Source organism: Meles meles, chromosome 9, assembly GCF_922984935.1.
Source record: "Meles meles chromosome 9, mMelMel3.1 paternal haplotype, whole genome shotgun sequence".
NCBI lineage: Eukaryota > Metazoa > Chordata > Mammalia > Carnivora > Mustelidae > Meles > Meles meles.
The window spans coordinates 70,543,710-70,615,798 of NC_060074.1; the positions used below are offsets into that span (position 1 = coordinate 70,543,710).

At 43.3% G+C, this 72,089-nt stretch overlaps 1 protein-coding gene across 1 annotated transcript; it reads right to left on the reverse strand.

The window, feature by feature from the left end:
* Nucleotides 1-18,803: 18,803 nt before the first annotated feature.
* On the reverse strand, nt 18,804-38,522 carry LOC123950424. Its single transcript, XM_046018215.1, has 6 exons — nt 37,784-38,522; nt 36,894-36,952; nt 36,090-36,174; nt 21,448-21,646; nt 19,459-19,621; nt 18,804-19,053 (listed from the first exon to the last, which is right to left on the reverse strand). The coding sequence occupies exons 1-3, from the start codon at nt 38,520-38,522 to the stop codon at nt 36,160-36,162; spliced, it is 813 nt and encodes a 270-aa protein (XP_045874171.1). The 3' UTR covers nt 18,804-19,053; nt 19,459-19,621; nt 21,448-21,646; nt 36,090-36,159.
* Between the last annotated feature and the right edge of the window lie 33,567 nt (nt 38,523-72,089).

Genomic DNA, 72,089 nt, shown 5'->3' on the forward strand with positions numbered 1-72,089 from the left:
AAGCTTGGAACTTTCAACCCCACCCCCATCCTCCAGAAAGGTACTAGAAAATGAGTTAATAATTAGACATGCCTATGTGATGACGGCTCCATAAAAATCCTTTAAGTACAGAGTTTGAAAGCTTCCAGGTTGCTGAAGTTATGAAGATGCTAGAAAGGTGGCATGCCCAGAGTGGGTACAGAAGATAAACACCCCCATTCTTAGTCTAGCTGTTTATCTATATTCTTTGTGGTAAATTGGTAAAGGTAGGCAAGTTTTTCCCTGAGTTCTGTGAGACAGTCCAGCAAATTATGTAGCCCTAGGAGGGAGTTGTGGGAACCCCAATTTATAGCCTGTTAGTCAGAAATACTTGCAGTTGGTGTCTAAAGTGGGAACAGTCTTACAGCGTTGAGCCCTTAACCTATGAGAGCTGATGCTAACTCCAAGTAGATGGTGCCAGAACTGAATTGAATTTGTAGGACACTCAGCTGGTGTGGGTTGGTGTGGGAACAAACACACATATTTGGTGACCGGAAGAGAAATGTTCTGAGTATTGTAAATGGAAGAATAAAGAGAGAAACAGAGAATTTTTTTCCTAAATGGAGCCCTTAGCATCTTCACAGACCTTCATAACTTCAAACAGCAATATTCTCCCCATCCGTAAAAAGCCTCCTTGTGACTCTGAAGTTCTAATTATTGTCTTCTTTCTTTCTAGCCTTTCCTTGTCCATGGTATCAACAACTCGCTCTTTACACACTGCCTTCCTAATTTAATACTATACTCAATTTCTGTGCCTACCATGCTACTCAAAATTACTGTCTGAAAGGTTGTAATGACCTCCTTATTGCAAAACCACTGATACCCCCCACCACCCATTTTCATTCTTTTTCAGCATTTGACAGTATGAACATTTAGTCCTTAAAACTCTCTCTTCCATTGAAAGGTCATCTGTTCTCTGGTTCTCTCTCAAATGAGTATTTCTCTACATCTTCTCAGTGCTATCCAATAATGTTACCTGTGATGATGGAAGCATTCTGTTTATCCTGTCCATTACAGTAGCTGCTAACCACATGTGGCTACTGAGCATGTGGAATATAGCTAGTGTGACCACACAACGGATTTTTTCATTGTATTTCACATTCATTCATTTAAATTTAAATGGCCGTGTGTGGCTAGTGACTACCGTATTGGAGAGTTTCTTTTCCTCCTTCCAGTTCCTAAACACAAACATTACTTCAGACTCAGTTTTTGATTCCCTGAACTTACCTTTCATTTCCTGGAAGGAGCACCATTCCTGGAACTTCAACCCTGTCTCTAAATTCAATCCCAAATCTTATCTTTGTCTCCTGTTACCTGAGTGCCTCAAGCACTAAAAATGTTCTTAATGTCTCAAAATTTACCTCAAACTCAGAATGTTCAAAGCTGAACCCATAACTCGCTCTACAAAATCAGTACCCGATCCCTTACGACATTCCTATCTGTGACAGCAATGTCCTCAACATCCTCTCAGACAACCATACATGAAATTACCTTTGACACATCTCCTTGTTCTCCCATTGGCCGCTGGCTACCAGGCGCTAAAAGCTTTCCTGCAGAATCTCTCTCATCTCTATCTCTATCTCAATCTCTATCTATTCATTGAACCCTCAAAATTAATTGAACCCTAGATATTGCATGGACTCTACCCTCAAGAAGTATACAATTAAGAATAATACAATTAAGAGACAAGATAAAAACATACATAAATTCGGATAATACAGAACAGAAATAACAAAGATGCATTGCCAAAGGAGTGCCCTCTGAATTCAGGAATCACTGAAGGGCGGTCAGCTCCTTCTGAAAGAGATCCAAGCATGCTTGGCTCTGGCTGGACTTCTGCAGCACGGGACAGTACTCCAGACTTTCCTGCTCCTTGCTGTGCTGTATCTGCCACCAAATTCATCTTCCTCTACCTTGCTTTAACACGTTAGCAATTCCCAAGATGTAATGCACACAGGGTCTCTCTCAAAAACCCTTCACTGCTGAGAGGCCTGAGTGGCTCAGTCATTAGCGTCTGCCTTCTGCTACAGTTGTGATCCCAGAGTCCTGGGATCGAGTCCCACATGGGCTCCCTGCTCTGAGGAGAAAATGCTTCTCCCTCTGCCTGCTGCTCCCCATGCTTGTGCTCTCTCTCCCTCTCTGTCTCTGACAAATAAGTAAATAAATAAATCTTAAAAAAAAAAAAAAAAAACCCTTCACTGCCTATATTTAATCACCCTTACTACCAAGACTGTCCTTCCCTCTCCTCTGTTCTCATGCAAATTCCAACAGGCCTTGAAGCTTCCATTCAGGTCTTCACCACTTCCCAAAAGCCAATGCTTTTTTACCTACTGCCGTCCTAATTTAATGCTAAATTCCCTCCCTTTCAACTTTCCATTGTACTTAGAGGATGTACCCTTCTCTCACGACCGTGTCACCAACTCTGTTTAAATCATATGCATTCTGTGCACAAGCACGAAGTCTCACCTTCCCCAGCTCCTACGCAAGGATTATTCAAGGAAGGAGAGAGGTATAAACAGTTCTTCCTTTGTCCCACTGGGACCTTTTTTTAAAGCTACGACATTAACTTATTTGAATTTCAAATATTAAAGAAAAATGTTCAATTGTTTGCTTTATCAAAAGAGATATCTTGTTAATAAAAGAGATCAAGAAACACATCTACAGTGGTGAGCAAATAGAAGATAACCAACAAAATCTGTTGAATTCATTGATTTCAATAAACCACAGACTTGTATTCTATTAGGATTAAGGTTTCACACTTATTTTAATGGAGAAACTGCTAATAACCTGCTGATTGTAAAGGAGCCACAAAGCTAATATTTGCCAGTTGAGCAAATAATCAAAAAACCTATAAGGAAATCTTCAAATATTTTTGTTATCTACCATTTTATATATATATACACACACACACATATATATATCTGTATAAGATTTCCTCATTATATCTATTATGTGCAACATAAATGTAAATTATAAATCATAATAAATAATAAATTAGGTGACGCTATCAACTAATTTGGTTCTGGTACTGACCGACCAGCCATAATTTAAGGGTGCTATCACATTGTCGTCAAGTGTCATTATTTTTGCTCTAATTATATATATTCCAGTGAGTTATTTTCTTAGTCTAACATATTTAAAATATATTTAATATCTTTATTTAAAGTACTAACATTTACATGAATATTGAAATTCTGTAGTCAATATTGCTATCTCACTCATAGCATTTGAATGATTTTCATTTAGTTCTAGCATGCTTATTTACACATCTCAAGAGTTTTTACTTTTTTTACTCTATTTTAAACATTCTGATTTCCCATTACTGTGAGATGATCTTTCTACTTCATATTTCCTCCACACTGAATTGAATAAGCCACTTATCTGCTTATGTTCCTAGTCTAGTCAACTTATTTCGTTCCTTCTTTGTATTGACTGTCCCTCCCTCTGGTTTTGTGCAACAAGCCTACTGCATGTTTCCTCTTCTAAGTCACTGACATATAAAATGAATAAAATTGGTCCTAATATCGATCCCTGGAGCTTTGTAATCCATCTGCTCCAAACTCTTCCTTCCGCACGTTGATATCAAAGTCAATGTTTAATCTACTTAAGTAGTTCATCCCTACACCATACGTCTCTAACTTCTAGATTAGTTGTTTGTGCAGTATTCTTTTCATGGTGCTTTATCCCAAGTAATTGGTTCGTGGCTTCCCTCAGCTGGTGTTTGTCACTAGACCCAGAAGTTATTTCACATCACTGAGGCAGGTAAGATGTGAATCCATGCTGACTCTTTAAATTAAATCATAACTTTCTGATACTTCCAGCCATTGATTTTCTACAAAGTTTACCGAGGTCTTATCTTCCATGTAAATTATACTTACTAATTATGAATTTTAGGGGCACCTGGCTGGCTCAGTCGGTAGAGCAGGTGACTCTTGATCTCGGGTTAGGTGTAGAGATTACTTAAAAGATAAATAAAACATTTATTAAGATTCAAAAATTCTGAATTTTATATTCAGGAGAATATAAAATATTGATCATTAGGGAATGATCAATAATTTGATGAGGGTTTTATTTATTATAGCTGATACAGACATGGTCTGTAAGTATTTCAAATCACCTTTGTTGATGAATTCAAGAAACTATTAAGAATCAAGAAGAAAATACTTGAGTTATAATATTCAAAATCTAGTAGTCAAAAATTCATAGAATTCTGCCCAAAATGAGTGAGTTTTAGTGAATATAAATTACATCTTAATTTTTTTAATGGAAAAAAAGGAAACAGAGAAAATCTTCACTTTAAAAAATCTAGTAGGATACTGAAAGTAAAAGTCTATAAGAAGAGCATAAGGACCCATTCCGACACTTCATCATGGAGATATTTTTATCTTATTTTATTTTGTGAATCTGAGAGAAAGCTCATACAAGAGAGAAAGCGTGAGTGGGAGAGGCAGAGGGAGAGGAAGAAGCACCTGGATCCCAGGATTTCGGAATCTGAGGATTCTGGAATCTTAACCTGAGCTGAAAGCAGACACTTAGCCAACTGAGCCCCCTAGGCACCGCCATCATGGAAACTTTTTTGAGGAGGAGATGAGAACATATGAATTAAAGCCAAGCAATGAATATTTTGAAAGCGAATAAAGCCTATGGATGAAGCAGTGGGATGGAAGGAAGCACAAACTATTTAAAGCTTATTTAATGTATACTAAAAGTAAATGCATAAAAATGCAAATGAATAATGAGATACGGAATCTCCCCACAAACACAAACTTAGCACAGAGTAGGACTTCAATACATGCATTGAATAGATGGCTATCTAACTTCTTTAGCCTATTATCCCATTATTAGTCAGTTGTTCCTAGTTTGTTTCTATTTTGGTTTTAATTTCTTTTGTTCTTTTTAAGCAAACTTTTTTATTTATTGAATACTTTCAGCCTTATAAAAAAAGTTACAAAGAAAATAGAGAGTTCCCATCTACCTCTAACCCAGTTACTCTTAATGGGGGTTGCGATTGAGCAATCATTCCAGTTTTCTTGGGACTGCCCTGGTGCCAGCACTGAAAGTCTGATATCCCAGGAAATCGCTCTCCCAGGCAAACCAGGATTGTTCATTACCCTACTATGTCAACATCTTGTTTAACCATGGTATATCCATCAACACTAAGAAAACAACACTGGGGAGTTACCACTAACCGAACTCCAAACTTTATTTGGATTTCACCGGTTTTTCCACTAATGTCCTTCTTTCCTGTTCCAGAATCTGATTCAGGATACCACGCTGTGTTTAGCTGTCGTGTCTTGGTGTCCTCTGGCCTGTGACAGTTTCTCTCTCTTTCCTCATTTCTCATGACCTCAAGTCTTTTGACGAGTACGAGTAATGGTAAAGTATTTTGTAGAATGTCAATTTGGATTTGTGTGATGTTTTTTTCATGTTTAGACTGTCAGGAGCTTTGGGGCCCTAATTTATTTTTAAATTCTGCAAATGTCAGTGCTTATTTTCTTGGTTACATCAGCCACGGTGGACTTTAAATTCCTCAGAACATCATTTTAATTTTTAAAAGAAGATGAAATCACTTGTCCCAGAGTTGGAGTGAATTTTTTTATTCCAGATACAGTTCTCACATTATTATTCCACAAGGGACAAAGTCAAATTGCTTTAAATTCAAAAAATTATTATTTAAACTTTGAAAATGACAGAGAAGTTGGGCCCATCACCTAAGTTACCTGTGAAGTCATGAGGCTTCTCCACTGATACTGTCCTCAGAAGGTAACAAACCACCATTTGGCTAAACAAAGCTAGGAAGGTTTATTTGTCCTAGTTATAAAAAGAAAATGTATCTTTGTAGAGAATTTAGAAAGGAGAAAAAATGAAAAGGAAGAAAATCAAATCTCCCATCATCCCACCGCCCTAGGAAAACCATTGGTCACGACTATTAGCTTTTTTGTACATGCTGTTAGTCTTTTTTCTATCCTTTGCATCTTCTTTTATAAAAACTGTATTATACCGTTACATGCTCATTTTAATTAACTTAAAATCTGAGATATCATGAATACTCTTTTATACAATGAAACACTCATGACATCATTTTAAATACCTGCGAAATATAGTATAGGTATATTACTTAACGTCCTTGTGGTGAAATATTTATACAGAGCCATAATCATTTCCTAAGATCAAATTTATTTACATAGACTCACTGTACCAAAGGATATACACTATTTGAAGGCTTCTTTTTTTTAAAAAGATTTTATTTATTTATTTGACAGAGAAAGATCACAAGTAGGCAGAGAGGCAGGCAGAGGAAGAGGGAAAAGCAGGCTTCCGGCTGAGCCCATCTCAGGGCATGGCCCCAGGACCCTGAGATCATGATCTGAGCCAAAGGCAGATGCTTAACTGACTGAGCCACCCAGGCTCCCCAATTTAAAGGCTTCTTAGATGCACTGCCAAACTGCCCTCCAGAATGATTTTACCAATTTATGCACACACTAGCAACTTAACAAATTAAGTACTCTGCATACTTACTCAGTTTTTTTTTTTTTAAAGTAAACTCTAGCCCCCAAGTGGGACTCAAACTCATGACCCCAAGATTAAGAGTTGCATACCCTACTGACTGAACCAGCTGGGTCCCCTTGCCAATTCAATCTTTTAAAAGATTTTATTTATTTATTTGAGAGAGAGAAAGGGAGGGCGAGGGAGAAGCAGACTCCCTGCTGAGCAGGGAGCCCAACACAGGGCTTGATCCCAGGACCCTGAGATCATGACCCCAGCTGGAGGCAGATGCTTAATCAACTGAGCCCCCAGGTGCCTCTTGCCAACTCAGCTTTTATTTTAATTTTTCATCTTTGCCAGACCATCTTTTAATATTATTACTTAAGTGTAGTTGACATGCAACATTACATGAGTTTCAGGTATACACCATAGTGATGCAACATCTTTATTAGAAGTTCTGCTATGCTCACCACAAGAGTAGCCACCATCTGTCAACTTACAAGGCCATTACAATACCGTTGACTATATTCCTTATGCTCTGTCTCTCATCCCCACGACTTATTCATCCCGTAATTGGTAGCTATACTTCCCACTTCCCGTGGCCCACTTTGCCCAACTGTCCTCCCTTCCCTCTGGCAACCACCAGTTTGTTCTCTGTGTTTCTAGTTCTGTTTTTGCTAGGGTGAACATTTTTACGTGCTTAGTGCCATTTGTATACTTCTTATACTGTGCACTACTTGTTTGTATCCTTTTTTTTTAAGATTTTATTTGTCAAAGAGAGAGAGAGAGAGAGAGAGAGCACACAAGCAGGGGGAGCAGCAGGCAGAAGAAGAAGCAGGCTCCCCGCTGAGCTAGAATCCAGAGGAGGGACTCAATCCCAGGACCCTGGGATTATGACCAGAGCTGAAGGCAGCCACCTAACCAACTAAGCCACCCAGGAGTCCCTGTTTGTATTCTTTAAAATCCAACTTCCTCTCAAGCATTCATCATTATCTTGATTTAAAAGTGTGCATTAGGGGCACCTGGGTGGCTCAGAAGGTTAAGCCTCAGCCTTTGGCTCAGGTCATGGTCTCAGGGTCCCGGGATTGAGCCCTGCATCGGGCTCTCTGCTCAGAAGGGAGCCTCTTCCCTCCCCCCATCTGCCTCTCTGCTTACTTGTGATCTCTCTCTCTCTCTCTGTCAGAAAAATAAATAAAAATCTTTAAAGAAAATAAATAAAAGTGTGCATTAATCAAAATTCTTTCCTATGAGCTTTAAATATTTATTTTCCCCTGTTTTTCACTTGCCTTTAATGATGCTTTGATTTTCAGAGATAGGACATGTTCTTATGTGTTTTCTGCCTATGGTAGGTGTTTTTGGTTTTTCTGTTCATTTGGGTTTGTTTTTACGTTTTATGCTTTTACGCACTCAGTCCTGCATCCCGATTGTTCCTGTTCGGGGCAGCTCATGTGAGTCTAGGAATTCTGCCTCACGGCACTTCCAGCACGGAGGCAATAACCTGAGTCCTCACAGGACCAAGTTTCAGAAGAGAAAAAAGAAATAAATTCAAAAGCCCACTGCCCTGAATGCTGCCAAAATTGGGCTGCCACTGGCTTCCAAGGAAATAAATTCCAAAGATAGTAAAAACTCAGTTAAAAAAAAAAAAACAAAAAAAAAAACAGTCTTTTAAGACAATTCCGCTCCCAAACCTCAAAACTTGTCTGTTTTAATAGCTTTAGGGCTATACCCCGTGGGGATCCCCAGCACACCATGTCCTTCAAGTCCTAAGCTCTTCCCTGGGGCTTCCCACTCCCTCTGAACAGGGCCGAGAGCCTGGCATAGGGAGGCCAGGAGTTCTCTTCCTAGTTCCCCTTCTCCTTGCCTCCGTTTTAGGACATCTAAAGTCATGGCAATTTTAGGGCAAATGTCAGGTCTGAAAGTTATTAAAAAGAACCAGAAAGATTTAAAATTCTTCTCTCTCTCTCTTTTTTTTTTTAAATGAAAACTTATAAGATGGCTCAAGTTTTACATTAAATTTAAGCCAAGGAAGGATACATAAATAAAAAAGAAAAACTTCAGGCAGGATTCACAGACAGTAAACATTGTCACTTTTGTGTCGCAAATCCAAGGGCCTGGGGAAGGCCTCCTCCTCACACATTCCCCAGAATGTCTCCCTGCCACAAACTCACCATAAATGGTACCTTTCCGAAGTGCCTGATTCAATACCCAGAGGGTGCGGGTATGTGTGAATAACATGAGAAATGTTCCTTCTCGGGAAGTGCTGGGGTCTATGAAGAAGGTGTTTGCCCCCAGGCTTCAGAGATGCAGATTGCCCTCTAGAAATAGAGGGGTGCTTATGGTTCTGCCTGATTTGCCCATTCCAGTTGAGAAGGGGTCCTTGACAGAGATGAGAGTCCTTATGGCCTTGATGAAGGTGGAAGTGAGAACTGGGAGGAAAGTGCTATAAGCATGTGCTTACTCTGCCCATCAGGTCATCCGTCCTGAGGGAGATAACAAAGATGTTAAATAGTATAAAAAACAGGAAATGGGATGTGATGTTCACCCCCAATGTACACACTACTCCCAGAAGCTTGTCTAATTCTGAGGCCGTATGGTCAGAACAACTCAATATTCAACCAGCAAACCCAGCTCACATCCCTGATTCTAAAAGGCTCCAGCCCAGCTCCTGCTCAGTGAAGCTGTGTTATAGAAATATTTCCTTGGGGCACCTGGGTAGCTCAGCCGGTTAAGCATCTGTCTTTGACCCAGGTCATGATCCCAGGGTCCTAGAATTGAGCCCTGAGTCAGGCTCCCTGCTGAGGAAGTGGAACTGTGGAAACCCACGGGCCTCTGGAGAGGAAGACCCGGGGCTAATTCGTGTGTTCAGTGTCCCAAACAGCTCACTCACCAGGACATCTTTCTGGAGAAGACACAGGCCTGGACAGAACAGGGTTTGGTAGAAAAGCAAAAAAGCAAATGCTGGTAGGCATGAAGCAAAAGAGCAAAATCATCCCTGCTCTCTGTCCCTGCCCTCCCACCTCCCTGCCCCCATGCTCTCTCTCTCCCCTTCTCTCTCTCAAATAAATAAATAAAATCTTTTTTAAAAAAAGAATTATTTTAAGACTTGTAAACTGCCTGCTTTCTAGAGTTTCCTTGTCGGTGACCTTATTTTGCTATCCAGTTTCAATATTAATTCAGCATGGAAGGAGACTGGAGGGATGTCCCAGCCTGAGCCCAAGCTGGGCTCTGAGCCAGGATTCAGATTCGTCTGGGCATGTCTGACAGGCTTGCCAGGAGTCTCTCAGCATGAGCGCTGGAGGAAGCTCATAGAAAACAACATCCTAAGGCAGTGGGTATGGGGGAATACATCACAGGTATCAGAGTCACCAGGGAAACTAAAAAATATGTATACCCCGCACAAATCATCACTCATTCTGGCCGTGTGTGTATGTGTGGGTGTGTGGGGGTGTCTGTCTATCCACATACACGTTTGGGTGCGCACTAGCAAGGAGCGCTGCTTTGGCCCCAAACCTGGCCCTGAGATGAACGCAGATCAGCTTGCACCTGGGGCACCGAGGACTCCAGAGAACACAGGGCAGCTTTTGTGCCTGCGAGTTCCCAGAGCTCTGAACACCCATGGCTTCTAGCACTTCAGAGACCGCCTGCATCTGACATTCTTAAACTGGAGACCATGGCTTCCTAGGAATCCTAGAACAGCCTAGAGGGAGTTCCACAGACTTCTGAAAATGGCATGCGACTTCCTGGGCATACGTGTTTTTCTGGTAAAGGTTCTGTAAGTTTGTCAGATTTTGGAAAGAGGACAGGATCCCCAAAAGGCTAAGAACTGGCAACTGCCAAGAAAATCCTGAGCAAGGAGATTTTATAAGATTTTGAAAATGCCTAACAATGACAGAAGTGGGCAAGGCCAGGGAAACACAATTTTTTCAGTGACTGTGACTTATTTTTACCTTGAGGCATCCGTGACCTGGTGAAAGTCTGGTTACATGGAAACATGAAATCCCACCTGTGCTTCAAGCCCACCTCAAAGGCCCCCACCTCCTCCCCAGCCAAAAGTCACTGCTCCCTTGTCTCCCCCTTGTGTACCTCGTGTGACCTCTAATACTTTTTAACCTTGTGTTTTAGCTCTGTGCCCATGTAGCGCGTCTCTTCTACAAACCATAACCTTTGAGAGTAAGAATCACATCTTACCCATTTTCTCTCTTGTGGTGTCCAACATACAGCATGTTGACTTACTTACCACTGGATGAAGGAATGAACAAATTTGCAGATCCACCCTCTCTGCCAGAACTTTTTATCCTCTTTACTAAAAGCAACTAGTCTTATTTCCTTGTAAATTCTGCATTTAAAATATATTCCTTATACTTTATATTGCCAGCCAATTGGTTTACTTCTTTATGCATCATGCATGAATTCCATGCCTTATCTGTTGGGTTGGCTGTAAACTTCTTGGAGGGCAAGGGTCACCTGAACTGTGGAAACCCACGGGCCTCTGGAGAGGAAGGCCCGGGGCTAATTCGTGTGTTCAGTGTCCCAAACAGCTCACTCACCAGGACATCTTTCTGGAGAAGACACAGGCCTGGACAGAACAGGGTTTGGTAGAAAAGCAAAAAAGCAAATGCTGGTAGGCATGAAGCAAAAGAGCAAAATCATCAAGCTGTGGAACTGAATTCTAAAGAGGAGAGAAGGACGCCTGGGTGGCTCAGTTGTTAAATGTTTGCCTTCGGCTCAGGTCATGATTCTATAGTCCCAGGATCCAGCCCCACATCCAGCTCCCTGCTCAGCTGGAAGCCTGCTTCTCCCTCTCCCACTCCCCTTGCTTGTGTTCCTTCTCTCGCTGTGTCTCTCTCTGTCAAATAAATAAATAAAATCTTTAAAATAAAAAATAAATAAAGAGGAGAGAAACAAGGGAGAGAGCTGCCTGGACCTTCGAGAAGGAGAGCCCTGATAAGACGCCTGCCCCAGTGCAGAGGGAGTGCGGCTGGACCGCAGTTCTACGCTGCCTGCATTGGCTCCCCCACGTTCTGGAAGGGCTGCCAGGTTTTTTCTAGCCACGCTACCCTATTTGATTTGTTTCCTATTTGTGTCAGGCTTTTCTTGTGTTTCAAGAATCCTGACTGCCATCACATGTAAAATGATGTCAGTGAATCATTTCATGGGCTAAGCCTGTTTTCAGAGTAAACACCAGCAGAGTATTTTCAAAAGGATCTGAGCACATCCCGGATTATCAGGGAGAGGGACACGCAGAAACACGGGCATTCTCTTTTTCTCCTTTTCTTCTCAGTTGAATGTTTACTTACTTCCATAGCCCCCCACACATTAATACAGCCTTAATTCTCTATACAGTCAACGTCTCTAAAAGACTCCATGATTCTTGCTGACCATTTTAGCATAATGACTGAACTGTTACAGTAGGATTATTCTGGGGATGCCTATTTATGGTGGGCAGAGTCATAAATGGTGACCATTCCATGGGCAAGAGTCAAAAAAAGTGCAAGTAGTAGTAAAAAAGACCAGGCCAATTAGTGGCTCCGTGGACAACAGTTGAGTTAGTGATTCTAAATGAACCTCTACTGCTCAGATGACAGCCCTAGGACACAGGGGTAATTTTAGGGTGAATACAGTAGATAAATGACATAATTTCCCATTGCAAATTTAATTTATTTCAAGTTTAAAGCATGCCCCAAATGCCTATGCATGGGATCCACCATTAACCAGAACAAAGATCCTGGCATCAGCTGTCAGTCCTTGTGGTCATTTTGCATCTTCTCTAGATCTTAACTTTTGGAGGTCATTATCTTGCTTGTCTCTATTATTTGCACCTCTGAGCCCCAAATGAGTTTGTTTTCAGCTAAGTCTTTGGAGGAGCAGGGTCTTTGTGTGTCATTAAGTTAGAATTTTAAAAATCTGTGTTCCATAAACTAATCCATGTATATGTTTTTTATAATCACTTCCTCAGTTTACTAGGATGAGCCAGTTCTGAAAGGGTCCAGTGTTGTCACAGCTGGGCTAGACTACACTACCAGGAAAGAGAATTTTTCTAGATCTCATTCAGCATCAGAATTGGGAACAACAGCTGCCTGAGCCAACAAGGCTGAGGAATATGGGACAGAGAGAGCCCAAACCCTGGGGAGTGTGAGCTCGCTTAGCATTTGAGATTTTCTCTTAAGGTGTCCCAGCAAAATGTAAAACTTAGTAAGAAACCATATGATCCAAGACATATGTTCATAATTATTTAGCTTCTAAGTCCTTACCAGTTAATTAATTAGCACTTATGTAAAGCATGGATTTGGAATCAGAAAACTTACATTCTTCACATACCAAGTTTTTTTCCCTTAAGACTGATTTATATATTTGAGAGAGAGAACATGCTTGAGTGGGGAGGGGAAGGAAGGGGAGGGAGAGAGAATCACAGGCAGACTCCTTGCTGTGCATAGAGCCCAAGGATACCCTGAGCTCCATCCCAGGGCCTGAGATCATGACTTGAGCCCAGATCAAGAGTTGGATGCTTAACTGACTGAGCCACCTAGGCACCCGCTTCATGTACCAGTTTATGACTCGGGGAAAGACCCTTAACTATTCTAAGCCTTGGCCACCCCATCCATAAAGTGGAGATAATAAAACCTGCCTCATCTTCCCCTCCACTTTGTGAAAGTTAAGTGAGCAAGCATGTGAATGCTTTTTATAAACTGGAAAGAAGTGTAAAATTTTAATTATCATTACCAATTAACAACTCAACTTGAAGACTTTCTTAATTAAGCTCAATCTTAAATTTAGTAACAAGATGAACTTAAAGCTCTGCTTGGCGGTGGTTTACATGTTTATTTTAAAATTCAAAGAAATGAAACAAATTCCTAGAGGTATAATCCTATGAATAAAAATATTTTTACTTTGTTTTTTACTTCTTGCTTTCTTTTTTTAAATAAAAAATACCATTTCTTTCCCTTACTGAGGAAAAATTAGAGGGAAAAAAGCCACTGGGTCCAGTTTTTTAATACACCCTTTATGGAGCAGATATTATTTGCTGAACTGCTAAGTGCTAAAGCAAAATAAGAATCAGTATTAGCTGGGGTGCCTGAGTGGCTCGGTCATTAAGTGTCTGCATTTGGCTCAGGTCATGATCCTGGGATCCTGGGATTGAGCCCCGCATCAGTCTCCCTGCTGGGTGGGTTGCCTGCCTCTCCCTCTCCCACTTCCCCTGCTTGTGTTCCCTCTCTCGCTGTGTCTCTCTCTGTCAAATAAATAAAATCTTAAAAAAACAAAAAAAAAGAATCAGTATTAGCTGCCCATCCTTCCAAAGGGCTCCCATGTTTGACTGTTAAGAAAATCTTGTTCTCTCAGACCCTCTACTTTGATTTTCCACCATGGAAATGGTGCTTACTTGGTCCCAAAGTACATAAAGCCCTTTTTGCTGGGATAAGCAAAGCTTTGGCACTTTTGGTATCCTTGAACCCAAAACGATTCTACAGATTTGGCTGCCCAGATAGGCTGACTGATGGTCAGATATTTATGAATAAGCACATAACTGAGGGATACCCTTATAATGCAATAATTCTTAAGTCCACATCTGCCAACCTCCAGGGCATAATTAACATTATTTTATTTTTAAAATTGCACCCTGTACAACACAGCCCTCAGGTGCTTCTAGAGAAAATGAGCACATTATAACAAATAATATATTATAGAATAACAATAGCTTCAGCGAATTAAAAATAAGAACCCATAAAATAGTCTTATTGCCAGGCCACAGGAGAGGAACCAAGTCCTTTAACCACTAAGACCGTTAGATGCTTTAAGACTTTTCCTTCCTTCAAGCAAAAGAAACTGGAGTTGGTGGAGGGAAGAAGGACTGGAAGCAGAAAGTCACAAGCTTCATTCAGAGAGCACGATTTCCTAGCGGGACCACGAAAAGTCCCTGAGTTACGGTAAAGGGCTGACGATGCCCTGATGCCCATAGAGTCAAGCTTGGTTTCTTGAGACGCATGGTCCAACTTTAAATAACTAACTGAAGACTTCACTGCTTCGCTTTCCTGCTAGACTTAGATCTGATGTCATTTTCCCAAATAGGAAAAGTTCCATATTATTTTAAAACTTAAATAGACCCTATCTATTCCATACATACAAATCATAACACTGACTATAAATATATAAATGTACACACGCATACACACAGGTACACACATACACTCCCACGTCTACAACTGAACTTACAGCCCTTCTGTGGATGACCACACAGGATAACAGGACTCATCGACTAGCCAAGATACAAAGCCAATCCATTAGGGTTTTTTAAAATAAGAGTGTACTCTAATTTTTCCTTAAGCCTCCACAAAGTTTTGCATTGCTATCAAAATATTTTTGGAAATTCTGTAATGTTTCTCCTTTTCCCTTGGCTTCTTATTTCTGGCAAGGACTAAACCCCAAAATATCTTTCCTCTGGGACACTGAAATAACTGTCCCAAAGCAGCTGCCAGAGCCATAGCTATTCAGAGATTTGGGACAGATTTCCAAGGAAGGCCACTTGCAACTTGAATTGTTTGAGTCAAAAGCTCCACCTTCTGAGATTCTCAAAGAACAGGTGTGCGAGGCAGGGCCTGGGGTGCCGCCTCCTGGATTCTCTCGTTTTCGTTCATGACTCCGTCTGCAGTTTCACTTCCCTTTCTTCCCTCCTCTTGTCTGCCACCCACCCTCCTCTGAGTTTTATTTTAGATGTAAAGAAAAAAGTCAACTCCTCTCTCCTTCTCCCTGCCCCACCCCCCGCCTGCCCCTGCGCCCCGCTCGTGCTCTGAGGTTTTATCTCTCCTCTGCTGATTTTCCAAAAGCTCCCTTACTATAATGGTGCCATTACTGGGTTCTTCTTACCCAGCACCACCTCCCTTAAGTTTAGAACTCTGTAGAGGTCGTATTTGGTAGATGAGAGAAGAAGAAAGAGGGTTCCACCACCAAGCCCAGCTGCCTGACTGGCCCAGACTTGGGGGTTTCCTGCAGACAAATAAGGTTTGGACTTGTTATGTAGCACACGGGGACCTTTACATCAGTGGTTCTCAACCCTAGTCACATCTCAGAAGCGCCTGGGAATTGTTCCCAAAAATACTTTTGTCAAAAAAAGAAAAAAAAAACCATTGTCCAGGCCCCGTTGAACTGAATCTCTGGCCTGGGCCTGGGCGTTGCAATTTTTTAACAGCTCCCAGATGATTCTATTGTGCAGCAGGATTTAGAGTCCACTTGTGGAAGTTATCCAAGCCTGAGCTTACTCCCTTCCTTCCAAATATACCCCAGGAGATTCCTCTGCCTGCTCTCACACCAGAGATTTCTGGGAGCCAGGAAATCGAGTATGGCAGCCTCGGGAATGCAGTTTGGTTTTAGAAAAGAAGAGGGCTGAAGAGAGAGGGTGGTGCCAAGGACTGGAGGAGGCTGGTCCTGGATGTCCCCCCCCCAACCCGTCCCTGCCAACCCTCCCCCCACCCAGCTGCAGCGGCACACAGCTGGTGTACATGAGGCCACCTCCTCTCCCTGGGGCCTGAAACTCCTAGAACTTGGCAGATGAGACACTTCAAGCATCGTGATGCTCAGTTTCTTGCTTGCCTGTGTGGGAGAGAGGAAAAGCGAAGTCGTGGAGGATAACTGGAGACTCAGAAACTGTGATACAGAGACTCAGGAGAGGAGCACATCCCAGTCAGCAAAAGCACAACTTAAAAGTGAAGTCATAGCTATCTTGAAAGGGTTAGGATGCAGGGACAAGTATGATTTCACATGCAGATTGCAGCCGGAGAGACAGACGCTCAGCTGCTGCGGTGACACAGTCCACTCCTGGTCACACAAAAGCCGGGAAGAAAGTGGTTCCTGAAGCCCAAACCACCACAGTCACTTCAGACTCTCCAGCTGCTCACCAGGCTATTAGGAAAGGATAAGGAGTCCCTCCCTTGAAGCCCAGAGTTCTCACAAACTCCGGGGGTTTCAACATCCCCCCCACCCCCCACCCCTGTTGCTGAGGCAACTGGCAGGCACCATGCAGCTCTTCTAGGCCAGTGACTCTGCTGGGCCAGGGGCCTGGCCCATGCTTAGCTTTTGCTCAGAGCTCCTTGGCTCTCCGCCTGCCTTCTTCTGGCACACTGATGGCTGATGTTGCGCTCTTGGCTTAGTCCAGAGAAGGCTCTCCCTGCCTCCACCCATCTTTCCTCCAATCTCTCTCTCTCTCTCCCCAGACATCTCCGAGTTTACATGGGAAAGCATACTCTCACAGCCTATTAAAGAGACCTTCTAAGTCATGCCTTCCCCGCAGCCTCTGGCATCCAGCGTATCCCCTGTATCCAGGCAGTGTGTCAAGTGGGCTGAATGGGAAGGGGTGACTCTTTGCATGCTCTGGATTGAGCTCCTAAATGTTTCTGGGTTTCCCCTGCCATGGTTCCGTTTTCTGAACATCTAGAACTCAGGTCCTTGCCCTGAGAAACAACCATGAAAAGCACGGGCAGAAGGATTAATGCAGATGTGTGATGTGGATGAGTTCCAGATACCAGGGAGCAAGGGCTTTCTGTTTTCTGGTCCCTCCCGCATTCACACAACCTTGGCGCTTCAACATAAAAAAGTTCCAATACTTAGAATTTACAGTGTGTTCCTTCCCTCCCCCTCTCCCCCAAAACAAATTCAAGCAAAGATCAGAAGTAACTGAATGATCTCTCTCTCAGATTATGAACTGCCAGAGTCCTGGCCCCTGCTGAAAGGCACCCCACCACCAAACCAACAAATGTCTACCTGGGCTAGTCCCCACTGCTCCTTCCCGGAAGGACTCTAGTCACCCAGCCTGATGCCTCTGGGGCTAGGGCTAGGCCCTTCATAAAGCTTCCTCATAATTAGCAAACATGTGTGGCTCCCAACTTTAAGATAAAGTTTTTTTTGTTTTTATTTATTAATGAAATGAAACCATGTAACCTACTGTGTTTTTATTTTAAGCCAATAGTTAGATCTGGACACTGAATGTGATATATCTTTAAAACTTGTCAGAGTGATCACATACCAAGATTGGGGACAGGGAATGCCTTAAGGCAGCTCCTCCTCCAGGAGGAGCCCAGCAGGAATGCCCCTCCTGGAACTAAGGTTCCCTGCTGCAGGGGTTTCTTGCCTTGCTTCAGTTTTAGAAACCAGAAAAACACAGAAGGGTTCCAGTTCTAACCATCCCACTCAGGCCTGGCCTCAGGCAAAGGAAAGAAGCCAGGAGAGCCAGGCCAGGCTTCCAGCTCCTACCTGCCCCCATGAAAGTCAAGGACCCAGTCAGGGACCCTATACTTCCTAGCCCAGGGTAGATAGAAGCAGCTCAGGGGCATACACATTCCAGAAATCTCTGAGTACAGGATAGAAGGGAAGAAAAAGCAGAGAAGTATGTCAGAAAGTCAATATAATAATCACGATGACATTATGATAATAATAAACATAATGGCCACTAGGACTCTTATCCAGGCTCTCCTACTTAGAGGCTTGGTGACTTGAGCATTTCACCTCTCTCTTTCTCCACTTGTTACATGATGACGATTATCTACCCAGAACCTTGTCCCAAGGGTTGTCATAAGAATGAGATGAGATCATGCAAAAAAAAATTTTTTTGAAGACGACAAAGTTAGTTTGTAAACGGTTCAGAATATTCCTTCTTTTTAAGACTATTTAACATCAGTATGCAAACCCAGATACCACACCTAAATATTATACCAAGTAAATGAAATCTTAGCCATCTATTGGTGGTTAAATAGGCATACTGTATATTTCTTAAAATAAATTAATGTTACTGGGAAATACATAAATACCCCCATTGCATAAAGCCAGTTACAGCATTTGCTAAAGTGGGCTTCTGCCTCTTGGGCCAGTACAGTTTCAAGGGCCCCTAAGGCGCACTCTGTATAACTCTGAGTGGGTGGTGCAAGTCTTTAGCTAGACCACATAAAAATTGTTTCTATTCTCATTGAATGCCGCTATCTCTATGATTTGTGAGTAGGCTGCTCAATGAGTTCAGAAAAACATTTCCTTCTAGCTCCAGCTGGCAAGATGTCAAGATTGAAAAACACATTTCCTGATTCTCTTTCTTACCCCAATTGGGATGGATGACCCTAATTCTCACCACCCCATTTCCTTAAGCCATTAGCAGTGATTGAATCTCTGCCCATCCCAATGAGCCTCACACAGATGATTTTTAATGCACAGCGGCACCCGTAATAGAGAGAACTATGTTGTGAAACTTCAAATTCACTTTTAATTTCATCTTTGACAGACCAAATTGAAGCCATGGGTTATACTTTGTTATGGCCGCTTAACACTAGCTGGAAATTTCAGGCACCCTCTGGTTTGTAAGTTTCCCTCTCCCATTAACCTCAGATCAGCTAAGAAACCTTCCACCTCTTTCCTGATGGCTTTCAGTTCACAGGAGTCCATCCGTCATGATGGGGGGAGGTCATATAGAAAGACAGCCAGAAGCCAATGTCCCTGAGGAGTTGGGGATCCAGCAGAAGAAAGGAGACAGTCAAGTGTCCTCTGCCTCTCCATACATTCACACACACTTGTTGCGTGCTGCTGAGTGAGAAAGGAGTTTCATGAAACACACAAGAGCACTGCCAGCGATATTCACTCGTTTTTAACCAGACACCACTTGCCGCGGAAGCTTGAGAGAAGACAAAGATAATAAGGGTAACACCACTGCAGACTGCTCCCCCTTGCCACTCTCTCAATAAGCCCACAACGAACTATGATCCCGACTTGATAGATGACGCACCAGAAGGCTTGCAAAGGTTGTGTACTGGGGGCACCTGGGTGGCTCCACCTTTGGCTGAATCCAGGGATCAAGCCCTGCCAAACCTCGGGCTCCTTGCTCAGCAAGAGTCTGCTTCTCTCTCTCTCTCGCTTCTCATGCTCTCACTCTCTCTCTATCTCTCAAATACATAAATAAAATCTTTAAAAAAAAAAAAAGTTGCATACCTTGCCTAGTATACCATAGATGCTTGCTGCAGAGCAAAATTCCAACCGAGATTTATCTGATTCCCAAGCTTCTGCTCCTAAACCCTTATACTCAGCCAGCTTCCTTGTCTGTAGGAGTCAGTCAGGAGACCGTTGGGCTCTTGAGGGCAGTGTGTGCCTTGCACTGAGGGAAAAGAGGGGATGGCATCATCCAAACTGCACAGTGTGTATCCCCAGGGCCCAAAACGCTGCCCAGTATACAGCAGAAGCTCAATGTCTACTGAATGAATGAATAGAAGGAAAAATGAGAAATGGTACAAACAAAGGCAAGAGATCAGTATAAGGACAGAGAGCAAAGGTGGGGAAAGGGAAAACGAGAAAGTGGAAGGGGAAAGAAGAGCAGAGACCACAGTGCAGCGGAGCTCACAGTAGCAAGGCTTAGGTACAGAGGTCAGCCGAGCCCAGTGGAGTGAGGAAGGCTGCAAATTCTAGCATAAGGGGCTTGCATTCAGTTCTATGCCTGATTGCTAAATAAATTCCAAAAGAGGGGCCTGATAAGGCATACGCCATCACTGAGAAGGATTAGTCCGGCTCTGTTGCATGGGAGGGGCTGGAGGTAAAAGGACCAGAGACTGTGAGACCAGCAGGTGACTGATGAACTCACTAGGGAGGACCCAGGGGGCTCTGACTGGTGACCAGGTAAGAGTTGAGCACAAAAAAACAAAAACAAAAAACAAACAAGCAAACAAAAACAAAACAAAACAAACAGAGCTAAGCACCTGACTTGTGTCTCAGTTAAACAGACGAGAGCGCTGGGCCCACCATTGTGTCCGCATTGTTTCCAGCAAGCATAGGACAGTGGAGTCCTAAAAGCTCTCTTCCTCCCAAGCAAGCAAGGAGATGGACATACTATGAAAATAAGCATCTCAGCCTCATGACACAAAGAATTACTTCTAAAAATCTCTGGTCGCCAGGTCAAAAGAATTGGCGAATTGGCTACCAGCCTGAGCAAGTGGTTGGTTGCAAGTGCTTTTAATAATCACGGGCCTGAGATTTTTTTTTTTTTAAGCCCTCAAATCGGAGCAGTTCCTTTGTCAAATTTAGATGGATCATCTCACTAATAAGAGTCATGAACCATAGATAGCCATTGCTATAAAGACTCCCCCAGCCAATGGCAAACATGTTGAGAACAAAGGCAGAGCCTTCTCCTTTTGGGGGAACCTCACAGTGGGTTCGGGTCGGAGGACGCAGAAATGAGAGCCTCGCAAATATTTACTACACTAGTGTTTTAACAACAAGAGCAATCAGAAAACTTAATTTTCTGGGGTAGAATGTGCTAAAATACCACCCCAAATCCTTTCTGTGTAATGAAGCTCTCCCTGTGGAAACTCGGGCCCTACCGGGCAGGGCTGTTCTCTGTCAGTTACCGTTTCTCCTCCGAGAACTACAATCACGGCTGCTCTTTTCTCAGGATGAAAAACAGATACCAAGCAAGTCTTTGCGTTAATTCAGCGGCACATGAACGAGTTGTGAAAATTCCCTTTGCCAGAGAAGCAATCAGCTGTTTTACCACTCACCCAGCAGCCTTTATTTCCCACTTGGTACTATATTTATGGTTTTTATGGGGCTAAAAGAGGCTAGGAACTCCATGTTGGACAAATCTGATATCTGTCCAACTAATGATAACAATTCACATTTAAGTGCATATTGTTAAAATCGTAATCTCTGTCCCAGACTCGAAGCTATTTTGTAATACGGGTATTTTCAAGACTTTCAGATGCCACATGGCTCCCCACTCTAGCAAATTATCTCACTGTTCAGGCAGTCAGGGGTTTGGTCTTGCACAGAGTCAGTTTCGACAAAGTTCCTGAAACACAGCGTGATCTGAGAAATCAGAAAGTAGGCAGTGCGTGTTGCTGTTACGTGATTATCACTCGGTTTCTGAGGGGGGCTCGTGCTGAGTGGTTCTGCTCCAGCATTCACCCCCAACACCTCCACATGCCTACCTACCTGCCCGCTTTCCTCTGGTGGCTCGTAGACCTTTGCTTTGGACTTTGCATGACACAGTTCGGGCCTTCCCCAATTCCGAGCTGCCAAGACTAGAGTACGTGGCTGAAACACTTGAACACTCATGTGGAAGGAACTCAGCTTCTGCTTTTGGGTCATTTAGTAACGGTTGCTCTATTTCCTTTTCTTCTGTTAAGCAACTCTACTTGCACAGAAAAAAATATAACCAACAAATGATTCTTTTTGTTGTTGTCTTACCAAGTACTGAAAGCAGTGATCATGAACTAAACCATGCCAGACGGTTCCATAGCCTACTCTGTGCTCAGACAGCAATGTCACATCTGGCTGCGTGACAGGAGCCCTTTCAGAGGGGAGAAAAGAAAGAACTTAAATGACAAGAAAAATTGTTTTTACAAGGAAAAAAGAAGCATGGTTTAATTGTGATTTGATTCGACAGGAGACACACGTCCTGCTTGGAGCAAAAATACTGAGACTCGTGGGCAAATTATCAGGTTGTCGTTGAGTACACCTGTTTATTTTTTCTGCCCTTTGCCAGATGCTCAGCTCCACGGCCTGGTCTAGAACCTAAATATATCCTGTTAAAATACAGGAGGAAAATGGATGCTTTCTCCACGGGAAGACTTAACCTATAAATAAACACTATCACTGCCGCCATCCATTCTCAGGACTGCATTCCTGACTTCCTACCTGCACCAAGCAACTGCTGTGTCTCACGATCATCACCTCAACCATCCTGCTATTGTGTAGGTGAATTAACTGCAACAACATGAAGGGATTTGGTCAAGATCCAATCACCAGAGCTAGAATCAAGGTGTTCTTTGGCCCAAGGTTATACAAGTAATGATTGAAAGGTGGTATCATTCCCTGATTTCCAGCTTCCAGCAACACTCAACTTCCCCGCCCATAGTGTCTGCCTCAACACACATAACCTGGGCGTCGCATCCAATGGGAATGTCTTACTGTTGTACCATGCGTTTGGATGCAATTTCTTCTAGGCCATTTGGTTGACTGCTGCCTGTCTCAGATGCAGGGCTGATATACAAAATACTTAACAACTAAGATGGCCTAGGCACTGACCAATCAGAAAGGATACTGGGAAAACTCAGAGCCCTGCTCCCTAGGAGCCCTCTCATTTCTCACCACCTCCCAGGCATCCCTCCCCCCACTTCTGACCCTACTAGAGAACAGGCAGGCATTGGCCAAATGGCTTAAGGGTTACATGCCCTTGCCGGGCTCTGATGGGCCAGGGAAGAACTGGTGATTGCACGAGGCCCTTGGAATCGCCGCCTGGGAACAGGATGCATTCTCCAGCCCGCTTGGAGGCAGCCCAGCACTGAGTCTGGCTCCAATCCAGTCTGGTTCCAAAGCCAGGAGGGAATATGTGACAATGGGCGGTGAGTGCTCCCCAGTTCCTCAGCTGAGGCTGGAGGTGGGAAAGGGGAGGGTTTGTTAAAGGCAGATCTAAAATAGGAGTAGCCAGAGAACACGGGCAAAATCGTTAGAGAAGAATGATGGATTCTCAGAGTCTGCTGTAGACTACACTGGAAGAGATTTTTTTTTTTTAAGTTGCTTTTATCATCTCCTATAGAATATAAGGGTCCCTCATAATTTTAGTTCAGTGATAGAAACTAGCCACATGCTAACTGGAAAGAGCATGCATGGGCTTTACTGTTCCACCAATCTGGTCCAAGCTCCTTCCTCGTCAGGAAGATAGCACACTTTCTAATTACCTAGAAATGATGCATTGGCAGAGAGGGTTCACGGATTCAAGATGAGTGCAGGAAAAAGGAAGTTAGTGGATAATAATTTGTCAATGCTTCTCAACTATAATGCAAGAAAGATGGAACTCTGTTCTCCATGACTGGTAGTCTTAAACAGAAGCATTTGTAGGAAAAGTACAGCTAGGATAACTAGTTCCCCTTGTCTACAGGCTGTGTTCCCTGAGAACAACCAACTCCCTCTGCCCTTATTCTATACCCAACAATCTGCCTTCAGATCTACAATCCAGTTTCCTGAGTAGATTTGCATCCTGTATACATAACTGGCCCCAATGTTCAAACAAAGCCTTCTCCTATTGCATTGTTTTCCATACTGGAGTCTTTAATCAAATAAATACTAGAGGTCCATGAATTCCTTAGGATAATCTTTAAATGTTGTGTTTTCATTTGAAAGAAACATATAAAAATGTTAGCAAAAGCATCACCTGGATCACCTCCTTTTTACAGAGTAATGTTATGTACTATCAAGCCCACACTGGATTTACCTTTAGGGCTGTCTCAATCAGGTGACCATTTAACGTCTCATAATGTAAGTATGAAAGCAGTATTTGTCAAGTGGGGATATAGTCAACGGTCCACAAGTTCAAGTCTGAGAAACACTTCCTATTATAAATAACATGACAAGCCAGTTTATACATCAGTCTCTTGTAAGTTTGACTATGATGAATTAATCCCTCTCAGCTTAATCATCCTGAGTGAAAGGGCCCAATAATTCTTGCATCTGGAAAGCTAAGGATCAGATCTGTGGTATCTGTCCCAATACGCTGCCAGTCAGTGAAACAACCAGCCAGATGGCCTCCTCCTGCAAAGCTCTGCTCTCTTCTATGTGACACATGGTTTGTGACCAGCTAATCAGACAAACTAATCTTAGATTTGAAATAAAAGACTTTTTGATCTCGGGTAAATCCTCTAATCTCCACTCTCAACCTTGTCAAGTGCAGGCACAGCTACTCCTGCTACTAACAGGGATGTTGGGCTGATCACTTCAGACTTTCTGCCGTGCCAGTCTGTCTGACCCTGCTCCTGCAGTACCCTTAAGGGGATGATAAATGTACCGAGGGACCGATGAGATGGGAGAAGGCTGAGAAAGAACATTTGGAGAAAGTTACCCCTGAGGTCTGAAGGGTAGCTCTGACAGGACTGTGAGAAGTTTCTTTAGGCAAATAGTGGATCTGAAAGACATCTCCCAGTCCGCCGGCAGAATAGCAGTCTGGGATGCAAATAACAAAGAAAGGGGACTCGTTGGCTCTTGTGACTGGAAGGGCAGAGGTGGATCAGGCTTCAGGTGTGGGCTCAGCATTGCCCTCAGGACAATTTCTTCCTGCTACTCTGCCCTGCCAAACACAGCATTGGCTCCACCAGGTTGGCTCTCCTCGTGAACACAGGATGGCTGCCAGCAACATGCAGACCATGCAGGCTTCCTTATTGGGGCATGTTTCTGCTCAGCATTCAGAGGGAAAATTCCAAGATTCACCCTGATTAGAGTCCTCATTGATACCTCTCTTCTCCAACATTCACATCTAATCAGTCAGAAAATGATTGGTTCTGCCTTCAAATTATATACACCACCTCTCTCCACATCCATTGCTACCCTCTGTTCCCAGCCATCAACATTTCACCTGGCTTATCAGAGGCATCTTCCTGCTTCTGCTCCTCTTCCCCTAGAGCAGCCTGGGTGACACTTTAAAAATATAAATCAGATCATGTCACTGCTCAGAATCTTCCAGTGGCTCCCCATCTCACATGAGTATAAGCAAAGGGCCTTGCAATACCCTGTAAGCACATGACCTGGCTTCCTGTACTCTTTCAGACCTCAGCATCCATCACACCCTCCCTTTCTCATGCTAGGTGTACTCAGATTCTGATCAGAGACATTAGACTGACTGCCCTCTTTGCCTGGGACACGTAGCTTCTGGAGAGCCACATGCCTCACCTTCAAGTCACTCCGCCAAAAAGACCTACCCAGGATGGCCCATTGAAAACCAAAAGGCCCACAAGGACCCTGCACTCAAAACCTCCCTATCCTGCTTATTTTTTCCTACAGTACTGCCCACCTCGTGTATTTATCAATTCATCGGCTCTTTCCTCCTAGTTAGAAGGTAAGGGATCTCTGTCTGTTTGTTTCACTGAAGCAGGTGCTCAAAAAACTTTGTTGAATGGATGGATGGTTGGATGGATGGATGGATGAATGGGACACGCTCTGACACCCCATCTACTTTTGAACTCTTAGTGGGGGGGAATGCCTACAGCCATGAAGTTAGGAGTGGGACCTACCAAAGTTGGGCCATGCTGTGTGTCTCCAAAGCTTGGAATTTCAATTATGCTCTAAGAAAGAAATTGATATGAATCAACAGATAATCAATGAGGTGAAGAGCACCTGTGGCGCTTATTAAACATGAGCGCTCTCAGATCTAACCACAAACTTACAAATCAAAATTTCAAAGGGCAGGGATTATAAATCTCCTTCATTAGTCTGGGGCACGTGTATAAACACATGGCAGGAGCAATACAGGCGTACTATGAGGCATAACAAGTATGACAAAGAGAACTGAGATATAATAAACTGTATTAACCCATGAGAAGAAAGAGAGTGTAAAAGGAGCAAAGAAGATGTTCTTGGATTTAGGAAAAGGAAACCCAAAGGCCCAAAACTAGGAACAGTTTTTTAGTACTGCCAAAGGGACAAAGACTAGATCTTGGGATTACAGATAATCTGGTCATGAGACAGGACTTCAAGGTCCTGTCATCAGGCTTCACAGTGGGAACCAGTCTGCAGAAGCATCATATCAGCTTATTAAGGCTGCCCTAACAAAGTTTAAACTAACTATCTGGTTTAAACAGTTTATTATCCCACAGTTCTGGAGACTAGAGCTTTGAGATCAAAGTATCAGCAAAATTGATTCCTTCTGAGTAAGGGCTGTGAGGAAGAATTCCTTCTGTGCCTGTCCCCCCAGCTTTTGATGGTTCACTGGTAATCTTTGGTAACCTATAATCTTGGTGTGTAGAAGTATCACCCCAATTCCTGAATCTCTGCCTTCATCTTCACATCATTTCCTCCCTCTGTATGTATCTGTGCCCAAATTTCACTTCTTTTTTAAAATTTATTTATTTATTTATCTGAGAGCAAGTGAGCAGGGGAAGGGGTGGAGGGGTAAGGAGAGAGAGAAAGAGAAGCAGACTCCATGCTGCACGTGAAGCCTGACCTGAGGCTCAATCTCAGGACCCTGAGATCATGACCTGAGCCAAAACCAAGAGTCAGCAGCTCAACTAACTGCACCACCCTGGGGCCCCTTCACTTTTTGTTATTATAAAGAAATGTTATGCTGGGGGGAAGGCGGGTGTGGAGAGGGTGGTTGGGTTATGGACATTGGGGAGGGTATGTGCTATGGTGAGTGCTACGAAGCGTGTAAGCCTGACGATTCACAGACCTGTACCCCTGGGGCAAATAATACATTACATGTTAATAAAAATAATTAATTTAAATAAATAAATACAAGATATACTGTAATGTTTAAAAAGAAAAGATGATGTTACAGAAGCATATGTACTGATGTATATGGCTGTTTACATCCTATTGTTAAGGAACAAATGCAGGGTTTATATTTGTACATATATATGTCTATATGTGTAATTATACATTTAAAATATTTCCTTTTGGGGACACCTGGGTGGTTCAGTCAGTTAAACATCTGCCTTTGGCTCGGGTCATGATCCTAAGGTCCTGGAATGGAATCTTGCTTCAGGCTCCTTGCTCAGCAAGGAGTCTGCTTCTCCCTCCCCCCACTGCTTGTGGGCTCACTCACTCTCTCTCTCTCTGACAAATAAATAAATAAATACTTAAAAAATTTTTCCTTCTGAATATTTACACACACAAGCAAAAATCTGGAAGAATATATATATTTTTTAATTTGCGAGACAGAGAGAGAAAAAACACAAGAAGGAGAGCAGAGAGAGAGAGGGGAGAAAAAGAAACCTAAGCAGACCCTGCACTGAGACAGAGTCCAACACGGGGCTCGATCTCATGATCCTGAGATCATGACCTGAGCAGAAACCAAGAGTCAGTCACTTAACAGACTGTGCCACCCAGGTTCCACATGGAAGAATACTTGAAACTGTTATGATCTTGGGAGCTGGGGTTCTGATTAGAATATTATTTCCTTTTGTTTGCTTAAATCTCTATTTCTTGATTTTTCCACATAAATACGCAATATTCAAAAAAATGGTATTTTTGTCACTTAAATATAATTAGATTACCATTTTGTTAAATTTCATGCTAGTTTATAGGACTAGAATTTGCTTTTGACATTTTCATAGTCATATTTAATTAATCTCTGCATCTGAAGGAGCGTTCTTAAGTGTTACTTCTTTGTTCAACAATAAAGTTATCATATGGTTTTTATTCAATTTATTTAAACTAAAAAAGAAAAAATGTTCACCCATTTCTCTTACTTCCACCATCCCTGGCTCTGGCAACCACCAATCTGTTCTATGTATCTATGAGCTTAATTATATATTTTTTGGTTTAGATGCCATATATAAGAGAGATCATATCATATTTGTCTTTCTCTGTCTTATTTCACTTAGCACAATACTCTTAAGTTCTGTCCATGTTATCACAAATGGCAATATTTCAGCCTTTTTTATGGCTAAGTAATATTCTGGAGGGGAGGGGTATACCCCAATTTCTTTAGCCATTTAGCCATTTATCCATGAATGGATACTTAGGCTGCTTACATGTCTCACATTGTAAATAATGCATCAACGAACATGAGGGTGCATGTCTCCTCGAATTAGTGTTTTCATTTTCTTCAAATAAATACCTAGAAACAGAATTGCCAGATCATGTAGTAGCTCTATTTTTAATTTTTTTGAGGATCCTCCACACTATTTTTCATTATGGCTGTGCTAATTTACATTCCCATCAAGGGTACAAAAGGGCTCCCTTTGCTCCACAACCTCACCAACAATTTGTTATTTCTTCTCTTTTTGATAACAGTCATTCTAACAGGTGTGAGGTGTTAGCTCCTGGTAGTTTTCATCTGCATTTCCCTGATGATTAGTGATTACCTTTCCATGAACCTCCTGGCCATCTATGTGTCTTCTTTGGAAAAATGTCCAGATTCTCTACCCATTTTTTTTAATTGGATTCTTTGGGTTTTTGCTATTGAGTTGGAGTTGAGTTGGTTGTTGGAGTTCTTTCTGTATTTTGGAGACTTGGCCCTTATTAGAGATATTAGAGATAGAGATACATTAGAGATATGATTAGAGACAAGTATTTTGCCCCATTCAGTAGTTTGGGCTATCATTTTGTTGACTGTTTCCTTTGCTGTGCAGAAGCTTTTCAGTTTGATGTAGTTCAACTTGATTATTTTGCTTTTGTTGCTTTTGCTTTTGGTGTCAGATTTAAAAAATCATCACTAAGGGGAGCCTAGGTGGCTCAGTCAGTTCAGTGTCTGACTCTTGATTTTGGCTCAGGTCATGATCTCAGGGTCGTGGGATCAAGCCCTGTAACGGGCTCTGCACTGAGTGTGGAGCTTGCTTAAGATTCTTTCTGCCCCTCCCCTCACTCCCTGTTCTCACATGCACTCTCTCTCTCTCTAAGATTTTATTTATTTACTTGACACAGAGACAACGAGATCACAAGTAGGCAGAGAGGCAGGCAGAGAGACGGGGGAAGCAGGCTCCCCGCTAAGCAGAGAGCCCGATGTAGGGCTCAATCCCAGGACCCTGAGATCATGACCTCAGTGGAAAGTGGAGGCTTAATCCACTGAGCCACCCAGGCGTCCCCCCCCCAGCCCCTTCTCTCTCTTAAAAAAAAAAAAAAAAAAAATCATCACCAAGACCTATGTCAAGGTCTTACCATCTATGTTTTCTTCTAGCAGTTTCATGGTGTCAGGTCTTACATTCAAGTATTTAATGTTTTAATTTAATTTTTGCACATGTTTTAAGATAGTGGTCTAGTTTCATTCTTTAGCATGTGACTCTCCGATTTTCCTAAGACCATTTGCTAAAGAGACTATCCTTTCCCCATCATATATTCTTTGCATTTATAATTGACCATATGTGTGTGGGTTTATTTCTGGGCTCTCTACTTTGTTCTAGTCTATGTGTCTGTTTTTAATGCCAATACCATATTGTTTTAATTACCATACCTTTTTAATAGTTTGAAATCAGGGAGTGTGATGCCTCCAGCTTTGTTCTTCTTTCAAGATTGCTTTAGCTATTTGGCCTTTTTTATAGTTCCATACAAATCTTAGAATTTTTTCTGTTTTTCTGGGATTGTTCTATTTCTGTGAAAAATGCCATTAGAATTTTGGTAGAGATTTCACTGAAACTATAGATCGCTTTGGGTAGTATAGACTTTCTAACAATATTCGTTCTTCCAACTCACGAGCAGAGATTATTTTTCCATTTATCTCTGTCTTCTTCAATTTTTTTCATTAATGCCTTGTAGTTTTAAATATACAAGTTTTTCACCTCCTTGGTTAAAGTCTTCCCTGGTATTTTATTCTTCTTGATGCAATTGTAAATGAGATTGTCTTCTTAATTCTCTTTCTGATAGCTCATCATTAGTATATAAAAATACAACATATTTTTGAGTATAAATTTTGTACTCTACACTTTTATTGAATTTGTTTATTTTAACAACTTTTTGGTGTATTCATTAGTGTTTTCCTGTATATATTATTATGTCATCTGCAAATAGTGAATTTTACTTCTTTCTTTCCAGTTTGGATAACTTTTATTTCTTCCTCTTACCTAATTGCTCTGGTTACTACTTTCAATACTATGTTGAATAAAAGTACAAGAGTGGTCATGCAGATCTTATTTCTGGTCTTAGAAGAAAAGCCTTCAGATTTCCCACACTGAGTATGATGTTAGCTGTGGACTTGTTGTATATGGCCTTTATTATGTTGAGGTGCATTCCCCCTACACCCACTTGGATGAGAGTTTTTATCGTAAATGGATGTTGAATGTTGTCAAATGCTTTCTCTATATCTATTGAGGTAATTATATGATTTTTATCCTTCATTTTGTTAATGTGGTATATCACACTGATTTGTGGACATTGAACCATCCTTGCATTCCTGGAAAAAGTCTGCTTGATCCATGGTATACAATCCTTTTAACGTATTGTTGAATTTGGTTTGTTAGTATTTTATTGTGGATTTTTGCATTTATGTTCAGCAGGGATATTGGCCAGTAATTCTCTTTTCTTGTGCCATTTTTGCCTGCTTTTGGTATCAGGGTAATGCTGACCTTATAAAATTTGGTTATAAGAGTTTTCTGCTCTTCTATTTTTTTTAGAAGAGTTTGAGAAGGATTTGTATTAATTCTTCTTTGAATGTTTGGTAGAATTCACCAGTGAAGTCATCTGGTCCCAGACTTTGTTTGTTGGGAGATTTTTGATTATTGATTCAATCTCCTTATTAGTAATCAGTCTATTCAGATGTTCTATTTCATCATGTTTCAGTCTTGGTAGGTTGTATGTTTCTAAGGATTTATCCATTTCGTCTAGGTTGCCCAATTTGTTAATGTAAATTGTTCACAGTAGTCCCTTTGGATCTTTGTATTTCTGTGGTATCAGCTGTAACATGTCCTCTTTCATTTCTGATTTTATTTGGGTTCTCTTTTTTTCTTGGTGACTCTAGCTAAATGCTTTCATTTTGTTTATCTGTTCAAAGAACCAGCTCTTAGTTTCATTCATCTTTTTTATTATCTTTTCAGTCTCTATTTCATTTATTTCTGCTCTAATCTTTGCTTTTTCTCCCTTCTACTACCTTTGGGCTTCATTTATTCTTTCAGCTTCCTTGAGGTGTAAAGTTAGGTTTTTACTTGAGATTTTTCCTGGTTTTTGTTTTTTTTTTTTTAAAGATTTATTCATTTGAGAGAGAGAGACAGAGGCAGAATGGATGAGCAGGTGGAGGGGCAGAGAAAGAGAGGAGGTAGACTCCCCACTGTGTTGGGAGCCCAACGTGGGGCTTGATCCCTGGACCCCAAGATCATGACCTGGGCCAAAGTCAGATGTTTAACCAACTGATCCACCCAAGTGCCCTTCTTGTTTCTCGAGGTAGGAATTTATCACTATAAACTTGCCTCTTAGAACTGCTTTTGTTCTTAACTATAGAGAACAAACTGATGGTTACTGGAAGGGAGGTGGGGGAGGATGGGCTAAATGGGTGATGGTTAAGGAGGACACTTGTGATGAGCATCGGGTGTTGTATGTTAGTGATCAATCACTAAATTCTGTATCTGAAACTAATACTGTATGCTAACTAACTGGAATTTAAATAAAAACTTAGAAAACGAGATGCCTGGGTGGCTCAGTTGGTTAAGCATCTGACTTTGGCCCAGGTCATGATCTTGGGGTGCTGGGATCAAGCCCCACGTTGGGCTCTGTGCTGAGCATGGAGTCTGCTTGAGATTCTCTTTGTCCCTCCCCCTCTGCTCCTCTCTTACATTTGCTTGCTCTCTCTCTCTCAAAAAAAAAAAGGGAGGGGGGAATAACTACTTTTGCTGCATCCCATAAATTTCAGTATGTTACATTTCCATTTTCATTTGTTTCAAAATATTTTTTAAATTTCTCTTTCAATTTGTTTGTTGAACCACTGGTTATACAAAAGCATGTTGTTTAATCTCCACATTTGTGAATTTTCCTGTTTACTTCATCTAATTTATTTCTAGTTTCATACCACTGTGGTCAGAAAAGATGCTTGATATGATTCATTCCTCTTAAATGTATAAATACTTGTTTTGTGGCATTTGATATATCTTGGAAAGTGTTCCAGGTATACTTGAGAAGAATGTATATTCTGTTGCTTTTTGGATGGAATACTTTATATATATATCTATTAAGTCCATCTGGTCTAATGCATCATTTAAGGCCAATGTTTCCTTATTGATTTTCTGCCTGGATGATCTACCCATTATTGTAACTTGGCTATTAATGTCCTCTACTATTTTTCCTTTAGGTCTGTTAATATTTGCTTTATACATTAAGGTGCTTCTATATTGGGTACATATTTGTTATTATCTCCTTGTTGGATTGATCCTTTTATCATTATGTAACACCGTTCCTTGTCTCTTACAGTCTTTTGTTTTAAAGTCTATTTTGTCTGCTAGAACTATAGCTATTCCAGCTTACTTTTGGTTTCCATTTGCATGGAATGTCTTCTTCCATCTCTTCACATTCAGTCTGTGTGCATCCTTACATCTAAAGTGAGTCTTTTGCAGATAGCATGTTTTTTTATCCATCCAGCCACTCTGTCTTTTGATTGGAGAATTGAGTCCATTTATATTTAAAGTAACTATTGACAGGTATGTGTTTATTGCCATTTTGTTCATTGTTTTCTGATTGTTTTTATAGTTCCTCTCTGTTTCTTTCTTCTGTTGCTCTCTTCCTTGATGGTGGGATGACTTTTTTAGTGATATGCTTACATTCCTATGTTTATCTTTTGTGTATTTATTATAGTTTTTGCTTTGTGATTACATTAGGCTTATTTATGACAATTTATTATTTATGACAACTTATAGCAGTTTAAGTTGATAACAATTTAATTTGATCACATCCCTTTTTATAAGGCATCCTTATAATCCCAGTCATATTGGACTAGATGCCACTCTACTCTTAATCTTAACTAATTTCATCCGCAATGACTCTATATACCAATAAATTCATATTCCAAGGTCCTGGGGATAGGACTTCAACATATGAATTTGTTGGAGACACAATTCAACCCACAACACACCCATTTCTCTTGTGATTTTAAGATCACCAAACAGCCTTCTGGTTACTAGGATGGTGCAGGATTTAGCAGTAACGGTCCAGGAGAACATACATGAGTGTTTTGGTCACTAGAGATCAATGTCTCTATTATGAACTGGCATTCTGTTCTTTCAAGAGTCTTCAATGAGCATGAATCAGTCCCAGGGAGCCTGGTCACTCTGGTTGTATTGACAATGAGTTTTGAGGACTATACAATAGCGATAACCTCTCATTAGGCCCTGTTTGCAGAATTAGATAACTTTTCTCTCTGACATTACTGTATCCTCTCTATAACTGGTAATCACTCTATAGCTCTATCTTAGAAGATTCAAAAACAAAACAAAACAAAAAAACAGCTAGTAATGCTAAACGCCCCTAATGCACATCCTTCACCAGTCCTGTTTCTCAGCAGTCTCCAAACCTAACCTATTTCTAAGGTTCTCGGGCCTGACATCCTCAGAAATGAAGGTTGTCATACTGTGTGCCCTCATTAATAAGGGAATAGAGGTACCTGACTGACAAGTGGAGAATCCCAGATATTTTGCCACAGATAGTCCATTCTTTCACCGGCCCCATCTTCCCTGAATAACAGGTATTTTGAAAAGGGGTAATCTTCTGAAAGTTAGTACTGCAGACCAAGGTAGATAGAGCTATCAACCTATGAAATACCCACCTGCCTTTACCACACTCCAGCAGGATAGCCCCCAGTACCCTTTGTTACTTGGGAGCCTCCACTGAGAAGAATGAAATTCTTGATTTCAACTTAAACAAATATTCTTGTTTGTATATTCTTTTCTGGTTCCATCAAATATCATTCAAGTTCTATGTCTGTGGAGAGAACCCTAGGCTAAGACCTAAGTGGAGGTTCTTAATGGTCCCAGACATTACCAAAAACTAGGACAACTGTTTTCTTTCTTTCTTATTTATTTATTTATTTGATAGAGAGAGAGATCACAAGTAGGCAGAGAGGCAGGCAGAGAGAAAGGGGGAAGCAGGCTCCCCGCTGGGCAGAGAGCCTGATGTGGGGGCTTGATCCCAGGACCCTGAGATCATGATCTGAACCAAAGGCAGAGGCTTAACCCACTGAGCCATCCAGATGCCCCAACAACTGTTTTCTTATATCAGCTTAGGCATTTTATCAATCAATCTCCTTGTTCTATCTGTGGAAAAGTATATCATCAAATGGCCTTAAAATGGCTCAGTTATGGTTGGTTAAATATATTACATGAATTCTGTGGGCCATAAGCACTAAGTTTAGAGTTTTAGATCCACTCCAGCTTTCTTCAAAACTCAAAACAGAGCAGCCAAAACTTGAGTGCAGTGAGATTTCCAAACCCTAGTGGTTCACCCAGAAATTTAATAGAACAAAATTTTAATACAGTAGAAGGCTCTTAATGGAACACTTCTTAACTAACGTACGGGATTAATCTTCACTCTCTAACTATCTGTAACCCCCGCTGATGCCAGGTGCACTGAATACTAAGAGGTTACTCTTTAACACAGTATTTTTCAAAATGTAGTCTTCATGTCAATTTACTTGGTTAACATAAATTCGCTAGGTCATGACTGGCATTTTAAAATAAAACAGTATACGACAGTTATGCTGTATGCTTAAAATCAGTTATTTATTCTAAAATGTGTTTATATCTATTATATAAAAAATGAAGTATGAGTGCAAAAAAAAACTCAAAACAAATAAACTTTAAAACCAGACATGAAAAATGATATAAAAATGAAGTTGAATGCTTTGAAAAAGAGGAAGGTCACTAAAAAAATAATAAAATAAATAAATCATAAAAATCTGGTGTCAAATTAGTTGCAAGCTAGAAAACTAAAAAGGTGAGGGAAGAAATTATAAAGACTAAAATAACTCCACAGTAATACTGTTTTACAAGTGCCTTGAAGCTCTCTCTACCACTATAGAAAAGCAAAGGTTGGAAATCCTAAACCCAAAGTATTAAGAGTGCAGCTTATACAAGAAAAACAAGGAGTATTTCCAATCATCAGACCCACACAGTGAGTCCAACACTTAAAAACTGGGGAATAAACATGCAATTATATGCTTCAAGTAAAAATAAAAAGTTTAAGGCTTAAGTTGTCTTGTAAGTCTAAATCATACATGTTAAAAGGACTCATATTTTTTAAATTTTGGCCAGTCCTTAGAATATGATGAAATAGAATTTGAATGCTATGAACTCATCTTACCTATCAACAAAGGAAGGAATCACAAGGCATACCTTTAATGTATCAAAGAATGCAGTCAGATAGCTAGAGTATAAGACAATAGGATCACACCCAATACAGAAAAAGTAATAGTCTCACATCAGGAAGGACTAAACATTTATAAGCTAAAGATCTGTAATCAGTCCAGATAACTAGTTTTCTGTGATGCTTTTCTGCCTCCTCCTTCTTGCTGTCATCCTGCCCCACTAAAACTGGCTACTCCCTCATGTCCCACCGGCTGCTGTGTTTGTCTAGTCAGGTACCTACCAAAGCCTATGAAATAATTCCCTATACATCATTGTTTATATATGCATGCCCACCATCTAGACACTAAGCTCCCGGAAGACAAAGTACCAGGTCGTCTTATATTCCCAGCATCAGCCTGAGGCCTGGCACGTGGTAGATATTTAGTAAACTTTGGGGGGAAAATTTTATTTATTTGAGAGAGAGGAAGAGGAAGAGCACAGAGGGAGAGTGAGAGGGAGAAGCAGACACCCCAGTGAGCAGAGCCCAACATGGGGCTCGATCCCAGGACCCTGAGATCATGACCCAAGCCAAAGGCAGATGTTTAACTGACTGAGCCACCCAGATACCCTAGTATTTAGTAAATTTTAGTTGAATGAATGACTACGCACATATAAGTCAAGGTGTTGCCGTAATTTTCAATAAAAATGGAAGGTAACTTACTTTGAAGTAAACTGTAAATTTTGCAATTAAAAAAAGAGGGGGGTTACAGTAATACAAGCAGGAGGGCACTAGTGCATTTTTAAGCTCAAAAAGAGAATCACTGGAAAAGGTCAAAGTTCACTAGACTTTTACAGCTTTGTTGAAATAACCACTAAAAACATTCTACTCACTTTGCCTTGACTCTGGATTTAACACATACTCTTCTTTGATTTTTGGTTCCCTGTTTGGGATCTTGACACTTCAAAGGAAGTCCCCCTAAATAGACAAGACAGGATTCTGGTCACTGAGAAGGAAATGCAGAGACATTTTATGTCTCTAGAGTAGAGACAACTGATAAGTTGATTTTCTTTTTTTTTTTTTTTTTTTTTAAAGCACTTTTTTATTCTTTTTTTTTTTTTAATTTATTTATTTGACAGAGAGAGATCACAAGTAGACAGAGAGGCAGGCAGAGAGAGAGAGGGAAGCAGGCTCACTGCCGAGCAGAGAGCCCGATGCGGGACTCGATCCCAGGACCCTGAGATCATGACCTGAGCCGAAGGCAGCGGCTTAACCCACCGAGCCACCCAGGCGCCCCGATAAGTTGATTTTCTAGCACAAATCAGAGAAGACTGGCTAGCCTGGGAAAACAATGGAGGAAAACTATTGCTTTATTTCTAGGTTTGTCCCTCCATCTCTAAATACCCAAAATATGGTCGTTTTTATTAGCTAAATTACATAAACAACGTACTTCTCCTGAAACAGTGTAATATGTACTGACTGTAGAAAAGTTGCAAAGGACTAAAAAGTATAAAGCAAGAGGAAAAAGAAAAAAAAATACAATCCTATGACACCAGGACTTCTACTCATCTGGCACATTCACTTCCAATTGTCTTTTTTGCTGCTTTCTTTATATAGTTGAGATTACTATACATGATACCTTTTTATGGTCTTAAGCTAACAAGATAAGTCCTCATATTTAGTTTTCTTCTACTTACCCTGTCCCATGAAGAGTATTCCTTTTCCACAACTCCAAATTTTCTAGAAAAATCTTTCTCTAGATAATAAAATCAGTGAGATTTTATTAATCAATCAAAAATGTTTATTGAATACAAGCTATGTATAATATATCAAACTGATACTGAAATAAACACAGAAATAAAAAGTGACTATGTTTAAAGAACTTAAAAAGCAGACTGAGAAAACAAACCATCTGTACACAAAGAAAACTTGTCAAGTAACCCCCGTGTAATTAGTTAGGTGATAAAGGGGTACAGAAGGGGCGATACCAAAAAAGTAGCTTAGGAGTAATTGGGCACTCATGACTCTGACAGCTAAGACTAGATAAACTTTACATGAATCCTTTCACTGAATCCCCCAGTGAAACTTGTGAGGTGGATACTTTTTCTCCATTTTACAGCAGTGGGAAGTGCCTGCAAGTAAATGCATAATTTGACTCAAATCAAAAAGCTAATTAGTGGTGGAACTGAGATTCAACCAATCTGTCTCCAAAGTTGGGCTCTTAACACTGCCTTCCAGAGGTACAAAAAGCTTAAGAGAAACGGAAGAGTCAAAGAAGAGGGGGAAACATCCAATCAAGTGGTAGCATAAAGGAAAGGAGGAACTTGCAACCTATGGTTGGGAGTAGAGAACAAGTACGAAGGGATAAACAGATGCAATACAGGTCACTTTGTAAGGATGAGCTTTGAGAAGATCACCATGGGCAGGGCAGGAAGTCATCTTCCCTGGGGACTTCCTGTCCTTTTGAGGTCGGACTAGCTGCCTCGCCTTCAGGTAGCCCTGACCTTTCACCCCACCATTCCCTACAGGTTTGGGGAGATGGGGTTTCTGGAACAAAGACCCTCATTCTTCCCAGATGCTCACATACCTCGGTCCACGCTCGCACTCACACACACCTCCTCCGGGGAAAAGAGCCCCTCACGACTTCCTCTGCAAGTTTCCAACATGGGGCCCCCCAGAAACGAAGACCTCACGTGCAGAAGCGGGAGCGCCTGGGCTTTCCCTGGATGGGTGGAAGAATCCGGCGGGAGTCCCACTGAAAGCCCATCAAGCTCCCGCCCCTCAGATCCGAGCACGGGCAGTGTGAGGCGCCCCTGGCCTCCGCCTTCCACCGAAAGCACAGCAAGGCCGCGCTCCACTCGGAAGCCCACGCTTAATTCAGAGGCCAGAGCACAGGGGAAGCGGCCCCGGCAGGCCGTGGCGCTCTCCGCCAGCCGCCCCTCCTTCCGGGTTTCTGCGCGGACTTCTGCCGACCCCCGGGCAGCCCCCGGCCCTCGGCCGTGCCCCCAGCTGGCCGGGACGCGCGGACCCAGCGGGGCGGAAAACCTGGCGGCGGGAACCCAGCTGGAGTGCCGCAAGCAGCGCGGGAAACAGAGCTCGACGCCACTTCCGACGTCAGGAAGCGCTCTGCATCCCGCCGTACGCCTTCCCGAGGTCCGGCTTTGGCGCGCGGGACTGGCGGCGGGCGCGGGGGTGGGGGGGGCGTGGCCACCCTCTGCCCCGTCCGAGCCGCGGGCCTGCCCCGAGCGCCCTTGCCCCGCCTCCTGGGGCCCCTCCTGGAGCCCCCTCTGGTGCCCTTCTCCACTCTCTTCCCGCTCGGTTTTCATCCCCTACCTCCCGAGCCCTGTCTCCTCCTCCACCCCTCACTCTCCTCGCTCGGGAGGGAAGGGGTCCCAGGCGGAGGAACGGACCCCTTCCTCCCCCGGCTGCTGGAAGCTGTGGACCTTGGAGCCAGGCCGGGTAGCCCGCTGCGTCCCGGAGCTTCCGGACCTAGAATCTGTAAACACGGAGCCAGTGACACTCGCCCAGCAGGTTAAAGGCGCGGAGTTGGGTTTCCAGGAGGCTCTTCTGGCAAATTAAGGTTTTCACATGGGTGGCCCCTTCCTTCGGAGCGGGGGAAGTAAGGCCAGATTGCGTGTGGCTCAGAGGAGGTGTTTGGACGCGGAAGGGGCTTGTGGCCCTGAGGCGCGGTGGAGAAAGGGCAAGGTGTTAGTTTAAAGAGCAAAAGTCAGACCCGCTCCCGGTGTGGGCCGGCGGATCCGAGGGGATCTAAACCCCCTTGACTCCCCTTCGTGTGCCTTCCAGGTCCTGGGCTTGCTAGAGCCATCTTTAGCGCCTTTCCTCAACGCTTCGCGGGAGGCACTAGAGCCAGTATTTTAGGTGGATGGGAGGGGATTACAACACCAACTCTTAGAAATTTAGAGTCAACGCTTTGATTTGACCAAAAAGCAAAACGATGTACTCAAAAAATAAAATAAAAGCCTGATGGAACTGCAGAAAGATGGTCGGATCTAGAGTAAAAGGACTGGCTTAAATCTTGGTCTTACCTCTAGCTAGTTTTAGGTCTTGTAATAAGTCAATATAAGTCTCAAAGAGACTTATTGAGACCACTTTGAGACCACTTCTTCTTCTATGAAATGGAATAATAATCCCTACCGTCGGTGTTGTAAGGAAAAACAGATAACGCATGTGACAGTGTAAACTATAAAATGCCATACAAATGTAAGCTATTTTATCTTCAGAGATTTATGGCTTAATCCAAGGAGAAAAAGAAACAAGATAGCTTAACCTTGACTTCCAACAGCACCACAATGAAAGCCACATTTCCCAACACTGTTTTAGCCATGCTTTGAAGAAGACCCCAGGGACCTGTGAAACAGTCACAAAATTCTTGCAAAATTGTCTTAACCAGGGTACTTGTATTTTACCATCATTAAAATAAAAAATAGCTTGTCATTTAATACATCTGAGAAGAGGGAATGTTATGAATCAAAGACAGTGACAAAATAGTGAAAAATAGGTAAAGACTAGGAAATATTCAGTTAAGCCAAATAAAACACGTTGTTTGTTGTTTTGCTACAGAATTCCTCAGAGGCTTAGGTATGCATACTGTGACTCAAAAGAGATTCCCAGGAATCAGCACTGGAGGCTGATGGATCTGTTAAGAAATGCACTTGAACACCAAGCCTGTCCTTTATTTAGGTCTTCATCATAAACACATTGAACTAATCTCATACCCCGGATTTCTAAGCTTTAGGACCTGAGGCAAATCATTGCAATTTCCGCTTCTTTATCTGTGGCCAAATGCTTGCAAAGAATTAAACCTCATAGATTCATTAACTAAGCTTTTATTGAGTGCCTGCGTGCCACGCCTAGCACAGGGCTATTGGTACACAAGCACTTCAAGCAAGTGAAAACTTCAGCGGTTAAGGAGTTCAAGTTACGGAAGGAGACAAGCACCAATAAAGAAGTGACAGTGCAATTCGCCATTCACTTTGAACAGCTGTCAGTTGGCCTAAAGCAGGCTTCTGGTCTCAAACTCAAATGCCTACCCAGAAGAGACAGGGAATTCAAAGGCGAGAGGCTGAGACTGCAAAACCAAAAGATAGGCCTGCTCTGCAGGGAGAACCACCATAAGCCTCCCCTGATTGTTGACATGGAGGACCACGTTACTACATCTCCCAGTCTTCCAAAGAAGCCAGAAATCTGGATTGTTACGTGAAATCACCTGCTATGTAAATGTCAGACTTTTTTAAAAAACCACTTGCAGGGCCATCAGAACTCCTTTCATGCACTGCCATTTGTGACTTCTGGCCTGCAATGACCCATGTCACCAAAAATTATTCAAAACTGTGACAAGAACACAAGAAGTTTGAGAAACACTGCTTTGTAGCTACTATAAGTAAAGGAAATATAACTGCCAGGTAATATTCAATCTTTATGACATGGAGAAATATTTGTAATGGGCATAATAGGTGATGGCCTTATTACTGCTTTGATTGTAATAACCTATGTGAATAAGTCACCAGGATACTGTACCTCGGTTTATCCATCAACAACAACAGTTTGTCTTTACCTTGGTAGGAAAAACCTACATTTTCCAAAATAAAGCAAATAGATCAGAAATGGTGAGGGAAACCTGCATGGTTGCTGAATACAAAATACTGTTTTATAATTCCATTCCTCTACATTCTCAAAATACTTGAGTTTGGAGAGGAATTCTGGTACACACATACTATATTTATATCATTACCTGTTGTTTCAAAACAGCTACCCAGTACGCTTTGCATTTGTTTTGCCAAACATGTCACCCAACTGTAGTTTTTTGGCTGTTTTTTGAGGGCTGGAATTCAAACCAAATATGCTGAAGGGTTGGTTACCCAGTTTGGCTAAGATTACCTCAAGGAGAAACAAATATAGACAGTTGATTAATTTGGTCTCCCCTATTTCTCTGTTATTTCTCACTCTTCGTGGGATCCCCTCTCTCCTTCCTTGGGTTCTTAAAAGTTAACCCTCCCCTTCCTTCTCTTCTTCCTGGAGAGGTTATTCATGCCCACAGCTTCTATTAAGGGAGTCCTTGGGACTCCCAAGTCTGTTGCTGGGGCCTATCTCTCTGTCCTGAATCTCGGTGAATGTGTCCAAAGCCCAGACATCTCCTAAAAGGATCCCACAGATCCCTCAAACTCATCATGTGAATAACAGAAGATAGGATAGCTGGCTGGCTCAGTCCATAGAGCATGCGACTCTTGATCCTGGGGTTGTGAGTTCAAGCCCCATGTCGGGTCTAGGGATTCTTTAAAAATAAAATCTTTAAACAAATAAATAAATAACAGAATACATCACCTTTATCCCAAAGCCCACTCTCTTCTTCCTCTATTCCTATCCTTGGTTATGATACCTGTTACCTATGCTAGAAACCCAGGGTTTATCATAAGCTCCTCTTGTTCCTATACCCCACTCCCCAAAGTCAGGCCTGCCATCAAGTTGGATCTTGTTATCTCCTCATCACCTCCACAAACTACCTTGGTTTAGTACCCCTCTTATCTGGACTTTATTAGGATAAGATTGAAAATACTTTGCCCTGCCAACGGGACCCTCTACAATGGACCCCTCCAGCCTCACTTGTCACTGCTTCGCCCCTTGCACGTTATGCTCCAGTGAAAACTCTTAGTGTTGAGCAAATTTGATGGGATCCAAATGTTCACAACTCAGCACCTTGTCAGCCTCCAGCCTTGACTCAGACCCCAGTTTCCTTACAGTGGGCAGTAAGCAAACCAAAGAGAAGTGCAGACTGCCAGATCACCAGAACAGACTCTCGGGGCCCACTCCTAAAATAGTGAGCCTCCACCACAGTGGCCTTGGAATGCCTTTTCAGTCCCCTTGCCTTCCTCTGCCTGGTAGACCCTTGACTCATTGAACAATTTCTCCCTCACTTTCCTCGGCCACCTTGCCTCTCGTCCTCTCAGATCTCAGAAACACTAATGTTTGCCAATAATGAACACACATATATCCCCAAATGTTGCTGCCGGGATCGTTCTCTCAGAATCTTGGAAAAACTGCCCCAACTAAGAGGGCCTAGTTTTCTCCTACATGCCCTTGTCCGTTCTGCTTCTGCTCCCAGCCGAGGTGGATTTTTCATTGTGGGGAGGAGGGACCCCACCAAGCCATTGGCCCAGGTCAACAGACATTTCTCACCTTCATCAGAGTCCATGACTCCGTGGATATTGTTAATTAAGATGAGGCTAACTTGGGCATTCATGGTTTTCAAAAATAAGTTTATTAAAACAAAAAAATGTAAATTAATAATAACCCAACCTCATGTAGCTTCAGCTGCACTTTAAAACTAATAGAAAATTCTGACGTCCTTAACAAAAAAAATCTAGGGGCACCTGGGTGGCTCAGTGGATTAAGCCGCTGCCTTTGGCTCAGGTCATGATCTCAGGGTCCTGGGATCGAGCCCCGCATCGGGCTCGCTGCTCAGCAGGGAGCCTGCTTCCTCCTCTCTCTCTGCCTGCCTCTCTGCCTGCTTGTGATCTCTCTCTCTGTCAAAGAAATAAATAAAATCTTAAAAAAAAAAAAAAATCTATTGGGGTTCTCAGCGGGTGGGAAGGAATTTTCATGACACTCTACCCTGCAATTCACACGGGGCAGGAATTGCCTTTAGATGCTTAACTCGTGTGCACCGAGGAGAAGGGAACAACTGTCACTCTGCGGCCATAAATTGTCAATTTAATTATCTATTAATGTCCTGCAAACTGAAAGTCATTTGATATTTTCTCCAAGAAAATATCTCCAAATTGTCAGCAGTCTCCCCTGCGTCCTAATTATTATGTCACTAACTGTGTTGGTTTCGTTTCCTTTTTTGCACAAAATGGGTCCCTCAGCATTGGCTGATCATAGTTATCATTTTTAATAGCCAAATTTGATGGATTTACAAAGAGTTTCCCCAAAGCCACGGGCCATTTGGGCCTCGTGCATCAGTGCGAGGCAAATGTGAATCGAGTAATTTTGTCTCCGCCATTTGTCAACACCTCAGAGCAGGAAACGTCAACAGCACAAGACGGTGATCAAACTAGTCATGAATTTGAATTTGGTTGTTCTTTTAAGGATGATAACCGTGTGATGTTAACCATCTATTACCTTTCAATTTTATAGTCTCTCTCTCTCTCTTTTAAATTAGATTGTTTAATTTTTATGCCATAATTCTTGGCCTACCAACCATGGGGAGAATAACACCAGAGGAACTAGGGATTTAGTCTACGATAGTAATAATTACAAAAACAGTAACAGCGAACAGTTGACAAGGGCCAGGCCCTGTTCTGAGTGCTTCGTGTATACGGACTCACTTAATCCAACACTCTATGAGCTGGGGGTTTTTTTGTTTTGGGGGGATTTTTTTTGCTTTTTTTAAACTCTTATGAAGTTGTTTTTTATTGGGATATAAGGGATGGGTTGGAAAAGGTCAGCTGGTTTTTGTTATTATCCCCATTTTACTGATGAGAGACTGAGGCACAGAGAGTTTTATTACGGTTTCAAAGCAAGGCAGTCTGCCCTCAAAACCAGTTGCTGGCACCAGAAGTAGCAGCTTCTTCGTTATCATCAAAAACATTGTTATCAGATACTTAGGACAGGCATGTGAACTGTTTTACATGCGTTCTCTCATTTAATTCTCGTACCCAGGAGGAAGTACGATTGTTACTCCCCATTTTACAGAAGAGAACACTGAGGTTACAGAGTTGTGTGCCCAAAGTCACATAGTGGCAAGTGCCAGGTCAAGGACTGGATCTGTCAGACCCTTTACCACGGTGAGAGTTGCCTGTACAGATAGGATTCTGATCCTGGCAGAGCAGCAGGTCCTAAGTCAAGTCACCAGCCTATCAGCAAGGAAATTAAAAATGCCCTGGGGGGCCCTCTGGAGAAATGACCCATTCTAGGACTGACGCAGCTGAAGCTGAAAACACATGACAGGCTTGGGCATTTCACACCTACAGAAAGTAAACTCAAGCTCATGCTGGAAACAAAGCAAAACTCACTCATGCTCAAAACAAAGCAAAACACAAAAAGGATTAAAGCAGGTCAGAAGGACAAAGGAACAAAGTGGAAGAGGTTCCCAACAACCAACACTGGAACAATTTGAGCACCAAATGAATAACAATAGTATCAGATTATAACTGAAAGAAAATAAAGACCCAGGAGCCCATAGTGATAACAATAAATGACAGAATAAACAAATAAATAAGTAGAAGACAAAACTGTCCTGAAGGAAGGATTCCAAACTATAAATGAGGAAGGAAAGAGGAAGGGGAAAAAAATCGCCTGAAGCCCGGAGCGGTGATGTGATGGTGGTAAGCAGGATCCCCTGAGGAACATGAAGGTTAGTGGGTGAGGCTTTAAGGAGAAACAGGATCTTTGTAGAGCCTCAGATCAGCTACCCGAAAGTATTCATTAATACTGCGGTGGTTTTCACATACGTCCACAAGTGCTCTGATACCCCTTACTCCAGAGTACAAGATAATACCTTTTCTCCTGAGTGTGGTCTGGGTTTCATGACTTGCTGGTAACAGAGTTGGAAAAAGAAAAAGAGTAACTGGCGGGTACCACCCTAACAAAATGAGCAAGGTTAAGGTGGTTTGTAGTTCAGGTTTGCTCCTCTCATGACACCCCCACACCCCCATACAATGTCTTGAGAAAGGCACTTCCCCGTGTGGTCTCCTTCCCAACAATTCATAATCCCCGTCCAGCCATGAGCAAACAGCAGACAAACCCAGACTGAGGGACATTTTACGAACTACCTGACCAATACTCTTCAAAAGTGTCAAGGTCACGAAAGACAAGGGAAGCCTGACAAAGGGTCACAGACTGGAGAAGGCTAAGGAGACATGACAAGTGACTGTGGTATCCTGGACTGAATGCCAGAACAGCAAAAGGATATTAGTGAGACAAATGATGACATCTCAGTTACAGTCTGCAATTTAGTTAATAGACTCCTATCAACGTGAATTTCTCAGTTTGGGTAACTGAGCCATGGTCCGTGAGGTATTAGCGTTGGGGCACTCTGCGATGGCTACAGGGAGGGCAGCGCCCAGGAGGCATGGGACTGAGTAGGAGGCTACAGATAATGCCTTGTGTCTGGAGATTGTTAACTGTTTAGAGCTTCCGTGTCTTTGCTCATCAGACTAGACCCACTCAACCCCAGTTTTGTGATTTTCTCTATTAGTTTTCCAAAGCCTGGAAGGGAATCAAGAAAACAAGTAGCCCTAGATTAGAGAGTGGCACAGTAGGCTTAGAGACACCTCCAGCTGATGGAAAAACTGAGAAAATTCAGAAAACGATATGGACTTTAGTTAACAGCATATTGTTATTGGTTCATTAATTATAACAAACGTACCATGCTAAGGTAAGATGTTCATAATAGGGAAGCTAGGTGTGGGGTTATATGGGAATTCTCTGTGCTATTTTCTCAACTGTTCTGTAAAATTCAAACTATTCTGAAAAATAAAGTCTATTTAAAAATAAAAATAAAGGGCCACCTGGGTGGCTCAGTCGGTTAAGTGTCTGCCTTCGGCTTGTCCTAGGGTCGAGACCTGCTTCAGGCTCCCTGCTCGATGGGGAGCCTACTTCTCCTTCTCCCTCTGCCCCTGAATGTGCTCTCTCTCAAATAAATAAATAAAATATTTTTCAAAAAATAAAATAAGGGGGCCATGGGTGGCTCAGTCATTAAGCATCTGCCTTCGGCTCAGGTCACAATCTCAGGGTCCTGGGATCGACCCCCATATTGGGAACCCTGCTCAGCAGGAAGCCTGCTTCTCCCTCTCCCACTCCCCCTGCTTGTGTTCTCTCTCTCACTTTGTCTCTCTCTGTCAAATAAATAAAATCTAAAATAAAATAAAACAGAGCATAGGGACTCCCTGCAAGTTCACCAGAGCTGCCTGCTTTGGCTCCAGGGACCTTGTGAAGGTACCCAGAGAGAGAGGATGTGACAAGTGGCAGAAGCAGCACAGAGATGGTAGCAGGACTCAGAGGGGACGCAATTAGTCATAACAGGAAAGAGAGGGGTGGTGGGAGAGCAAAGGAAGGAGAGTGTGGGCTTCAGGCGGTTTGTTTTACTTGGCTATCCAGACCCCTCAGTCCTTCCCTCTGACCTCCTCCTTTTCCTCCTGTGCAGTTGCCTTCTAATGTATGGCATGATTATGCTGATTCTGTTTGTCCCGTCCAGATTCTCTGTGCACTCTTTTCCATGTTGCTCTGTGCCCTCCGTGCCTGCAGCTTCCCTGGGGCCTGCCAGTGGGGGGCTGGGGGGTGGGGGGAACCGGACCCAGGCAGGAGCTCTGAGCATGGAGCGGTTCAGGGTCCAGTCCCGAAGCTCCCGCCCCGCCTGGGCGCCACGCCTGGTCAGGTCCCTCTCACAGAGGCCACAGCCCACTCCCCAGAGCTCTCTCACAGGGTTCTGGTGACTGCCCCTTCTCTTGCCCCGTGAGGCCAATGCGTGGGCAGTGGTTCCCCACAGTGGGTGGTTCTCGGGTACGAAACCATTTCTTGTTGGTTTCCCTGAAGTCTACCCACATCTTGGTAAATCCTCTCATTAAGGTCATCTCGATTACTCAATTGAATGTCATCTGTTTCCTGCTGGGACCACACGTGATGAAAAAATTTACTCACTGTATTTATTGTCTCTTGTTTATCTTCCCCTTTAGAACATAAACTCCATGAGGGCAGAGATGTTAAGTGCTTCCTTCATGGCCGTGCACTCCGTGAATGAATGAGTGAGGGTTCACTGTATCTGTACTATCTCATTCCGTCGTCCCTCGCCGCATGTGGCTGTTGAGCTCTCGCAATGGGGCTGGTAAGACTGAAAAACCATTTTAAATTGTATTTAATATTGACTGTAATAGCCATAGTATCAGTCTTTGGGAACTTCCTGTGCATAAGGCCGTTCTGGAGCTCCCGAAGCCCAAACCGTCCCAAGAGGAGTTTGGAGAGTGGCTCGGCGGCCTCCACTGTTTGCTTTGCCCTGTGGAACGGCAGTGCCGGCCTTTCAGGCATACTTCTAGGCCAGCAAACTCAGGAATGTGTGCCTTGCTTTTATGCATTTACATTTTCATTTCTATGCAAACTTTCCATTTCTTGGATACTACAGTTACAGTGTGCTCACCGGGCCCTTACAAACTTGCAGCTTACAAAAGGGCTCTGGCCCCTAGCCAAGGGAGTCTCCAGCTGCTGACTGACCCTGCCTGGAAAGTCAACTTGGAAGAGACGCAAATGTCCTAATCCTCTTCAAACCACTCTAAGTAGGTTTTATCCAGTGACCTGTAAAACCAAATTAGTAAAGGGACACTTTAATTCCAGCTCATTAGAGAGCTTCTAAAATCTTTGAGAAAGCCAACACAGCACATTTCTGTGCTGGGGGGCTGAGAAATGCATCCAATTTTCCAAAGCAAAATGTCCTTGCTTTCTGATGGTCCTTGCACATCATTCGACACACAGAAGATATTTTCTGAGGCTTTCACGGGGCTTCCCAGTGAAGGTGGGAGCGGGTTCCTAGGAAGGAGAAAAATATGGTGGCCCAGGGAGGTCAAGTGATTTTCCCCAAGTTCTGCCAAGTCCCATCCCAGCTCTGGTCTCCTGACACCAGTGTAGGGAACATTTGCACTGTTCTTATTATTACCCCAGGAGCTGGCTTATTGCACAATATCAGGAAATAGTCCATATGGAATCCTGGCCCACAGAGCGTACATGTTCTGCTTTTTATTCCGCAGCTTTTTTTATAAAGTGTGTTTTCCTTTCCCATAATGTCATCTGGAAGCAATTCCTTCCAACAGCTGGATTTGCTTTCACAATTGGTAAACACGTAAAATGGAAGGCAGGGGACGACGCGGAGCGTCACTGGAGGAGCCTTTCCCCCCCACGCTTGGCTCATGTTCTGAGGCTTATCTTGGGTCTCTGCACAAGCCTCATCAAAACGGAGAATGTCTTCAAACAAGCGACCCACACTGCATTCCCTCCTTCGGGGGGTCAACATGTTCTTTGGGGGAGAAATTTTCTGAATACTTTGCAGATAAAATTGATCAGATGCAGACCAGATTGCCAGCCGCCCAGATCTTGGAGCTCCATGTGGAGGCCCACGGAGCACCGTCTTCCCCAAGTTCCCACTGTCCTGGTACCGTCAGGACTTCCGGGTCCCGCCAGAAGTCTCTAGGAGGGCACGGCCTTCCCAGCACCCCTGCCACCAGAGCCCATACAGGACCAGAGCCCAGAGAACGCCAACTCGGTCATCAAAGAAGATGAGTATTCTCTCAGGAGCCAGTTTTCACACAGGCACAGACAGAAGGCAGCCAGGACTCCGGAAGGCCAAGAGAACAGCTGTCATCTGGGTGTTGGCTCACACCCTCTCCACTCTGGCTCCAGGGTCTTGGGGGTCCGCTTCTCTAGGGGTTCACAGACACGGTTAGTTCTGGTCCAAGGGGTTTAGGGCATCGTTGAAGCTGGAATATAGTGCTGGGGGACAAAGCTCAGGCTTCAGGCACTCTCCCCCCACATAAGAAATGCTACTCTTTGATCAAAGTTTCAGATTTGGAAGAAATCAACCTAGCATATGGCTGAACTCTCAGAGGGAGCACGCAAGGATGCTGTTGACCAGGCAGCCCTACAGAGACGCAGGAGAGGGTGCGTTTCACCTGGCCCCGCTGAGTGGACGCCCTCAACAAGGTGCTGGCTTGCTGGAGTGGAGGTGGGATGGGAGAGGCTCCCTTTCTAGCACCACCAACCCTCTAGGTAGCCGGGGTCCCACTCCCCATGCAGGGAGGTGCAAAGCTCCCCTGGAAGGGATGGGTGTCCCTCCCACCGAACAAACAAAAGGAACTATCAAGGGCAGTGCTCAGCTGAGGACCCTGAGGAGGCCGGCTGCCCAGCTCCTTGGCACAAAGGACTGATAGAGCCCCTTTGCCTGGGCCCATGACGCATGGAGTGCTCTCCCTCTCAGTTCGGCTTCTATCCTGGCATCCTTCTCTCTCCTTCGTCCAGGAAGAAGCTGTATCTTGTCTGGAGCCAGGGCACAGAAATTTCATCGTACATTTTTCGAAATGTCATGCCTCATAGCTGAAAGTTTGAAACCCCGTGTTTCTGGTTGCATGCCAAGGCTGCCTCCTCCAGACCCCGGTCATTCTGGTCTGGTGGCCTGCACTGCTGGGAAGGGCCCTTGGGGTACACCTGGAGAGATCCGCTAAAGCCCAGGACAGAGGGGCGGGTGAGAACAACCCACTGGTGAATACTTCAAAGTGATCCTCTTATATGAAAGCAGCTAGACACATAACAGCCGTATGCAATGTGTGGACCCTATTTGGATCCTGATTCAAAGTTACCAACTATAAGAAGACATCTTGGCATAGATCAAGGAAATTTGAATTTGGACCGGGCATCAGAAAATATTTAGGAATTTATTATTAATTTTGATATTGTGATAATGGTGTTGTGGTTATATAAGACAACACCCTAATCTTTCAAAAAGTACATACCAAACTATTTGGGGGTGAAATACCATGTCTATGATTTATTTTAAAATACTAAAGAAAAAAAACCTCATGAAGCAAATACGGTGTCTTTGTCCACTCGGGCTCCTATAACAGAATACTGTAGTCTGGGTATGAACAACAGAATCTACTTCTTGAAGTTCTGGAGGCTGGAAATTCAAGGTCAAGGTGCCGACGGATCTGGTATCTAATGAGCGCCTGCCACCTGGTTCGCAGATGGTGTCTTCTCGCTGTGATCTCTGGTGGCAGACAGGGTGAGGGAGCTCACTCAGATCTCATTTATAAGGGCACTTATCCATTTATGAGGACCCCATCCTCATGACTTAATCAGCTCCCAAAGGTCCCACCTCCTAATATCATGTTCAGGGTTAGGTTTCAACCTATGAATTGATGGGGGGCCTGTAATCACTCAGACTTTAGCATATGGTGAGATGTTAATGGTTAAATCTAGATGATGGGTAAATGGGACTCTTTATACTATCCCCTCTACTTTTATGCTGAAAAGAAAAAAACATAATAAAAAGCTTCAAGTGCAGACAATTTTATCACAGAAGCTCGGAGGAGAACAGAACACACGTTGACTCACCTCAATGGTGACTGAATTCTGTAATGAAGTTCGCAGTCCTCCTACTGGTTGGGAGGGGTTAGCTCTTGGGTATAAAGGGGAGGTGAGAGGGGCAGTCGAAGCTAATCCCTAGGAACCTTGACCAGGGACTGTACCACCACCGTGGCCTCCTCTGCCAGGTGAGAAAGGGGAAGGAGCTCCTCTCCCAGGACAAAGGCAGCCTTCTGGGCCCCAGCTCTCGCTGGCTTTGGGGCCCGTGGTTCCCTCCCATCTGTGCTGCTTTGCTTCCCAAGCAGTTCAGGGGCCTGTGTGGGGGAAAGCAGAATGCAGGCCACAGGCCGCTGAGTAACCACCAGCTTCTAGCAGTTCTTGCTGCTACAGCTCCCGATGGCTCTCGCCGCCCTCAGCCACCAGCATTCTCCGCCGACCAAGCTGCGCGCCGGCCGTCATCCCGCACCCACTCACGCACAGACATGGATCCAGGTGATGCTTTGCTGGACCCCTTGGGAAGTTGAAGACTGTCTTCTAGGGGTGATGGAAAGGCCTCCAGTTAGGAAAGTCAAGGCAGGCCCAACACTTAACTCTTTTCCTGCCCTGGCCCTCGGCACCAACTTCTGTGTTCTCAGTCTGGGTTCGTCCATAATCTTTAGCCTTAACCTGGTCTGGGGAAGGAGAAAATTCTTTACTGTTATTCATCTCCTCTTTCTGGCTGAAACATAGGCTTTTTCTAAAAAACCATTTTCCCCTTTCCGCTTTGAAATATTCTGGGTATTCTGCTTTTTTTTTCTATCTTTGAGTAAAAGATAAGTGCTCTTTCCTGTCTGTCCTTTCTTCTCTTCTTTCCTTTCCTTTCTTATCTTTTCCTTTCCTTTTCCTTTTAGTTCCTGTGTGGTTACTATACAGTGTTGTATTCCTCTCAGGTGTACAATAGAGTGATTCAGCAGGTCCCTATAGCGCTCAGTGCTCAGGACAGTAAGTATGCTCTTAATCCCATCTCCTATTTCACTCAAGCCCCCACCCACCTCTCCTCCAGCAACCACCAGTTTGTTGCCCATAGTTAAGAGTCTGTTTTTTGGTTTGTTTCCTTTTTTCCCCTTTGTTCATTTGTTTTGTTTCTTTAATTCCACATACAAGTAAAATAATATGGCATTTGTCTTTCTCTAACTGGCTTATTTTGCTTAGGATTTTACTTTCTCAATCCATCCATGTTATTGCAAATGGCAGGTTTCATTCTTTTTTATGGCTGAGTAATATTCCATTGTGTATACATATTGTATCTTCTTTATCCATTCATCTATTGATGGACACTTGGGCTGCTTCCATAATTTGGCTATTGTAAACAATATTGCTATAAACATTTGGGTGCATCCATCCCTTCAAATTAGTGTTTTTGTTTTCTCTGGGTAAATATCCAGGAAAGTAATTACTGGATCATAGGGTAGTTCTGCTTTTAATTTGTTGAGGAAACTTCATACTGTTTTCCACAGTGGCTGCATCAGTTTGCATTCCCACCAGCAGTGTAAGAGGGTTCCTTTTTCTCCACATCCTCACCAACATTTCTTGTTTCTTGTGTTTTTGATGTTAGCCATTCTGATAGGTATCAGGTGATAACACATTGTCATTTGATTTGCATTTCCCAGATGCCAAGTGATGTTGAGCAACTTTTCATATGTCTCTTGGTCATCTGGATGTCTTCATTGGAGAAATGTCTGTTCACATCTTCTGCCCATTTTTAAATTGGATTATTTGTATTTTGGGTGTTGAGTTATATAAGTTCTTTATGTATTTTGGATACTAATCCTGTATTACATGCATATAACATTTGTAAATATCTTCTCCCATTCCATAAGTTGTCTTCTAGTCTTGTTGGTGGTCATGCCTGTGCTTTCTCAGTAATGACCACAGCACCCAGTCCAAGTCCAGACCCAGCCTATAAAAGGTGATTAGAGAAGGTCAACATACAAAGGGCCAAGTGTGGGTTGTTCAAAAGCCGAATGTTCAAAAGCTGAAAATGTGCCCAGCGCCTGCTAGACTGTAAGTGCCTTGCAGGCAGGAATATTGTCCAGTGTGTACAAAGCTGTATCCCAGTGCCCAGAGCAGGGTCCAGCACACGGCAGATGCCTAATGTTTTCTGGATCCGTGCACTGTCTATGCTTTGGAAGGCCTGTAGCCACCTGTCCCACCCTGCTGTGCATGCCACCATCACCTCTTACTTCCAGTTCCTTGAAAGCAGAATAATCTTTTCTCTTATCACGCCTCCATCATCCCTAATTGAGATTCAATAAATGTATATTAAACAGCTAGAAGCACATTTGTTCTTTTGGGATCTAGCTAGGGATTACCTAATTGTAAAACAAAATCCCTCACCCATCAGGAAAGGAAACCATGGCTCATGCTATAGAAAGGGACAATTGCTGAAGCCCCCACAAGTTTTTCAAGTACTGTGTGGCAGCGAAGTCGAGTTCCTGCCCCAGAAATCTGGCAAAAGAATTCACTGGAGGATTTAAGTCTGAGAAAAAAAAAAAAAAAGACCCAAGAAAGGAGGCAGAGAAGGGGAGGTCTTTTCCAGGGCCTAGAGATTAAGGCTATTTAGATACACTTAAGAAAGGAACCAGATGCCAGGCAGGTTTGTGCTTCCGTTTAACCATGTCCCCTGCAAAACTTGCTTATGGGAAGATCAGAAGCTCTGACGATCATTACTGAAGGGGATTCAGAGAAATTATCGTCTACTCCTGGTTGAAGAGAGAACAAGTCCTGATCTTTTTTTGGTGTCAACCTCTACTGAAATGTGCTGTTGTCAAATCAAAAAGGGGATAGATTCGAATTTTACAACTCTGATGAAAGTGAAATAAAAGGAAATCTGTATCATCTTAATCAAAGCCTGTGCCACCTGAGTTGGCTCCCTGTCTCGTCCCTTGGCCTTGGTGACTCTCATGTGCTGGAGGTTAAGGGTTTGTTAAAGAAGACGGGTTTTGATTAAGTGTCACATTTAGTGTGATGTGACATGCTCTTTATCATTGCAAGGGAAGATTGGGGACCAGGGGGAGCTTTATAGCTAGTTCCCAATATAAATTAGGAGTCTTGGGGAATGGGTACTTTGCAGTTGGCCTTGATCTTTCCAGGGCCCAGTGAATGTGTATATGTGAAAGTGTGCACCCGTGTATGTGTGTGTGTGTGTAGAGATGGCAGAAAAGCCAGTTTTCACGGGCCTGCGCTAATGGGCTGGTCACCCCACTTGGAGTTTGACTTGCAATTGTAACACAAGGCTCCAGTTCTAATGTATCCATGTTCTTGATGTGCTGGTCAAAGGTCTCCCCACCTTTCACTCCTTTGGAATTTCAGTGTTGCTTAGGGAAATCTCAAGCATTCATTCATCCCTCTTGGGGACCATGGCACAAATTCAAAGATGGAGAAGTAGCAGGAAGCATTCTAAGTGCCACATGCCATTTTAACCAGAGGCCACGGATATTGCCTCCCTTGACTTCACCTAGACAAAGGAGAGCGGGCAGAGCCAAAGCCGCCTCCCCCCAAATCTAAGAAGTGCCACACACCTTCAGACTCGGATTCTGGCTAAAACTGGAGTAGTGAGAGCACAGTGAAGATGGGGTACAGTAAATCCCCAGAGTGCTCATGAGAAGGGAAAGGCAAGGGGGGGGGATTAAGGAAAACATCCCAGAGGGGACCACTCCCACCTGAAAGGCACCCCACTTCCAGATTAATCTTTCTAAAATATGAATTGGGGCACCAGGCTGCCTCATTTGGAGAAGCCTATGACTCCTGACTTTGAATCCATGAGTTCAAGCCACACTTTGGGTGTAGAGATTACTACAAATAAAAAAGTAAACTCAGAAAAAAATCATCTGCATAAAGTCCTTTCCCTGCTCAAAACCCTTCCATAACCACCACTTCCCTACCTTCCCACTGCCTAAGGAAGAAAATCCACACCCATTGTTCCAGCATCAAATGTCATACATCCTGGCACCGCCATATTGTCTAGTCACTGCCTCCCAAATGACCTTTCTCCTACCTTCTAGGATTTGCTCGTCACTCCTCTATGTGGGATGCCTTTTCTGTTTCTCTCCCCTAGGAAAGGCTGCCCATCTTCCAAACACTGGCTACAGCCCTTCCTGTTTTATGAAGGAGTCACAGCCCACTGAGATGGTGCCTTTTTTATTCCAAAAATATTAATGGAGCTTCTACTGCTTTCTCTCCTAGAACTGCTCCCAACACCTGGATTAGGTCAGAAAACCAGACAAAAAGGCGCCTGCCCTCGTGCGGTGGAGGGGATGTGCCGGAAACTTAAAAGACAATGCCTCAAAGTATTACTTAGTGGTAACAGTTGCTATGGAAAAAGGAAAGAACAAAATAGAGCAGGGTAGGGGACATGAGGAGCTCCTGCAGTGTGGGGGCAGGGGGCTGGCGGCAGTATTACAGGATGGTCAGTGTACGTCTCGTTGAGATGGTGAGAGACTTGAGGGAAGCAAGGAAGTTAGCCACGATACCAGAGGGAAGAGAGTATGTTGATTTATTTTATTTTATCTTATTTATTTGAGAGAGGCGGGGCAACAGACAGAGGGAGAGGATCTCAAGCAGACTCTGCACTGAACGCAGAGCCCAACGAGGGGCTCAATCCCATGACCCTGAGACCATGACCTGGGCTGAAATCAAGAGTCAGACGCTGAACTGACTGAGCCACGCAGGCTTCTCCAGAGGGAATATCCAGAGTAAAGGCCTCCAGGCAGAACCGTCCTAGTCTCCTTCCTCCTCACTTTTCCAGGGGGCTCTACACACAGCATTGCCCCGGAAGAGGATCTGTGAGTGATGACAATATAAGAAAATCCATAAGGTTGGATTACCGAAGGTCTGCATTAAGGGAGAAGTTAAGCAAGTCATAGAGATGTGCTTAGCTTTTTTTAATGCTATGTTAATTGGTAATATTTTTTTAATTAGAAAAACTATTTACTTCTATTCCTTTCCTACATCTATTGTTCAGGAAACCAACTTCCATACATATCTGCAATAATGTTTGGTCCCCACTCTGTTGAAAGGCAAAACAGCACAGGTAAACACCATCTCAGCTTACAGGATCTTGCTTCCTGATTTTACATTAATTCCTGAAAACCAGAAATCTGTTCTCAAAAAGGAGAAAAAAGGGTATTGTAAAAAACAAAACAAAACAAAACGCCTTATTCAGAATGACAGCTGTTGTAGAAATGGAGTCTATTTTCTTTAAGAAATGAGAAACTAGGGTCGCCTGGGTGGGTTAAGCCTCTGCCTTTGGCTCAGGTCATGATCTCAGGGTCCTGGGATGGAGCCCCGCATCTAGCTCTCTGCTCAGCAGGGAGTCTGCTTCCTGCCCCCCCCGCCCCCGCTCCACCCCCGCTTTCTCCGCCTGCCTCTCTGCCTGCTCGTGATCTGTCTGTCAAATAAATAAATAAAATCTTAAAAAAAAAAAAAAGAAATGAGAAACTAAGGGGCACCTGGGTGGCTCAGTCAGTTAGGCATCTGCTTTTTTTTTTTTTTTTTAAGGTTTTATTTATTTACTTGACAGAGAGAGAGATCACCAGTAGGCAGAGAGGTAGACTCCCTGCCAAGCAGAGAGCCAGATACAGGGCTCAATCCCAGGACCCTGAGATTATGACCTGAGCTGAAGGCAGAGGCTTAACCTCTGAGTCACCCAGGTGCCCCAAGCATCTGCCTTTGCCTCTGGTTGTGATCCTGGAGTCCTGGGATCAAGCCCCCGCATCAGGCTCTCTGCTGAGCAGGGAGCCTACTTCTCCCTTTGCCTGCCGCTTCCTCTGCTTGTGCTCTCCCCTGCTCTCTTTCTCTGTCAAAAAAATAAATAAAATATTTAAAAGAAAGAACGAATGAATGAATTGAGATAACTAATAAGTAAATGCCACTTTATGTTGTTGAAAAAACAAGTTTGACGAGTTTGTCTCTTCCTTCCCAAGACATCTAGGCCAAGCTATGACAGGCTTTCTTTCTTTTCAGAGATGCTTCGTTTTCTGTACCTTTCCATCCTTTTCCACATTTCAGATGGGAGGATGGGCACAACCTTTAAAAAACTTCATGATCAGGAGCAAAGCCACCATCGCTGATTTCTTCCTAAAAGGCACACAAACCCCTCAGATAGATAGCCTGGCAGGTTCGTACATACTACGGGTCTGGCCATGAAAAAAACCCAACAGGACACAGATGAGTCCACTGAATGGAAGAAATCTACTGAGTTTTGGAATGTTGGATGCACTGCATTGATCCAGGACAATGAAACAGAAGCTTTCCAACTTCCCACTGAAAACTGGAAGCTGGATGCAAGTCCTTGCACAATGTATTTCCACTGACTCCGTAGGCCAAGAGAGCTGCTGGCCTCTCACACCCATGTTCATCAGGCACAGAGCCTGCAAGAGGCAACCACACCATCAGGGTCCCTCCCGTGATGAGGAAATCAGACCCCATCTCCAGCACCGTCACTGCCCGGCACCCTGAGGGGGCGGGGGGAAGAGCACGACTTCTCAGCTTCAGGTTGGGACAATCAAGGACATGAACAAGACTTGTCACACGCTGTCCATGTTGGTGGCTGCACGGGCGACTCTTGGCCACAAGCTCCATGTGTCACCTGGAAGCAGCTCTAGAGTAATTTTTTAGACATTAGAAGGATGAAAGTATTAACTGGTGATTGCTTCTTGATGTGAGAAAAATAGCAAATACACTGGTGAAATTGCAAACACCCCTTTGCTCCATGAAATGGTCCCTCCCTGTCTCCTTCCTTCCAGTTCAGTGACTCTGCAATTCTCCAGCTCCGCGGCTGCAGGTCCTCACCCTACTGCCCCAGGGCTTTCTAGTAACCGGTTCCTAGGTAGGCTCTTCCAGCCTCAGTCTTGCTTGGAGGCAACCCAGCGCTGGGATGGCATCTGGAGCCGCGTCTCCACGCCTGCACTTCCTTCCAATGTGTCCTTGGGCAGGTTCCTCAGGCCACCTGTGCTCATCTGTAAACTGGGGCTCGTGTTTGCATTGTTCTGCTGCTCACTCGGGGATAATTCCTGCCTGGCCCAGAGTCCAGGGCTGTGAGTGCTCACTGTTGCAGGACTGGCCTCCAGGGGTCTCATGCCTCCGGGGAGTACCTTCTTGCTCTTTCTGCTGGAAGTCCAAGAACTTCACAGGCCCCGCTGTCTTCATCTCTTCTGCCAGGCCCACAAGGAGTGGGGATCCTCCCTGGTATGGTGGCTCTGCCCACATTTTTTTTTTTAAGATTTTATTTATTTGACAGAAAGAGAGAGAGAGAGAGCGCAGGGAGGGGCAGGCAGAGGGAGAAGCAGGCTCCCAGCTGAGCCCAGATCCCCAATGGGGGACTTGATCTCAGGACCCTGCGGCATGACCTGAGCAGAAGGCAGACTTTTAACCGACTGAGCAGCGTAGGGGCCCCCTCTGCCCACCCTTGCTAAGTGGGCTCCTCACAGCCACAGACCTGGCTTCCACCCCAACCCACCCCATTAAATTGGTGGCCGCCCCCTTGGTTTCTCTATCCCAGCCCCTCCCCGCACTTCAGACTGGTGGATCCATGCGTTCTGCCTACCCAGAGGTCCAAACCCGCCTCACCTGTCCTGGGGTTCCACCCCCACCCCACCCCCCTCCTGAACCCTGTCTCTCTTCCCACCCCTCCCCCTTCCTGTCATTCACGCAGAACCTCCTCACCTCCAGGAGTGTTTCCAAGGTTAAGAAAGATCTTTATGGAGTGGTCTGGGGTCTCAGAGAACTCCCAGGGCAATGGGCTGAAGGCTATAAGGATCCTCTGATAAGGACCGTTGGAGGAGGAAAGTGGTTTGACAAAAGGAAGGGGAGGGGGGGTACTTAGGGGAAAGGGCAGGGGCGGGGCCTACCCGGCCTCGGGTTCAGCCCAGACTTCTCTTAGGAGGGCTTGGGGCGCTCATGTAGGATGTTTCCCAGACACAGACGTGGAGCAGGGCATGGGTGGGATGGGAAGCCCCTTAATAGTCGCCATTACCTGAGGGAAGAAATAAAGATGGCTTGGCGAAGGCCCTCTCACTTGTGGAGACCCCAGCCTACCTGTAAACAAGCCTGAAACCCAGCCTATCCCACAAGAGACGCAATCATATCGCTGTTTCTGAGAGATCTCTCCTAATTTTGTGTTCTTTTTAAAGCATACGGCTACCAAAAAGGAATTTAATACATATTAACTAGTATTTCTCTCAAAAGTCATGAGGTGTCAGAAAATCTATAACAAAAATTTAACCTACGAATTGGTCTCAAATTTAATGAAATTTTTATGAAGTCAAATTAACAGTTAAAGCAGCCGATGTAATTTACATTTTATAGCTATTGCAATAAAAATTGGTGAATTTTAATCTTACACTTCTCCTATTTTTGAACCAAGAGTTGTCCCCCTACCCCCCACCGCCAGATTTCAAGTGTTTTCGTAGGACCTTGGCACATTTGTAGCCCTGGTAGTGAGCTTGAGGAATTTTCCTGGGCCATCGGAACCAAGCATGTATCAGCCAGAATGGAGAGCACAGTTGACTTCAATATATTCCCCACCCAGAGGTGACAATTTCCATGCTTCATTCCACCTGGGTTGGTGACATTAGGCAGGAGTGTAGGAGACCTAGGGGAAGCAGAAGGCAGCACCCTCTGAGACTGAGTAGAAGGCACAAGGCTTACCCCCCCTTTTTATAAAGGTTTTATTTATCTATTTGACAGAGAGGGACAGCTAGAGAGCGAACACAAGCAGGGGGAGTGGGAGAGGGAGAAGCAGGTTTCCTGCTGAGCTGGGAGCCCGATCCCAAGACGCTGGGATCATGACCTAAGCCAAAGCAGACACTTGACCACTGAATCACCCAGGCATCCCCACAAGGTTTGCTCTTTAAATATTACTTCCTTGACTGAAGTAATACAGATTCAGGAAACATGGGATTTGGCAAACACGGGATAATAAATTAGAAAAAATATATTGCCCATAGTTCTGTTACCCAAACGTAAATTTTGATCATTTTTTTTTATCTTGTGATTTTTCTCTGCATAGGGGTGTTCCTTTTTTTTTTTCTAAACATAGTTGTAATTCTGCCTACAGTATTATACCCTGTTTTTATACTTGCTACATTCTATTTCCTTCTGTCATTGCTCACTTTAACTATAATAAGTGATAAAATGTCATCTTGTGGATTTATCAAACTTCACCTGTTGCCCTATAGTGCGACATTTGGATTGCTTTCACTGTTTTACTAATATACATTATTTTGTTATTGTAAATGACATTGCAATGCCTACATGCATATAAACCTTTTTGGTCATTTAGGATTATTTCTTAAGGTAGAGTCTCAGATGTGGAATTTCGTAGTTAACAAATACAAACACTTCTAAGATTCTTAAATTCATATTGCCAAGTCGCTCCCCAAAGAGGGCTCTATTATGTACACTGCCACTAGCGATATGTGAAAATTGCAGCTTCATTATGGTTTCAGCTGCACTGGCGCGCTTGCTTGCATGTGCGCTCTCTCTCTCTCTCTCTCTCTCTATATATATAAATATAACTTAATAGGTAGAAAGTGAGCTGGTTTTCTTATGTAAACTTTTCGGTGAGGCTTATCACACGCTCAGAGAAGTACACAGATCATAAGCAAATTTTCTCAAAGTAGACTTCTAAGTAACCAGCACCCAGATGAAGAAACTGAACATGACCAGAACCCCAGAAGCACCTGTCATGCCCCCTTTGGCCCTTCTTCCCCGACTGAAGGGTAATTGCCATCCTGAGTGCTCCCAGCATAGGTGAGTTCCGGCAGCGGCATTGCTATTATGTTCATTTCCATGATGACTAGAGGAGCTAACCTGTTTTCCGTGTATCAGTCGATGAGCCAAGTTCTTCTTTTGTAAATTGTCTTTTTAGGTACTTTGGGAGGTAGTGAATTATTGAGAATCTCCTAATGTCAAATCTGGCTAAAGTTGGACTGCAGTCACAGGGACACTGTTCAAACCTGGAGAGGTGTGAGTGCGCGTGTGTGTTTATGCTCCCAGGATCTCACTCCGACGACCCTCCTCGTACTTCTTCAGACTTCTCTCCTGCCCAGAGAGGGGCTCCTCTGCAGGCAACACCTGGTAGGCAGGGGTAACTTTTCGGTGACAGAGCTGAGCCTAAATAGACTGCTGTTCTTTCAGTGTCTATGAGAATTACAGAAATAGGTCACTGAACCTTTTTAAAAATAGCACTGACACATTTGGGGAAAGCATTTTTTCTGCTGAGATAGCATACAGTATGAGACGAAATGATCTCTAGAGACTAGATGAATCGAGACGTTTGGTATAAGAAATAAATGTCCTTAATGGCAGTAACTCGCAGGAAATCAAACGTCTTTCTTTTTTTTTTTTTTTAAAGATTTTATTTATTTATTTGGCAGAGAGAGATCACAAGTTGGTAGAGAGGCAGGCAGAGAGAGAGAGAGAGAGAGAGAGGGAAGCAGGCTCCCTGCTGAGCAGAGAGCCCGATGCGGGACTCGATCCCAGGACCCTGAGATCATGACCTGAGCTGAAGGCAGCGGCTTAACCCACTGAGCCACCCAGGCGCCCCTCAAACGTCTTTCATAAGAAAGGTCTCTAAATGTCCTTACCTGAACAGCCTGCATCAAGTTTTCCTACTTCAGTCCAAAGGGAGTTCTTCTGGAGAACAAGCAGCAGCCGACTAAGCCCTGTCCGGCCACACCTGGCAACAGCTGGGGAAAGAGAAGGGCGACATCATCACCCACGGTCAGATTTGCTCCCCCACCAAAGCCAAGATCTCCTGTCTCGATGGGTTTGCATTCTTTCCTCTGAAGTTACTCGACAGCCACCTGCTACCCTTGTACCACTATCCCTTCGGCCAAACAGGGGGACAGGGACAGCGGCCCAGGTGCAGCTCCGTTCCTGCTCTTTGGAGGGCTTCACTGATTTGTGGCCAGAGACATCTCAGTAAGCTCTCTCTGACACACCCACCCTGTTGCCTTCAGATGCCCCGTGCACCTCAGGGGCAGACGTTTGCCTCTTCTCCCGGGATTCCCAAGGAGCTGCTTACTCTGCCTTGCTTGGGCTCCACTAATGAGAGAGGCAAGAGCTGTAAGCTGCAAAAGCAAAGCTTGGAGTTGATATGGGGAGGACACTTTGATTCAGTCCCAAGGAAGGCCAGGAAGACATATAAAGGGCTCGGTTGTCCCAGGAGTGGGGGTGAATGGGGACAAGGGAGGAGGGTATGGGCTGGGGCAGGGACACCTGTGTTTCTGGAAAGTCTTGGGCAGTAGGGTGAGAGGAACAGGGCTAATTATACCTAGGCAACCGAGCGGCAGCTGTGGGGGTGGGGGGTGGGGAAGCAGGAGGGGACAGAGGAAAGGTGGCAGACATTTCTCAGAATACGCAGGTGGGACCTGAGGGCTGGACATCGGCACCAAGAAGAAAAGAAGTGTCCAAGATGCTGACACAGTACTTTCTAATAAGAACACAGTTCCTTCTCTAAGACACATATCCACTTGGTGAACATGTGTTGAGTACTTGCCTTGTGTCGGATAGTATTGTAGGCTCTGGCAATAACATGTCATTCCTGCCCAAGGGGTGCTTTCATTCTGCTGGTTGACGATGGGGGGTGGGGGGAGGAGTGCAGACAACAAACACATGAGCAAATTAAAAAGATTATTTCCCTGGGGCGCCTGGGTGGCTCAGTGGGTTGGAGCCTCTGTCTTCAGCTCCGGTCATGATCTCGGGGTCCTGGGATCAAGCCCCGCATTGGGCTCTCTGCTCAGCGGGGAGCCTGCTTCCCCCACCCCCTGCCTCTCTGCCTACTTGTGATCTCTGTCTGTCAAATAAATAAATAAATAATCTTAAAAAAAAAAAAAAAGATGATTTCCCATGGCAATAGGGCTCTTGAAAGGTAATTTGTGCTGGGAGGGGGGTCGGTGGGTTGTGATCAGAGAGGACTTTTCTGAGGAAGTGACATTGGAGTTGATATGAAGGAGCCAGTCAGGAGGAGCCAGGGCAAAGAACATTCTAGATAATCAAAATTGCCCCCACAAAAAGCCCTAAGTAGGAACGGCTTTGGCACATTTGAGGAACAGAAAGAAGACTACTGTGGCATGACAGAGTTTTACAACACAAAATTGTTTTCTGATCTACGTGCCAAGCCGTCACCACCTTGGAGTTTCATATTTGGTTTCTACACACGCCACACCCCTTCTAGACCCTTCCCCCATCTCTCTTCTCTCTCGCTCCAGATCAGCTAGGGTGAGAAGTGAGACCAGGAGCCCTAACTCTCATCTAGGGGTTAGGAAGGGACTAGAACCAGTTCAGTCTTTATAGAAGCCAAATGGTGGGGAGGCCCCAGGGCCGGCTGGCCTCCCTTTTTCAGATCTATCATTCTTAACCACTTTTAAACTATGAACCCCTTTAGTAACCCGATACAAGCTGTGAAAAACATACAGTTAGATAATTCCTTTGCACACAACTTTGGGGGTTTGGTGACTGAGAGGAAAGCTTGTCATGGGCGCCCTGCCAGGGTCTCTACTTTGGCAGTCCTTAGACCAACCAAGTCCATTTTCTCACTAAGCACAAGAGAGAGGATACATTTAAAAAAAAAAAAAATCACCTGATCAACAGCAAATTAGCCTAGAAATATAAGCTCTTCCACTGTAACTTCCATAGTGACATATCCACAAATATTCAAATGTAACCATAATGACAACAAAAGCACGTTTGCACGGTGTTCTTTACTTTCCCCACACATTTCTACTTGCATCGTTTTATGCCATTGACATCCTTGGCTCATGGTTAAGGAAGGCATTGTCGTACCATTTTCCAGATGAGGAATAGAAAGCTAAGTAGCACGTTGCAGTAACAGGGCCCATTGCTGTAGCTCTGGGACAGGAACCACAGTCTTGTCACTCTCCATTCCAGGCTCCCCGGGAAGAACAGGTCAGGGCAGTGACCATCTTGACCTCTTTCTGACTTCTTTCCGGATGGCCTTATGCCAGGGCCCACTCATCACAAAAGCAGTCTTTGCACGTACAGGCACTCCTGGTGGAAAACAGTGATATGGAGGAAGTGATATTTCTAACAAGGGCAAAGAAGCGCAGAGCATGGCTATAGACGTCAAAATCGTGTGGCTGGAAGGGAACTTCCCACTGGGGCTTCCTCTTGGCCAATTAAACCTAGCAAGTCATTTCCTTTTTCTTTTGAAGACTTAGAGCGTTTCCTCCTAGTCCCACAGAAATGAATCTAGAGGAGTGCCACCTAGTGGCTAAGACTAGAAGGATCACAGATTATTTTCCCCATGTCATCCCACCCCCACTCCCTGGGGCCACCTTGCCTATCAGAAAATTGGACCCATACCTCTTACTATCCACCAGGATAAATGCCAATGGATCAGAAATGTAAATGTAAAAAAATGAAACCACACAAGTATTAGAAGGAAATACAGATGGATTTATTTACACCCTAGGTGTGGGGGAATTTTCTCAAATCCCATACAGGCCAAGGGCAGCTCTGGGTACCGTCTCCTAGGGAAAAGAGAAGATATGAGGCAGCCTTCTCTCTCATGAGACATTCATCTTCCCCAATGAGAACTAAGTGTCTGTAACCCTCCCCAACCAGGATTCCTTCAGTCAAGGAGAGACAATGTTGACCTCTTGGAGGAAAAACAGATGAAAAAACCAATCAGACTGGCTTGGTCTCACTACTTTACCTCACAAAAGGGAGAGACTTAGGACATCAGGATACATGGGAACCCAGTCCAAGACCAGCTCAACTCCCAAATAAATGCTTGCTAGTGAAAAATAAAATATCCAAATGCAATAAAATAAAATATTAGTGAACTCAGCAGCATTTTTAAAAATGCTGCTCTATGGCAAAAAGAGAGAGAGAGAGAAAGGTAGCACAGTGATAGAAAAACTTTGCAACATTTACCACAGATACAGGCTATTCTATATTATTAGGACTATAAAGAACATTTAAGTATTGAGAAAAAGAGGCCAAAATAAAGGCCATATATGAAAAACCCACAGCTAACATCATACTGAATGATGAAAAACTAAAATCAGGAACAAGACAAGGATATCCATTCTTACCACTTTTATTCAACATAGTACTGGAAGTCCCAGCCACAGCAATCAGACAAGAAAAAGGAAATGCATCCAAGCTGGTAAGGAAGAAGTAAAACTTTCACTATTTGCAGATGACATGATATTATATTTGGGAAACCTTAAAGACTCCACCAAAAGACTGTAAGAACTGATAAATAAATTCGGTAAGGTTGCAAGATATAAAATCAATATACAGAAATCTGTTATACTCCATACACTAATAATGACGTAGCAGAAAGAGAAATTAAGAAAACAATCCCATTTACAATTGCACCAAAAATAATAAAATACCTAGGAACAAACTTAGCTAAGGAGGTGAAAGACTTGTACCCTGAAAATTATAAAACACTGATGAAAGAAATTAAAGGCAATACAACCAAATGGAAATAATTCCATGCCATGCTCATGGATTGGAAGAACAGATATTGGGTTGTTTTTTTTTTTAAGATTTTATTTATTTATTTGACAGAGAGAGATCACAAGTAGGCAGAGAGGCAGGCAGAGAGAGAGGAGGAAGCAGGCTCCCTGCTGAGCAGATTTCAGGACCCTGGAATCCTGACCTGAGCTGAAGGCAGAGGCTTTAACCCACTGAGCCACCCAGGCGCCCCAAGAACAGATATTGTGAAAATGTCCACACTACCCAAAGCAATCTACAGATTTAATGCAATCCCTATCAAAATACCATCAACTGTTTTCACAGAGCTGGAACAAATAATCCTAAAATTTGTATGGAACCACAAAAGACCCTGAATAGCCAAAGCAATCTTGAAAAAGAACAAAACTGGAGGTATCACCATCCCTGCTATCAAGATATACTACAAAACAGTAGTAATAAAAACAGTACTGGCACAAAAAAAGACACATAGATCAATGGAACAGAAAAGAGAGCCCAGAAATCAATCCACAAAGATAGGGTCAATTAATCTTTGACAAAGGAGGCAAGAAAAAGACAGTCTCTTCAACAAATGGTATTGGGAAAACTGGATAGCCATATGCGAATGAATGAAACTGGACCACTTTCTCACGCCACACACACACACAATTCAAAATGGACAAAAACCTAAATATGAGACCCAAAACCATAAAAATCCTAGAAGAGAGCACAGGCAGTCATTTCTCTGACTCAGCCATAGCAATATTTTTCTAGATTTGTCTCCTGAGGCAAGGGAACCAAAAGCAAAAATAAGTTATTGGGGCTACAGGAAAATAAAAAGCTTTTGCACAGGGGCACCTGGGTGGCTCAGTGGGTTAAAGCCTCTGCTTTCGGCTCAGGTCATGATCCCAGTGTCCTGGGATCGAGCCCCGCGTCGGGCTCTCTGCTCCGTGGAGAGCCTGCTTCCTCCTCTCTCTCTACCTGCCTCTCTGCCTAGTTGTGATTTCTCTCTGTCAAATAAATAAAATAAAAAAAAAAATTAAAAAAAAAAAAGCTTTTGCACAGCAAAGGAAATAATCAGAAATAATCAACAAAATGAAAAGATAGGACACCTGGCTGGCTCAGTCAATGGAGCATGTGACTCTTGATCCTTAGGTTGTAAGGTTGAGCCCCATATTGGATGTAGAGATTATCTGAAAATAAAATCTTAGGGCACCTGGTTGGCTCAGTGGATTAAGCAACTGCTTTCAGTTTGGGTCATGATCCCAGGGTCCCGGGTTTGAGCCCTGAATCGGGCTTTCTGCTCAGCAGGGAGTCTGCTGCTCCCTCTCCCTCCGTGCTCTATCTTGCTCTCACTTTCTCTCAAGTAAATAAATAAAAACAACCTATTGAATGGAAGAAGATATTTGCCAAAGACATATCCAATAAAGAATTATAGCCAAAATATATAAAGAATTCATGTAACACCAAAAAAACAAATAATCCAACTAAAAAATGGGCAGAAGGCATAAATAGACATTTCTCAAAGAAGACATCCAGATGGCCAACAGACACATGAAAAGAAGCTCAGCATCACTCATCATCAGGGAAAACCAAATCAAAACCACAAGGAGATATCATCTCATACCTGTCAGAATGGCTAACATCAAAAACACAAGAAACAAGAAATGTTGGTGAGCATGCGGAGAAAAAGGAACCCTCTTACACTGCGGTGGGAATGCAAACTTGTGCAGTCACTGTGGAAAACAGTATGGAGGGTCCTCAACAAATTAAAAATAAAACTATCCTATGATCCAGTAATTCTACCACCGGATATTTACCCAAAGAATACAAAAACACTAATTTGAAGGGATACACACACCCAGATGTTTCTAGCAGCATTATTTACGATAGCCAAATTATGGAAGCAGCCCAAGTGTCCACTGATAGATGAATGGATAAAGAAGATGTGCTATATATACACACTGGAATATTACTCAGCCACAAAAAATAATGAAATTTTGCCACTTGCAAAAACATAGATGGATCTAGAGGGTATAATATGATGTGAAATGGGCCAGCCAGAGAAAGACAAATACCATATGATTTCACTTAAATGTGGAATTTAAGAAATGAAGGAACAAAATAAAAAGAGAGAGAGAGAGAGAAACCTCAAAACAGATTCTTCACCATAGAAAACAAACTGATAGTGACCAGAGGGGAGGTGACAGGGGACAAAGGGTGGAACAGGTGGTGGGAGTAATGTATAGAACTGTTGAGTTACTATGCTGTACACCTGACACTAATATAACACTGTGTGTTTTCTATACTAGAATTGAAAAAGAAAAAAAGAAGTCAAAACCTGATAAAAAATTGGGCAAAAGGGCGCCTGGGTGGCTCAGTGGGTTAAAGCCTCTGCCTTTCACTCAGGTCATGATCCCAGGGTCCTGAGATCGAGTCCCGTGTCGGGCTCTCTGCTTGGCAGGGAGCCTGCTTCCTCCTCTCTCTCTCTCTGCCTGCCTCTCTCCCTACTTGTGATCTCTGTCTGTCAAATAAATAAATAAAATCTTTTAAAAAAAATTGGGCAAAAAGCATAAACAGTTCACACACACGCACATACAAAATATGTAGATGGGTCTTAAAAATATGAAAGATGGAGGTGCCTGGCTGGTTTGATTAGAGGAACAAGGGACTCTTGATCTTGGGGTCCTAAGTTTGTGCACCACGTTGGTTGCAGAGATGACTTAAGAAAATAAATAAATAAAAATGAAAAAATAAAGATGTATCCTTTAAAAAATCATCTTAATAAAAATATAAAAAGATACTCAGCTTCACTCATGGTGATATAACACATACTAGAACTACATTGACATATTAGTGTTTGCCAAATTGTCAAAAATTCAAAACTTTGTTAATATACTCCACTGGCAATGCTGTGAGGAAAAAGGCATTCTCACAGTCATTGGTGGGAGTGCAAACTGGTGCAACCCCTAGGGAGGGAATTTGGAACATCTAGCAAGACTACCTGTGCATCTACCCTTTGATCCAACAATTCGAATTCCAGGAATTCCAGGAATTCACCCTGCAAGTACATTGCCACAAATGTAAAACAGTATTTTTATAAGGTCTTCACTGAGACTTTTTTTTTTTTTTGGAAAATTTTACTTATTTGTCAGGAGGGAGAAAGAGCACACAAGCAGGGGGAGCAGAGAGAGAGGGAGAAGCAGACTCCCCACTGAGGAACCTGATGCAAGATTCAATCCCAGGACCCTGGGATCATGACCCGAGCTGGAGGCAGATGTTTAATGGACTGAGCCACCCAATATTATTATTATTAAATTAATTATTAATAAAGAATGTTTAATATTAATTATTGTTGTTAATATAATATTAATATTAATATAATACCTAAATATTATTAATAATTAATTATTAATATTATTAATATAATGGTATTAATTATATATAATATATTATTAATGTAATAATTATTATTAATATAATAATACCTAAAATATTAGAAACAATATAAATGCTCAATCCATTTGGGTACTAACTGAATAAACTATGGTAAATTCACACAATGGAGTAATATAAAGCCAAAAAAGGTTGAGGAATATTTCTACGAATTAACATGTGGTGATTTCTAATATATATTAAGTGAAAAAAATCAAGGTGCTCGGTAGTGGTATATAGCATGTTACTTTTTTTTTTTTTTTAAATAATCTCTACATGAGGCTTGAATTCATGATCCTGAGATCAAGCCAGGCGCCCCTAATATGTTATTTTTTGTATAAGAAAAAGAAACCCAGGAAGAAAAAACCAGAAACTAATAAAAACATTGCCTATAGTGGACAGGTGGGAATTCAGAGGAAGGAATAAAGATGGGAGTCAGATTTCTGAGTGTACTTTATTATATATAGTTTTGACTTTTAAACCTTGTGAAAGTTTGGTATATTAAAAAATAAATTCAGGGGTGCCTGGCTGGCTCAGTGCGACTCTCAGTGTGATCTCAGGGTTGTGAGTTCGAGCCCCCTGTTGCGTGTAGACATTACTTACAAAATAAAATCTTTTTAAAAAGAAATTCAATTTTAAAAGATTTGAAGAAACCAAGCCCTAAAACTAAACTAAACACACATAGAAACAAAAGTACCTGACTGCATATCAGACTGGTAATGCAACCACACACACACACACACACACACACACACACACACACACACACAGTTCTTTTCAATGGTTTGTGAATACTCTATTCTGTATACCTTTCTTGGGATCATTCTAAGAACAAATAGAACTGCAAACAAGTCTTGAATTTTTTCTTAGAAGGCTTCTTGGAAATAGTATTGGAGGAGTAATTCTCAAATTATTTTGAGGGCACTGTAAGACAGAGCAAATGATGAGATATATTGATGCAGGTGAGAATCAGCGTTCTCGTTATGGAGGAAGAGAGATAAAGGCTTGGAATGGGAAGGGGAGGAAAAACCCTATGGAGCTGGATTTGAATTGAAAGAAATTTCTTTAAAAAAATTTTTAAGTGCTTTTTTTTTTTAGCTCTATCCACTAAAAGGTTCTATAAACGATGGTGCAAATGAGCAACCTAGCAGCCAAAACTTGATTCCTGAATGCCAGTCTCCACTAGAAGACCTTGGAAAGATGGCCGACTCCAGGTCTGTGACAAGGAAAATACAGAGTGAACAAGTGCTCAAGGACTGACGGGAACGTGGGAGGGATACAGAGCTCAGCTTGAAAGAACTTCTACTAACCAAATGTGGGAGAGTTTGTCAGAAAGAAGTTGGTTACAGTGGATTATTTCACTCAGGTGGCTGTTGCCAGCCTCAGCAGAGTCCCATCCAAGATCCCCGCAGCCACCTCACAGCACAGCCGCTGGCTTCCCTCAGGACAAGCGATGCAAATAGAAAGAGAGAGAACTCCAAAATGAAAACTTAGAACCCAATTTCAGAAGTGGCAGTCTCTATCTCCTGTCATGTTCCAGTCTTTAGAAGTGAGTCACTAAGTGTAGCCCACACTCAAGGAGGATTGGGGGGGGGGCAAACCGGTAGTGAATATCTAGAACTAGGGACCATTGGGGCCATCCTGGGGGCTGCCTATGACACCAAGTAATCAAACATAATAACATCACCTATAATGGGACAAACTGACATTATATATCTCCTGATACACGCAGCAGGAAGTACACAATGTCACCTATGTTGTATTCCTGAGGAGAACAATAAGGGAACAAACAGAAATCTAGAATATGGGACACTCTACAAGAAAATTAGTCTGGGGGGTGCCTGGCTGGCTCAGTCGGTAGAGCATGCCACTCCTGATTTTGGGGTTGTGAGTTTAAGCCCCACATTGAGAGTAAAGCTTACATTAAAATTTTTTTAAAGATTTTATTTATTTATTTCACAGACAGAGATCACAAGTAGGCAGAGAGGCAGGCGGGGAGAGAGAGAGAGAGAAGAGGAAGCAGGCTCCCTGCCGAGCAGAGAGGCCGATGCAGGGCTCAATGCCAGGACCCTGGGATCATGACCTGAGCCGAAGGCAGAGGCTTTAGCCCACTGAGCCACCCAGGCACCCCTAAATTTTTTTTTAAGAAAAGTATTCTGAATTGAAAAATATCAGCACCCTGAAAAAGAAAAAAAAGTCAAACTGAGGTTATAGGAGACTAAAGAGAAAAGGTAACTCAATATTTGTGAGCCTTAATTAGATCCTGGATCAAAAAGCAAAAATAGCTATAAAATGACATTTATGGACTAATTAGCAAATTTGAATATAGACTGTATATTAATGATTAAGTATATGTGAAATTTGTTGGGTGTGAGATGGTGTTATGGTTATGGAGGAGAACTTTCTCCTCAACAGAAACATGCTGAGGTATTTAAGAATCACATGTCATGATATCTCCAGGTCATTTTCAAGCAGGTTAACAAAAAACCAAAAAAAAAAACAAAAAATCCAAACCGTCAACACAGAAATACATATATAAGCACATATGTGTATTGGCCAATATGAAAGATATACTTGTGTTCATTGTTGTACTCTTTCAACTTTTCTCAAGGTTTGAAGTTTTCCAACCAAAAGGTTATGAAGGGGTTGGTCATCAGGACCCCTGGTATTTGCTGGACCATTCTGGAGATTCGAAGGAACCCACAGGGACTATAAAGCTCTCTCTATGGTGTTCAGTGTACACACTGCAGATTCTTTGAGTCCTCACCCCATCCTGTAGGGTAAAAAGGTGATTTGGGGAGTCAGAACTGTAATCCTTGCTCTGTTCCTCCTTGGCTGTGTGTCTTGGGGCAAGTTACTAATGCTTCTGACCTCATTTGTAAAAAGAGAGAGCATGCCTGCCCTGCACTGGGTTGTTGTAATGTGCTCAATAAATAATACTTCACAGTCACTCCTCCCAAACCACTAAATTCTTCCCTCCTTCCTTCCTTCCTTCCTTCCTTCCACAACCATTTATTGAATTTAGTGACCCTAGGAAACTCCTAATCAAATGGGGGTTCTACACTGTGACCCGTGCTAAAAGATGCGTGCTAAAGCTGTCACAGAAGCAGAGTGGGGAGGGTGCGGTGAGCGGCTCCCGCGAAGACTTCTCAAAGACATTGATGTCCAGTGGCCTCCATGGGGGATGAGGGAGGAGCGTGAGCTGCACCGAGAGGCCTCAGGGGCAAAAGGCAGAGAAGACCGGAAAGAGAGGTTGACAGAATGGATAGGGCCAGGCCAGGAAATCGGTTGGGGAAGCCATGGGAGCAATGGCCCCGGGTCTCAGACAACACGGCCCAGTCCGCCGTGATGCTTGGTTCAGAAAACATAGCAGAGCTCTGTTATATGAAATGGGTTTTAAGAAGGCTTGAGGGCGAAGAGTTCCCCAACACAGAGATGTAAACAAAACAAAACAAACAAAAAAACCCCTATTTTTTAATTAAAAAAACAAACTTGAACTGACAAATAAAAGGAAGTTATGTACCCTAATCTTTTCCCTGTTGCCCTCCTCCCAGAAGTGGGGGAGGAGGAGGAGGCGCGGATGGGGTCTGGCAATAGGGGTTGCTTCCGCGAAGGGAGATGGTGACCCCCCAAAGAATGAGGCTCATTTGTCCCTTGCTACCACCACCTCCTCATCCAGGGTTTGTCCCCACGCACCTAAAACTGTTAGGTCTACCCCCACCCCATTTCCCCTCTCCAAATCACACATTTCTGTAATGCACCGGTGGTCCGCCTGGCTGGGGAAGCACGGAGGCCCCCCGCCCCATGCCTGAGAACTCGGGGGGTCTCCTGCCCCCGCGCCTGCCTGCGGTCCCGCGCTGCTGGGGGAGCTCGGCGGGCGCAAGCGC

Coding starts and splice junctions, on each gene's coding strand:
- LOC123950424 (XM_046018215.1), bottom strand. CDS start 38,522: ATGAAAACCGAGCGGGAAGAGAGTGGAGAAGGGCACCAGAGGGGGCTC. Junction 36,953..37,783: donor GAGTGCGAGCGTGGACCGAG/GTATGTGAGCAT, acceptor TTTATTATCTAG/AGAAAGATTTTTCTAGAAAA.